Genomic DNA, 52,399 nt, shown 5'->3' with positions numbered 1-52,399 from the left:
GTAGACAGACGGAAGGTTGCAGTACCCATTGCTGTGTGGATGTTCTTAACCACTGTCTCTATGGAAAATTGGGTGAGGTACCTCACCCTTCTCAATTGCGTCTAATTCACAGCCCTAGGTCGGCAAATTTAAGCTTGTATAGTGAAATTAGCTTTTTAAGAATACATTACACTCACCAGATTAATGAATAATCCAACATTTTAGTATAATTTCCAACGTAAAACACAGCCTATCGCGTCGTCACGTTCAAACTGCAGAAACATACACTATGAATCTATTAGCCAATCACATGCGAGGTAGTTTCTACGCGTTTGTTTTACTAAAACACGTACCTCGCATGTGATTGGCTTGACCGAAAGATCGGTCTGTATCTGTCCGTCGGGGAATGTTCCGCGGAGACTGCGTCTGGCTTCACGGATCCCCTCCGTATACAGACCGAAGTCAATGATCCCAGCTCCTGTGTGGAGCAACGCGCACAGATCAAACGTTACGATAAACCAAATTTCAGACAGCTTTTTTACATTCAAACAAGTTTGACATGACATGACACATTATGCAGCAATATTTGGGGTTAATTTCTCACATTTTACAATCGAAATACTCACAGTAACGCGGTTATAATGCAGAAATTTTATCCATATCGCAACATCGCCGTTCGCTAGCTGTAGGTCGCCATTTTGAATCTGTAAACCAATCACATGCGAGGTACGTGTTTTAGTAAAAAAAAACACGTAGAAACTACCTCGCATGTGATTGGCTAATAGATTCATACTGTATGTTTCTGCAGTTTGAACGTGACGACGCGACGGGCTGGTTGATGTCTGTTTTGCGTTGAAAATTCTACCGAAATATTGGATTATTCATTAATCTGGTGAGTGTAGTCTATTCTTGAATAGTTGATTTAACTATTCAAGCTTAAATTTGCCGACCTAGGGCCGTGAATTAGACGCAATCGAGAAGGGTGAGGTACCTCACCCAATTTTCCATATAGACAGTGGTTAAGAACATCCACACAGCAATGGGTACTACAACCTTCCGTCTGTCTACGGAGGACAGCGTTAATGGCAAAATACAAAAGAGTCCTCCGGACAGACGGATCTTTCTGTCTAGTGATTGGCTTACAGATTCAAAATGGCGACTTACAGCTTGCGAACGGCGATGTTGCGATATCGATAACATTTCTGCGTTATTATCGAGTTTATGTGAGTATTTCGATTGCACAATTGAGAAATTTATCCCAAATATTGCTGCATAACGAGTCATGTCATGTCAAACTTGTTTGAATGTAAAAAAGCTGTCTGAAATTTGGTTTATCGTAACGTTTGATCTGTGCGTGACTGCTCCACACAGGAGCCGCAATCATTGACTTTGGTCTGTATACGGAGGGGGTCCGTGAAGCCAGACGCAGTCTCCGCGGAACATTCCCCGACGGACAGATACAGACCGATCTTTCGGTCAAGGGCAAGCATGGTATTACCGGACGCATGGTATTACCGGACACGCACATTTTTGCGTACGAATTACATTCTGTACGCGCGAGACTTCGTAGATTAGCCTCACAGAACTTTGTGTGGGCCGAAATCGCAAAAAACGCCACATAAAAATGTAAAAACACGAAAAAAAATTATATTTTACCTCCAATTTATAGTTGATCGAGTGACCTGCACCTCTTCATAGTTAATATTTATGCATGTTTGAATCACATTTCACGACTGAAATTCTATGAAATCCCACTAATATTCAGGAAAATGCTTAAGATTCCAATGGAACCAAAAGTTCACTGATAAATATCGGAAATTTGTAGCTATCGTCCTCTAAACGTGAACGATGCGGAAATAGTTTGTGCGCTAAGGGGCCCGCAACTCATCACCCGCACGTGCAGCTCCCATATATAGACAAAGCACGTACACTGTAGTCTAACCAGTTGTCGATTTCTCACAAGGTTTTATTTTGCGTGAACTGTTCGAAATGGTCAAGACAGAAATTTTACCGTAAAATACGAAATTTGAGCCTCATTTACAGATTTTTTGTTTGTCATCCGCTCGGTGAGAATGTGTACGGTGATTTGTGGGATGAATTGTGATTCTGGTGCAAGGATTATGTGCGAAAGACCTCGATTATTCGATTACGAAAATCGCGTCCGGTAATACAATGCGATTTTGCACCGCGCGAAAAACCACTATTTTTAGAGGGGTATGTTTGAAGCATATTTTCTAAAAACTGGAACGAAATATTGACATAAGTTGGCTGAATTCGTAATTTCCATGAGTCTGTGCATAAGTGGTGTTATTTTTAGCCGAAATTTCATTCTATGAGTACGGAATTCAAAGCCACAAAGAAAAGCGTCCGGTAATAGGATGTGCCACCCTACAATTGTTAAAGCACATGATTATGAGGTCACTAGAATTTGTAACATTTGACTCTTTGTCTTTTAGACATGGAAAAAGTTTAATTTACTTTTGATTTTAAAAAACCTGCACCAAGCTTCAACCTCACATAATGCCTCCCACGGTAGGGAGCTTTTTCAATTCTTAGCTCTTAATGGTGTGATCAGGTGCATACTTAGGTGAATATCTTTTACTTATTTTGAAAGACAAAAGGAAAATATACCTTCAGTTGCAACTATCACTCTAATCCTTTGAGCTATGCTCCTTATTATAGGCCCAAATTGCAGGCTTCGCCCAATGCGTAAGAAAAATGGGTGCCATGCGTGAGATCGTGAGACGGCCCCAAAATGCTTGAGTCTCACACAGAATGCATGAGACTTGGTAGCTCTGATGATCCACAGTATAACTGTGTACAAAGGGGTTACCCTTGACCGACAAGTATGTCTAATTCCGCGAAAAACTTCTCATTTATAATAATGACATTTGTTTGCAGGGTCAGTTTTTCACTTCTTAGACACCATTGATACATATGCCATTGCGACGGTTTCCACCTTTCTGGCGGAAACGAAACTTCGACCCAGTTCCCCCCGCATAAAAAATATATGCACAGGATTAATCAGTAAACATTTTGACTCACCTCTTCCACTGTTTCCTCCACTTCTTTGCAGCGCTCCCCAATTCATCGCCGCCTTCGTTTGAAAAATGACCGCACGAAGGTCTGATGGCAAGCCAAATGCTCCATACAATCACTACCTGGTATATTGGTACACTTACATTTATTGACTTAAGTACTAGTAAGTTGTTCGAGCGCTAAATTTAACTTCGTAATATTGTGAATGAGCATTTGGCATGCCATAGACATTCGTGCGGTCATGTTTCAAACGAAGGTGGCGATGAATTTGGGAGCGCTGCAAAGAAGTGGAGGAAACAATCAGAAAACAGGAGGAAACAGTGGAAGAGGTGAGTCAAAATGTTTACTGATTAATCCTGTATATATTTTTTGCGGATTGGTTTGAAAACCAAGCTGGAAAAAATAATAATAACCATTTTTATGCGGGGGGAACTGGGTCGAAGTTGCGTTTCCGCCAGAACGGTGGAAACTGTCGCAGTGGCGTATGTATCAATAGTGTCTGTCTAAGAAGCGAAAAACTGACCCAGCAAATGTCATTATTATAAATGAGACGTTTTTCGCGGAATTAGACATACTTGTCGGTCAAGGGTTACCCGCCTAGCCTTATGTACCGTACATGCCAAAATTTGACCGCACACAAAAAGCATCGGTTTTTACATGTCGGCAGAGGTTGAATTTAGGATGGTGTCAAAAAAGTGTTATTGTCAAATTATGGGCAACTTGCTGTAGTTTTGCATGCTGCTTGTCTCGACTCTGGTTTAAGAAGCCAAAGCCCGGTACTACTACTACTAGTACTACAATTGTACTACAAGAGGCAGAATGTGTCTGTGTAGCCAGTCAGCTTATATGCTAATGCTATTACAGTTATCATTAATTAGCTCTTTATGTGCCATGGTATAAACCCCCTGTGTGCCACATTATTCTGAGACACCAACGTTGTCATGCTTTGGAAAAACATTCTGTTTTGTCAAACCCGTGTAACTTGATAGATTTCTGTGTAGCTGGACCTGTAGTGTGCGAAGTTGTACTAGTAGAGAAAATGCCAAGCTTTGTAAATTGCATGACAAATCTGTTAATTGCTTTTCTTTCAAATGACCAGTAGTCCAAGAGCATTAGGTCAAAAAAGGCCTAAACCTGGACATTTTTGGTAACAAGCTGATTTTTTCAGGATAGGTCCAGAAAAATGTCTAGAATAACATACTAAAAGTCCTCATGAATCCTCCTTGAGCGTTTTCCGCAATCCAAGATGGCGTCCAAAATGGCCGCCATTTCCAGAAATTCTTATAACTTTTCAACCAGAGAACCCAAATACACAATCTAAATGTCTAAATATATGTTTTGAAGCATGAAGAACTCAATAAAACACATATCAAGAGATGTTGATGCACGCAAGTACCGAAATCCAAGATGACGTCCAAAATGGCCGCCATTTTCTGAAATTCTTATAGCTTTTCAGACAGCTAACCCAAATACGAAATCTAAATGTCTAAATATATGTTTTGAAGCATGAAGAACTCATTGAAACACATATGAAGAGATTTTGATGAACGCAAATACCGAAATCCAAGATGGCGTCCAAAATGGCCGCCATTTTCTGAAATTGTTATAGCTTTTCAGCCAGGTAACCTAAATACAAAATTTAAGTGTCTAGATATATGTTTTGAAGGATGAAGAACTCAATAAAATACATATTAAGAGATGTTGATGCACGCAAGTACCGAAATCCAAGATGGCGTCCAAAATGGCCGCCATTTTCTGAAATTGTTATAGCTTTTCAGCCAGGTAACCTAAATACAAAAGTTAAGTGTCTAGATATATGTTTTGAAGGATGAAGAACTCAATAAAATACATATTAAGAGATGTTGACGCACACAAGTACCGTAATCCAAAATGGCAACCAAAATGGCCGCCATTTCCTGAAATTTTTATAACCTTTCAACTAGAGAACCCAATACACAATTTAAGTGTCTTTACAAGTTTCGAAACATGAATAACTCAATAAAATACATATTAAGAGATTTAGACGCACGCATGAACTGATTTTAACGCTCGAGCTCTTCCTAATATGGAAAATGGGGTGCAAAATGTCACAATTTTATCTCACAATTATGTAAATAAATGTCAATATATTTTATAAGAAACTTCAAAATATAGTTCTTATTGTGAAGTATACAAATAAAAGCATTTGCATGCTAACCTCAAGGAGTGTGTCCTTGTTACGAGAGAAATATTTCACCAACAGATTTGTTGCTAAACAGAAAGCCTACTAGAAGGCAATATCTGTTTACCACATGGTCTATTTTCGTCACCTTAAGCACATGAGATGAAAATTTAGTGCTAGCCCCTTTTTATTACCAATGCATTTGATGTCTACCATGAGGTGAGTTCCAGTTGAAACTGTCAGTTATCACTTGAGAAGTAAAAACAATTCTTTGAAAAGTAAAGTTATTGGTACATGGAGGAGGGATACTCCTCTACCACACGAGGGACCTTTTTTCTTTCTTATTTTTACTCGAAAGTGAAATACATAGTGCAAACGTTTGGTAAGATATTGAATTATTTGCATCAAAGAGTAGGAAATTGGATATAAAGTAGTATTCAGGGATATGGGCAATATGATAATGGAAGGGTGTGGAGGGGGGAGGGGGGGGGGGTCCCCCCCCCCCCACATGAATGAGATTTTGCATTTTCAGACCTGATATTCAGACATCTGATGCACCCTATTGGTGAAATATTAGATTTTTGTTTCCATCAAAAAAGGAACAAAAAGATATACAATCATGGAAGTGCACGGTTATAGGGTTGCCTGCTCCCACATGAGGGAAAATTTCGTATTTTCGGATTAGAAATTCAAAGAGCTGTTGCATCCATTTGGTGAAATACCCGATATTTGTTTTCTATATGGAAACGTTAGGAAGAATATATATTCAGGAAAGTGTCGGGGAGGGAGAAGTGTGAGAGGAGAATACTCCTTCCCTTACCTCGGAAATTTTTGGATTTTCCAATTTGAAATTCAGAGATTTAGCGCACTCTTTGGTGAAATATCTGAGATTTGTTTTTGTCCTAAAAGTAAGAAAATATGAAGAGTTTGTTCGCAAAAACCGATAAGTCTATATTTGCCAAATGGAGATATTTGTGATTAAAGGTCAAGAAAAATAAAGAGAATAATGAGAAAATTTTTGCTTCTTTTTACCATAACTTAAAAAATGTACCTTTATATGTAGTCACCAATATATCATTTAAAAGGTATTATTTTGTACTTTATTACAGAGACCGTACTTCAAAATCTTCAAAAATGGACTTATCGGTTTTTGCAAACAAACTCTTCATATGTACTTATGGAAATATGCGGGGGAGGTGTATGAGGTGATGTACCTTCCCACAAAATGGATATTTTTTTTTTCAGATTACGAGTTTTATGGTGCGCTCTGTTGATGAAATACTACATTTTTTTTCTATTAAAAAGTGTAAGTAGAATAAAGACTACTATATTCGAGGCAATGAGCTAGTAGATGATGGGGGGGGGGGGTCACTTTCGATTGGAGGGAGTTTTGCATTTCGATGATCGTCATTAAACGGCCTAATGCACCCATGGTGTTATATAGAGAAAATTATCCATCCTCGAAGAGTAGATAATAATAGTCTCAATATCCCCATCCCCCACCGAAACGAGGGAGCTTTTACACTTGAATAGAAATGAAATAATTATATCATTTACACACATTTGATGGAATATTTGGGAATTGTTAATCAAAAGGGGAATTATATATATATATTGGGGGAAGTGAGCGGTTGAAGAGTTAGGGCAAATTACCCTTCAATATGAGGGAACTAACTTTTGCATTTTGTAAGTGAAAGATCTAGTGCACACTTTTTGATGACAGATTCGGAAATTTGTTAATCTCAAAAGTGTACAAAGTCTATGGAAAGGGGCCGAGCGAGGGACGTTTTGCATTTTTATGATTGCAACTGAATGACAAAGTGCAAATACTTAAGGTTGAATATTTGGAAAATAATGATTGTACAGGCCACCACCTTCCCCAAGGAAGAGGGGGGGGGGGATGCATCCAACCCAACCTATACCCGTTTTCCACTGGACCTTCTGAGTTGTTGAATCTCGAAGATTATGTTGAATTTCTTTGTCTCTTGAAACTGGCCTAAAAACAGCAATTTTTGATAAACAAACGGCAGCCATTTTGGGCAACATTTGGTTTTCGGGAAGAACTCAGTGGTTTTATTTGTACTTATGTGCTTCATGATCTCTAAATAAGTATTTCGTTGGGTTTCTTATGTCTTAAAATATATATTTATACATTTAAATGCGTATCGCGATTACGTAGTTGGAGGGTTATGAGAAAAACAGGAAATGGCAGCCATTTTGGACACCATTTTGGATTTCTGAAAGTGCTCAAGTGCTTTATTTGTGTTTCAAAATCTCTGAATAAGTATTATATTTGGTTCCTTGAGACTCAAAACGTATATTTCGACATTCCAAGTGTGTACAGTTGAAATCTACTTGCAAAATTATGAAAAAAAAAATCAGGAAATGGTGGCCATTTTGGACGCTATCTTGGATTACGGTACTTGTGAGCTTCAACAACTCTTAATATGTACTTTATTGAGTTCTTCATCCTTCAAAACATATATGTAGACATTTAAATTTTGTATTTAGGCTACCTGGCTGAAAAGTTATAAGAATTTCAGAAAATGGCAGCCATTTTGGACGCCATCTTGGATTTCGGTACTTGCGTGCATCAACATCTCTTGATATGTACTTTATTGAGTTCTTCATGCTTTAAAACATATATTTAGACATTTAAATTTTGTATTTGGGTTCTCTGGTTGAAAAGTTACAAGAATTTCTGGAAATGGCGGCCATTTTGGACGCCATCTTGGATTGCGGAAAACGCTCAAGGAGGATTTATGAGGACTTTTAGTATGTTATTCTAGACATTTTTCTGGACTTATCCTGAAAAAATCAGCTTGTTACCAAAAATGTCCAGGTTAAAACTAATACTCTTGGACTACAGGAACTACACTGGACAGCAAAAGAAAGTACCCACTTCTGTCAAAGGCCACACAAAAAAATTCACCCCCTAGAAATAAACAATTTTTGTACACAGGTAAGCTGCAATATCCATTATAAATCACATACACAATAGCAAGTGTTTATCTTTCTTACAAAGAAAAAAAAATGACATGCACTCTGATGCACAGCATCTTGGTCACTGAATCAAAAGTCACAAAATGTAACAGAATGAGCCTTACAAGTTTTACGCAAAAATCAGTGTCACAGGACGAAAAAAAGCAGTCACAAACATCAATTTTCAATAATGTATATCCTCCTCGTGCCTGGACACATTCCAGGCATCTCTGACGCATGCTCTGGACAAGCTGTCTGGCGTAGTCCTGGGGAAGTTCTGTCCATTCCTCCTGCAGAGCTGGGATCAATGTTGGTTGTTTAAAAAATGTTTTCCATTCAGTGGCCATTTTTGCTTTTGTGTGGGACTTTTGATTCAGTGACCAAGATGCTGTGCATGTCAAGTTCTTCTTTGTTTAGAAGACATTCACTTGCTTATGCACATGTGATTAGTAAGGGGAATTGTAGCACACCTGTAAAATTGTTTATTTCTAGGGGTGAATTTTTGTGTGGGCCTTTGACAGAAGTGGGTACTTTCTTTTGCTGTCCAGTGTATATTATTGTAAAAAGGCACATCACTTTTGCACACAAAATAGTGATAGAAACTTAGAGTTTACACACAAATTCCGTAGGGAACCCCACTTTCTACATTGTAGTCGATCCCCACATTAAAGATGAAAACTACATGTGAGAGGAATGAAATCGCAATATGAAACGCTTTCATTGTACTGTGGCCTTTGGCATTTTATCGATCGGTTTGGGCGGGTTTGTGCGTTTCAGCAGAGTATATCAATGCAAAGTTGGCACACCGTCGATTGAGTGGGGCGTGCGAACATGGCACAAAGAGTTAGGCACAGCATGGCTACTGTAGCTGGGTCAAAATTAGCCCCCAAAAGTTGCATGGTGTCTTTGAGCTTTGAGAAGACTCATCAAAAAAGCATACCTATATCCATTACTGATACAGGCCAAGCAGTGGCCTTCTGTAGCTTCTATACAGTTGTAGTTGTGCACAGTTCATCATAACATTGTTGGGCAGTATGCTTTTGGTGAACAAGGATTTAGGGCCTATCCTTTCAAAGAAAAGTGGTTTGGTATCAAACAGCAGGAAAAGAAAAAAGAACAGAAATTCCAAATGAATCATATTAAAAAAAGAAAAGAATGAGTACTGAATTCAGGAATACCGGTAATGAATGTCATTAACAATAAGACTATGATTAAGTTCCCAAATAATTTGGGAATCCTTGTTTTGGCTATGCGGCAAAGATGTGTGGTGTCACTTAGAAAATGCAGATCTATGCAAGTCCCATAGAGTTCATAAATGACTTATAAATTACATACAAAATCTGTTACTGAGATGCAATATTTTTACTCTCAGGTTGACACATAAAAATCATGATTAAGAGTAAACAGGGGGCTATTTAGTATAAACTGTATCTAAAAATGTTTATAACAATCTGAGGATATTCCCTTTTCCAAATTCATTTATCTAAAACTTTTAGCATTCTGTTTTTCTGAGGTGTATGCTTGTAGTTTTACTCAATATAGTGTCTCCAGTCATTCCCATACCATATGTTTTTTCGGCAACTGTAAAATTTCTTTGATCCTTACCCTGCCATCATTTCTTCAGCAAATATTCTTATCTGTTGTCAATTCTGATTTTGATTTGATAGGACTAGTGGGCATATCCTCTCTGTTATTCGTTGTTTTTCTTTAATACGCTATCATCTTCTCTTCCAATTATTGCATTACATGTTATCCTCTAGGTTCATTCCTCTTTGTATCATTTCGATCGGTTTTCATCCTGTGCCTGGACTCCTTTTTTTTTCAATATATGGTCAGTTTTACGGTAAAGGGTGTAACTTTCAATTTTTAGCCTTTTGGCCCACCCTGAACACATAGATTTACAGATCTCAAAGATTTTTTCCCATGTGAGTCACCTTATGAGTAGCCACCTTGGGTAGCATAATCAGGTCCAGGTATTGATGCGTTTTGTTTTGACAGTCACATATGTACCCTAAAAATGACTATTTTGTTGCATTGAAATTTATATAACATTTTTGAAATGTTAATAATTTTCTACAGCAACTGCAGAGATCTAATTTTTTATGTTAAAAGCATAGTTGTATGGTCAATTGAAATGACCAAATTAGTTTGGTTTGTATCTGGCCCTTTATTTTAGAATACTATGACTTCAAATTTGAGGTTTCGGAGGCTTCATTTTCCGTTAACAATTGTTTACAAACTTTGATGGACAGTAATGATCAGTGGATGTGTTTTGGTTACTTTCTTTTATGCTGAAAATAGTAAGGTACAGCTAAACTTTAGACTTACATCAAAGTTTACTTGATTCTAGGGCTATTTGAAATTTTGTGATAATTTTATTCCATCAAGTGAAATTTCCGTTAGCAGTTTTGAAGCCTCCGAAACAAAGTGTTTAGTCAAATAATATGAATATAGATAAGAGAAGTGACCTAATCTATATGTCAAAATGTAGGATATGGGGCCTTAACCTAATAGACCAAAAATAGTTAAGATCCGCCAAACTCTCTGAAAATAGGAGACAATACAAATTTTCCGTTAACACGTGAAGCCTCCGAGACGCATGAAGCCTCCGAAACAGCAAAAACATCTAATTTGACATTTCTGATAAATTCTTTGAGTGTCTGCCCCAAATTATGCCATGAAATCATCAACAGACATGGACAGACAACAAAAATAATAAAAACATTATGATACTGCAATAATTTTTTGAGCTAATACACTTTATAGAGAAAAAGTGGTTTCGGAGGCTTCAAAAGGATGTTAACACTGCATCTTTGTGATTTTCTCTGGACAAAATCAAATTAGATTTATTGTTCACCCACCCAATGATCGCTTATGACATATCTAAAGATATTTAATCACATTCAGTGTTCTGGCTGCTTTGTTTACTCACCAATATAGATTTACTATACAATTTACCTATTTTTCTTAAACAGTGCAGACGTGTCACACATAACTCACCTTTTCATTCAGCAATAAAATATTAGCAGATGAGGATGTTGCCCCACAAATATGTTTAAACAGTGTATATCAACTAAAAAAGACAAATTTACCCATCACTTTCTACATAACATACATGATTTTCATAAAAACATAAGGCATACCAGATTAATTTTCCAGATGTTTCGGAGGCTTCATTTTATGTTAACAGCATGTAAATGGAATGTTTTGATTACAATTTTGTAATTCTAAGTCTATCAAATAACTGTTTGGACTGAATGAGACTTAATGATTCCTCAAGCAAGGTGTAGATAGTTGTTTAAATGTATGAAAAGCATTTATTCTGTAGGTTTCCTTTTGAAACAATGGAACAGGCTAGATATTGTGAGTAATGAAAGTGACTTCCAGCTTGCGTGCATGCCCACATCATGCAACAGTAGTGCAACAAAGCAAGTAGTTGTGGATACATCAATGTTCATAAGTTGGATAACTCATTTTTACTCTTGAGAGAAGTTGAAGTGTTGTGACCATATTTGTATCACTCTTTTGACTGGTTAGACTTTGATAATGAAGAACAAACAATTGATTATTTAGTGTTAAATACACTTTTTTTTTAAAGAACTGAACACTATTCCTGTTCTGAAGATTCAAGGACTTTAATAGATGGTTATTCAAGAGGGAAGCATACACTTAACTAAGAAATATATTACTTTTGAATTTAAGGTTGTATCTTTTATGCATGATCCAGAGCAAATGGTGGAAAATACTTTTTGGATTTTTACACTTTCGACTCACTATCATCTGAGTATAATAGTTTCGAAACACAATCTTTTACATGTCCATTTATAACCCATTGACAAATCCATTCCATTGTTACTCACATGGCATTTGTTTTTGCCATGTACTAAAATCTTGACTTTTTCAGCTTTCCATTTCTTAACAAGTTCTTTGGCTTTCATTTCCAATACTTATTTGGAGGAAAATAATTAATCAATAAATTTGTGATTGGATTTGACAATAGCTAACATCTTGCAGATTATCATTTCTGTGGTGTGACTTGGATCACAGGGTACTGTTTTGGAATTTTGACATTTGATTACTTCATTCAGACAGGTTTTCATATCAATCTGTATGTCAGATCTGAGGCATGCAAGGTGCAACACAATCTTGATACTATACCCTATTTTCCATACTTTATCATGCTGGCAGTGACCACTTGACTATTTTTGATTAAACAAAATGTAACTTGTGTTACGAAACATCTCTTCGCATACATGTGTGAGACTCTATGACATGTTTGCGGATGTAGTTCTCAGTGCAGTAAATGGACAGTAATGGTTGGGATAGGATTGTTTATAAATGACATATAGACCTCTACTTATAAATAGCCTGTTGCCATGGGGTACATGTAGTTTACATGGGTGGGTGACTGGAGAAGTTATGTTCATGAAGAACAATATTGAAATGATTGAAATCTTTATAATCTGTTTAGTCCTGGCTTTTCTGGAAAAAGTTACAAGCCCCTAACTATTTTGAAATTCAAAGGGTTAAAACTGTAGTCTGTGGGTTCATATACTATTTAAAACAAACTTGTGGGTTTCTAAAAAAACTTAGATATTTAAACACATTTGCTGCTTTTCAATTTTTTGCTAAAAAGGTTGTCATTTTTAGAAACAGTAAAAGTTCTGTTAGCAATTTCTCAATGCGTACCTTCAAAAACAGGCCTCCTAGCTGTCACAGGAGTCACACAAACTGGAATTTTATAAAATAACTATAAAAAAAATGCCTTTGAAGAATTTAAAAAAAAAAGAAAAAGAAAATGATATGAAACAGGGGTGACTTGTATACCACAGAAAAAGAAAGTAAAATTCTAACTATCATATAATATTATAGGGAACTATACATTTGGTCAACATTTTTTTTTTAATTCAAATTCATACACAGTCATGGGTAGGGTATGTACATTTATCTTTTCAACAGGCGATTCAAAAAGATGACTGGGATCTTGACCATTTCAATTTCTATTGAGCTCCATGATAATATCACCAATATATTGATTATTCCAACTCCATTTTGATGATGACAGTTTGATGATGACCCTTACATGGAATGGCTGATCGGTGTTTAAGATTGCTGTTCTATAACCATGATCACTGCATTTGATAGCTATAGTAGGGGATATCAGGCATGGTCATATATGCAAAAGAATGTTTATAAACCTTTTTTCCCCTTTCTATATTTTACAATGCTATGTTGTAATCTAACCGTCATGCCATCACATAGTCTATTTTCTATCCCTTTCTCATCAACAGTTGAAATTGATTTCACATGTACATATGTATATAAAACAATTATGATGGGTGGTTTATGTCAATATACATCCCACAAACTGCACTTATAAAGCAAGCAAACATAATCTTTGCATTAAGTCTATAGCTACAGTTCTAACTCATTGAAAGTAATTCTTACTGCATTATGATGAAAAGTTTGACAAATGCATACAGCTGTTCATGTGTGTAGCCTAATCATGTTCTGCATTGCCAAAGTCATGGATATGCAAATACAGTGTATGTATACAACTGAGCATAAAGATTTAAAATATTTTTCTTTGTCTCTTAACATATATGTTGGAAAGTCTTTTTTCTGCATACAAATAAATACTATTTTACATGTTACAACATTGTTAGTTATTTGGAAACAATCAGCTGCATTAATGTACTTCATATCACCTTTAAAATTGGCCATTTTTGCATGTTAACAGTCATGATGAAGCCTCCGAAACATGCGTTGCTGCTAACTTTAAACCGCAAAAAAAAAAAAAAAAAGATGTTCCTAATCAGTGTACTTTTATTGCTACTGTTGCAGTTTCCTTTAGAATCATATTGCCTCATGTAATGTCATAAATTCGAACTGAGCATTGCTCAAAGTGTACACGGTTTGTTATTCACTTTTGTGGAAGCCAATTTCCTTATAATAATAAGTACATTTTGTATGAAGGGTAAACATTATGCACTGCCATAAAATGTACATCTGTATACTGTTATTCACATTTTATTGATGCCTTGTTCTTATTCTAGCATGTAGTGATAGTTGCTTACTGTAGTTTTATTATTTTAAGTGAATACAGGACTAGAACTTTGTGTTAGCAGTTTTGAAGCCTCCGAAACACACTAGTTTGTTAACTGAAGCCTCCGAAACTCACAAGTCTGAAAATTTCAACTTTGTCAAAAATAATCAAATTTCTTTGGGATTTGGGTTGATAAATGTTTGTTACCAAGAGATCATTTAGGGCTATGTTTAGAGTGGCTCTTGCTTCTAGAACATTCTTTTAACTTAAAAATAGTTTGTCAGGTACCATTTTTACCTTGAAATTTGAAGTTCACATCCAAATAATTGCAAGAGCGAATATCTGTTGGGGGAAAAGTGTTTTGATATTTCAAATATATGTTCACAGCAAATGAAAAGTTGCATTACCTCCACCATTTATCTTCATTTGGTTGCTGTGGGTGACCAAAACATTCTTGTTGTTTTTACCTAAATTTATCTAAAATTCCATAATAGTAACTTCATTTTTCATATTTAGCCTAAGAATTAAGCTCTGGAATGACAAAATATTGAAAATATAGACATTCCTATATAAAATAAAAGCAAAGATAAAAATGGAAACACAACTTTAATTTTTGACCCTTGCCACATCAAAGTTACACCCTTTACTGTAAAACTGACCATATGTCCCCTTGAAGACACCATACAGCTTTTTGAGAATAATTTCGACCCAGCCAGCTGTGCTGCGCCGCTGCCTGACTGTTAGTTAGGCATGAAGCCAACCAGTCAATCATTTGATGTGGGCAAGACCCAGGCTGATTTCTTATGAAATAGATCCACAGGTAGTCAAAGCTAGTGTCTGTTCTGATCCATATCCAGTGGATGTCCAGCTTTCCTTCCTGAGCTGTTAATTATTGCACAAAGATAAAAAACACTCTGGCTGAGTACCCTGGGTTTAAAATCTGGAAAGGTTACACAACAGGCAGAAGTGATGCTTGTGATAATAAGAGGCTCTAGGCCAGGTCAAGATATCTGGACATACAATACCGGTACATAATTTGTAGGCCTACCAGTATACTATAGTTTTGTTGCATGGACTCTATAGTGACCTTGGGTCACTGTGCAGTGGCCTGGATTAAAGAAATTCCTACACAAATGATGTACAGGACAGATTGCATCAGTGAGAATTGGCTATTCGAGTTTAACTTTGGAACTGTATAAACCCACGAGCGCAGGGAGTAGAATTTAGACAGTTTCCGAAGTTAAACGAGAGCATACAATTTACTGATCCACAGGCCTGTGCATCATTCGCTTTATAAAAATGGGCCCGTAAATTCATGAAATTCAACCATTTTCCCCATCATGCGTCCGGTATTTTTATACATAGACTACAAAGCTTGAGTCATGCATTTGGATTTCACTGGATGCATGGCTCAGTGTGGATCAGTAAAAATCAATGCATAATGATTGACCAATGTCTGAGATTGCAGAGATTCTAAAGCCCATTATATACTGTAACATGCTTTATCAACTGACAACTACAAGGAAGGAAGCAACAGTCACTGGTTAGATCAGATAATTGTACTGATGTAGAATACTGTTGTAGTTTTTTAACGAGTAACATGTGACTGTCACCACTGTTACCATTTGTTACAATCTGCCTCTTGATTTTTTTTTTAATACCGTGTACATGTACATTGTACATTTATGCATACAATAATGCTTTGAGCTTTACTGAAAAAGGTTTTACACTTGCCTGATTTCTAACCAGATTAGATGAGGCATCCCATTTGTACCAGACCAACGAAGGGCAGAAGGCATAGACATGGATTTAGGTGAGACCCCAGGAAGTGCGAGGCTGGACCCAGGTCCTGGGACGACGTCCACCAAGAGGTCACGCATCCAGGACCAGGCGGTCAGCAGCAGTGAGGATGACGAAACCGTCCTCATGCAGCAGCGCCACGCCGTGGCCGTTCTCGCGCTCATGCGCAGCATGCACGAGCAGCAGCAGCTCTGCGATGTCACCCTCTCCGTGGAGGACAAGCTCATCCCGGCCCACCGCCTGGTCCTGTCCGCCTTCAGCCCGTACTTCCATGCCATGTTCACCAGCAAGCTGCGCGAGTCCACCGCGGAAGTCGTCACGCTGCGGGGCATGAACGGCGACGCCGTGGAGGCGATCGTGAACTTTGCCTACCGCGCCACCATCGACATCGACGAGGACAATGTTCAGAGCGTCTTGAGCAATGCCAGCGTCTTGCAGATTGAACCTGTCATCAATCTCTGTTGTGAGTTCCTGAAGACCCAGCTGCATCCGACAAACTGTCTTGGGATCAGAAACTTTGCTGTCCTCCATGGATGCTTTGATCTAAAGGAAGCAGCCGATGTATTTGTGCAGCAGAATTTCACAAAAGTTGTTGCCCATGAGGAATTTTTGCAGCTCAGTAGTAAAGGTAAAACAGTCTCTATGAATCACACAGTTTTCCAAAGTTGTCTGCCTTATATTGTTCTCTATGAAAGGGGGCTCTGAGAAGTACAAAAGTCAAACTTTTATAGTGAAAAAAATGTCAGTAGAAGTTAGACAAAACAAGAAAATTATTTAAAGCAAAAGTCATGTAAAATTATACTCAAGTTTTACTATACAGTAGTACTAAATTGGCTCAAGTCACTTATGCGAATAAAGTGGGGTTGATCATATGATGGTTTTCAATGTCTCTTCTTTCATATTTTTCAGAAGCTACATTGTACAACATTTGTATTTCCATTGCTAGAAGACCACAGCTCAGAATATTCCCACAACTTGTTTTTTCCAAAAGTGCCGAACAATAAAAAGAGTTTTCTTTATATGTACATAAAGTGAAAAGAAAATTGCATACTTCACTTTATACAATTACGAGTAGAATGCATTGCATGCCCCATGTGAACATCACCAGTCAGAAAGGTGAATACTTAGTACATTTGTATTTCAAATTCCTTATTGACATTATGCTATTCAAATTCATGAAATTCTTCCGTCATTGCAGGGCAATTTGTCAATCAGTTGCGACATTGTGCTAGTTGAAAAATGAGTTGCTGACGTACACCATGTCAGGATCTTCTGAAAATTAACATGACTTCACTCATTTTCGTGGCAATAGGTTGCTATGAGTTTAATGCTGTATTCTTTCCTTCTGATATTCAGTACCGGTAATCTGTTTTCAGAGGAAGAAAATGACAGTGCAGCTTTAGAAATATTCAATGTTTGTTTCGCGATCACGTGTATGAAAAAGAGGTAATGTACATGATTTGTACATGATTTGTATCTAAATATGTAAATATAATATCTCAGACAATTCCACTATAAAGAGAAATGATTGACAAAATGTATCAAATTCAAAGTAGGTGTATGAATAAGACACAAACATCTCAAGACATTGTCCATCACTTCTATGCTTTGTGAATGACAATATGCTGCAACTGGATATGTATTGTAATAGTTTTTTTTTTTTTCAGGTTTTATTATTATGTGCTTCTGGCAGAGTCGTAAATTTGTGTGATTACATATGCTGGTTCTTGCTTATCTGCACAAAATCTTACTCTGTACGTGTATAACATATCATCACATGCGCTACCTGAAGTGTGTTTCATTTGATGAGATAAAGTCCTTGAAAGCCTCTTGTGGTTTAGGGATCATGTCACTGAAGAAAGACTTGAGGTGCCATTTTTAGTTTGAGCTTAATCTTTACCGTGCTTTGTATGCCCATCGACACCTGCAGTTACCAATACCTGTAAACGCCTGTCAATTGATAGAGATTACCTAATCTCCCTGATCCCTCTTGTGTCACCATAGCCTACAAGTATACCTCTTGGACTGAGGCACATATTGCTATAACGTGTACTTTGTAGGATTGTTAATCTTATCTACAACCAGGGCCCTTAAACTTGTTATCAGTAACAACTGCCATATTTCTATGATAAATTTGCTCTTGGCCAATCGCATGCAGGGATATCAGCAGCTTATATTAAACAACTATTGTAACTTGTTAGTGATAACAAGTTTTATGAAACGGGACCCAGGTCAAATGTGGATTCATTACTGGATACTGATGGAAAAATAGCAAGATTAGCTATTAAAGTGCCTGGGCGCAAAACAGGACCACAGAACCTTCTTGGTGTGTGTGTGGGGGGGGGGGGGGGGGGCAGTCAATGGTCAAAGTTACAAAATTTGTTGCCAGCAAGCTGTGGTTTAAAGCCGTAGTAAAACTATCAAAGTACACAAATTAAAATTTAGAATCTACAGTGGCATCTATAGTTCTCCACTATGCAACTTGTGTGATAAGATACCTGTAGTCTAGCTGTTAGTTTTCATAAAAAATCTTGTCGACTGACATACTGAATTTTAAATCCAGCAGCCTAAAATATTTCTTTTTGTTAAGTTTAATCCCCCTTAGTTATTCTATATTGAAAGTAATTAAAGGTACAATACTGTATGTGAATGCTTGAGGTCATATTACAAACTTCTCAGTGGAGCAAAATTATTCTGTTTACTTGTTGTTTGACAAATGGCATAAAATCACTAATACAATGATAAAACAGGGTATCATGGTTCCAGGGACTTCCTGTTTATTGCACGTTGTATCTCTAAGTATCATTGCATCCCTGAAAATGCTGTACCTGATAGAATACGGGACAATTTCATGAGTTCAATCTGCATGTTTCCCTCAAATCCCCACCCCCACACCCAAAGACATTTGTTGTATTGGTGCAACCTGCTCTACCCTAAAAATATTCTAGACGCTATGTTGTTATTTTTTTCATTGCTATTGATATCATGCATGATCATGCTGCCTTCATGATCGAATTTGCTGATGAGAAAATCCAGAAATGATGCTGACACTGCTTGAAAGGGGTTTTAATAACACCTGGTGGTTTGGGAGGATGCCCAATGCAACTTTACTAATTGTAAGACAGTCCATGCATGTATTGCAGCATATCTTGGTCAATAAAACCCATGATGCATAGCAAAGGCATGCCCTATCCAGCTAGCTACTGTAGCAATGCTATGTGCTAGTGCAGGGAGTTAAAACTACCTGGTAGCTGTATGTATAATAATAATAATCGTCATCATAATGATAATAACACATTTGTATAGCCCTTTTTCCATAACGTACACGTTCAAATGCGCTTTGCCATAGGACCAGTAACATTAATGAAACAAGTGAGTTTCATACCTCAACATAAAACTCACTTCTCCAAAAATTCAGCAATAGTTAAGTATAATTGGTGAAATACAATTTGTTACAGCAGACAAAGTAACCAGCAAAAGTAAGTACATTGTACTGTACTATGGTTGACAAACTGAAAGCACCCCCCCACCCCCAAGAAAAAAAACCCTGCCCCACTTGCCCTAATTTTCAGTAACCTGTATACTCCGTTACAAAAATGTGCAGTTTTAAATTTCTGCCCAATGTTTCTTGCAGACCTCATTACCCTGATTGAGAAGGACACCCTCAACATTGCCAAAGAGGAGGAGGTTTACCTCGCTGTCATGTGCTGGCTGCGGCATGACCTTGCTGCCCGCCACACCCACATCGCCGACATCTTCGAGCACGTGCGCCTCCCACTCCTTGCCTGGGAGTTTCTCAACTCCCGCGTCATCGAAGAGGAGGTGCTGATGGAGGAGGAAAGGTTCCGGAAGTTTGTGGACGAGGCGCGCCGTTACCACGGCAGCAAGTTCTACCCCGGGCTGCACTGGGAAGTTAGCATGCGGACTGTGCCGCGACACTCCTGCAGCCGCGCGCAGTTCATCTACGTTGTAGGTGAGACCTTTCTCTTCTTGACTTGGAAAATAAGCGTTAAAACTGCAATATAATTCTCTCTGTTGTTTGATTGATAAAGCGGAGTCACATGCTCACTTGAGACAGCTTCTAATAATATAGATAAGTCACCTTGCAATGAAAAGACTGTTCAATACTGAAGTACATGTGTCAACAGTTGTGGTGCAGAGGGACAGTGTACATTCGTTTGTTTTTTTGTTTTTAAAAAGCATTTGCTTGTCTGATAGTTTGATGTGTATTACTGTCATTATCTTTAAACGATGCTGCCATACACATACTTCGTTTATCTTGTGAGCGATCCGAAATGCGTAATCTCTCAAGTGACTTCTTCCTTTTTCCTTTACATTTGATGCAAGTGATTGTACTGATTAGGCTGGATTGGATATATGGCGTTGCCTTTCCCTTTATTTTGTACACAAGTGCAAGCTCGGCATGTCAAGATACAAATGGACTCTAAATTGTAAAATTGACAAAACACCAAATTCTTTCCTCCTGTCAGACGACTGCAATGTGTATCATTTCCAGAGTGGGAAATCATTTTAAACTTTGCTTTGAGAAAAGGGATACTCCTCCTGTTTCTCGTTCTGTTTCTGTGATTCTGTATCACAAATTTTGCTACACACAAAGTCACCTTACGGTTCCCAAAAGCAATAAAATGCCTAGTAAAGAAATACAGCAATTTATCACTGCCATTGGTTCTTTAGTAGAAAAGAACAAAATGTTGATGACATTGAATGTAGTGGAAAACTAGCCAAAAGTGGCATGCTCATTTTGTTCTGAATTCAGACAAAAAAAAAAGAGGACTTCTTCAAAGACTATTATTGTTTATGATGAATAGACAGATTTTGCAATGCACGCAATTCTAGTTTCATTTTCATACAGAAGATTCCCAACTCCCCCCCTCCCCCCACCCCCAACCCCCATTCACCTGTCACTAGGCCCCGAAATCTCATTGTCTGCTTTGGGTGTATTTTGCATTATTTACGCATGACTTGTCACCAGGACGAGGAAGTCTCCTTGCGCGCTTTATTGTCTTCTTGTATTATTTATAACTAATTATGAGTTGCCAAAGTTAGGTGTGATTTATGGGGAAACATTAGTGTATGTTGTACACATTACAAGTTTCCAGCAGTATACTATATCAATAATCTACAGACTCTTGCATCATATGATGTCACTTTTTTTTTTTTTGCAGTATTACTGCTACTTTTCTTGTAACATTATTGTTAGTCTCTTTTTTTTGTAGCATTATTGTTACTTTATTTATATTTTTGCAGCACTACTGATTCTTTTTGTGCAGTATTTTGTGCTGTTGTATGCCAAAAATACTGCATATTTCAATATTTAAAAAAAAATCTGTCTTTTTTTTCAAAATTGATATGTTTGTTGCACTGATAGGTAAAACTGCTGTTTTCCAACCAAAAATATGCCTTTCCATCCCTCATGATGCTGTAATTCTAGGGTTGGCATCCTTGGTGTTCCTTTTCGTTAAAGGGAGGCAATCCTGAGAATTTTCACTGTGTGATAATTAAGAAGAGTAAAAAATATAACCTTTCACCAATTTATACACGTGGAAAGCAAACACTTTTAAAAATAATTCCTGCAAGCAGATCGTGTAAGAGCCTGCAAAAAGGTGCAACGTCATTGATGCCCAACTCACTAAGTTGACAGCCGTGCCTCAGAAAACCAATTTAAGCATTCAAAATGATCATATCTGATTTTGTCATAAAATGTGACAATATGTGGTTTTATTATTTCAAACAAAATATTTCAAGCTTATACAGTCAAACCTGTCTTAGCGGTCACCTCTCTATAGCGGCCACCTGCTTATAGCGGCCACTGGAAAATCCCCCGAACGAAATTGCTGTATTATGGACCCTTTATATAGCGACCACCTGCCTAACGCAGCCAGTGGCCACTCATTTTGTATCCCGTGGTGAATATCTACCTGCGTATAGCGGCCATAAATATTTAGCTGAACCGTTAAATCAGCCATGAGTACGATGTCTTTTACGTTCATTGCGTGATTTCTACCGAGTCCTAGCTCAGTCGTTAAAATCACACAGACAACATTGACGAAATTGATGCAGCTCTTTATCACGAAAACCCGTCTTACCATTAACTTGACTACATTAGATCTAGGTTTCAGCGATGCCGCCCTGAATAGGTGCAACAAAGGCAAAGACAACTCCTGATAACATCTTAGAATTATACCAAAATGCCGATTAATTAGTGTTTAACTTAAGTCCCTTTGAATATTAAAGGGCAATATGGTACTACTTGTCTTGGCATTGTTTGTTGTTTATGTAAGCTTCTTACATTATCAATCCCCATCAAACTCAGCACTCGTGCACCCCATTCATGCAAACCGGTATGAACCAGAGAACTTACTCAGGCCCGAAATATTATTTTTAACATCAAAAGAACAGAAGCAGCCCTACCCCCCCCCCCCCCCCCCCCCAAAAAAAAAAAAAAAAAAGATTTGAAGTGAATTGTACAACGGAAATCCCCATAGTAGCACTTCTGCATATGCAAACTTATTTGCTGATTGTTGTTTTTTAAGAATAACATGCGGCATTTTCTGCTATTATCAAATGCAAGTATCGAAGTTCAAAATGGCCGCCAACCTGTCTATAGCGACCACCTGTCTATAGCGGCCACTTTTGTTGTTTCCCTTGGGTGGCCGCTATAGACAGGTTTGACTGTATATAATTAATATAAAAATAAATAGTAAACATGAATTTATAAATAACTAGAGAGCGTACGCATGACGAGCAGAACACGGCTGGGAAGAGTTGTGCCGCGGTGACGTCTGACTCTCCGCCAAGACTTGCTCATTAGCATATTCACCATGCAGATTCACACTTTTTCAATCAAAATTTAAGAGCTTATTTGATGATTTGAAAGTTTGTTTTTGGTGAAAGTAGTTCATTGGAAGTACCAACAGCAACATATTTTTTTGAAATTCATGAGGACTGCCTCACTTTAAAAGCGGTTTGTCCATGCAAGAAATCTCCTCCAATACTAATTAAATGTGATACAAAATGAATACCAGTATTGGAATTTGTAATCCTGCTAGGGTGGCTCATAGAAAATCTACTGTGAAAGTGACTGTAAAAGGCAGACGGCATGATAGATAGGGGTCGTTACAAGGGGCTGCATTCTCTGATGTGTTTCTGATTGTTGGACACATTTTCGTCAAATTACTTGGAACCTTTATAGCCTTTATGTTCTTGGGGATTGAAATACTTACTCATAGAATACTAAAAGATTCATGTTTACAATCTCAACAGGGCCTGAGAGCAGATCTTCAAATTTCATATTTGCAGTGGAGTAGCTCTGTATGGTAAATACATGTACAATGTACATATTAAGAAATTTTTTGTATGCAACATTTGTTTCCTTTTTATACCTCTGCCCAAAAGGGAGCGGGGACATTATATTTTTAAGTTTGTACAGCCATCCAGCCCAGAGCTTATGATCATGATATTAAAAAAAAAAAAAATTCTGAACTTTTGTGAATACTTGTCCCAGGTACCATGGGAAATGAGATGTCTGAGCAGGTTTTTCACAAGTTCTTCATTATTAAAAGGTCAATGAATTGTTATAAAAAATGGCATTTTTCAGTTGGAACTTTAGTTTAGTGGTATTATTCACTGGTTAAAAAAAAAAGTGAAAATGAATCTAGACAATTACTTAATACTGTACCCGAAGTGATGTTGTTCAATGGTCAGTGTACTTAACCTAAAAATGTTATTTGCAGTAATTATTTTACCTGTAGTTTGTAGCCTTCACATTGAAGGTTAAATAGTAGAAATTTGCATCCAGGAAATTATCGAAACCATAGTTTCCTAAGATTTAATCTTTAAAAGAAAAGATGTCGCCAAACCTACAACATGTATACTGAGGCATTGACAAACATATATTTATACTGGTACATGTGTATGTTACTATCTGCTGGGAGTGACATTGCATACAATATTTGCTCTCTGATTGGAGGGCACTCTCACACAGGGCGGTTGACCTCTTGTCTTTGAGGATGGCGTCCCTTTTTCTCCTTCTGTATCTGCACACACACACACACACACACACACACACACACACACACACATAGCCACCTGACAACCTCAATCCATTGTTTCAGCCAAATCAACAATGTTGATTGCAACAGCCATCCTGACTTTAAATAGCTGTTTTGTAGAGTTATGGTCAAATTGATTGTCTAGAAAGTGTGCAAAGCAGGGAAAGTGAAGAACTCTATTCAGTGTAATAATGGCAATGCAAAAACAAAAACAACAGCACCATTACAAAAACAGCGGTGTGTACTACAGTTGGGTATTGTGCTATTTGGTGGGCTATTACTTAACTCTTAGACTGGACGTCAAGCCAGATGAAAAGGAGTATCACAGTATGGGGGTAGAAGGGGCTGGGAGAAATAGGTTTCAAAAAGGAAGACTGCTTTCCTCATCTGCTGCACAACTTTGGCTGATGGATAACCCTATTACTGCTGATGGCAAGGTGATCACCGGTACGTGGGAATATCCTCCCACCCCCATGATGAATAGAAATATGTTCGGTTGCCGTAGTGACCGTTTGTGCGCAGATCATTGCCATCAGTCAGCCTGGAAAGTTGTCGCATCTTTGGGCAGAACATCCATCTTTGAAGTGTTGACAAATTATCTAACTTTCATTTGACGCAAGTGTAGCTAATTTATTCAGTTTGCGTGGTCTGGGTTATTGACATTGATCAGTCGGGGTATGGGGTATCTTGGGAGATTTTCATGACGTCGAATCTTGTATCTTCAATGTGAAAAGTTGTAATAGATTTTTTCCAATTTACTATTTTATTAGTGGTGAAAAGGAATTCCACGGTATAAATTGTTTTATCACTGGAATTCAAAACCTTAGTAGGCAGATCAATGAGAAATGGTACTTTCCGTATCTCTTGCTTTGAGATCTATTTTAGCATTTACAGAGCTGTACACACAGTACTTGTACATCAAGATTTTGTCACCCTGTATAAAATACCTTTTACATTGAATGTGACTTCAGTATACTGTATTGTGTATTTCGCAATCAGTTACAGTGAAAGCATCTCGACGGAGAAATTGCATGAATTGGAATGATTACACAGTACCCGCTGCATGCTATAAGGATTAACACCAACACTTGCTGTTGGGCGAAAGCTCGGTGGTCTGACGCCTGTCTGGTGATCAGGAGGTCGTAGGTTTGAATCCTGCTCGAGTATGTATGCCCATGATTTTTTATCATGGCTACTACTAAAACACTGATCAATTCAGTACTTATTTGCGTCGATGTAGGGCAATTTGTATATTTCGCAAGAAGAAAAAAGAAAAATTGTGAATTGAGAAGTAATAAATTGTGCAGTATAGTACCATTCGTTTTTATGAGAAAAATATGGAAACTAAAAATGCAATGTTTTTCCTACCATGGAGATGAAATATTATACGGAAAGCATTTTTTTTTTTTTTTGCAAACTGTTCATTTTAGAGTTTTTAAAAATAAAAACACTTTAAAGTATACCACATATACAGTATTCTTCACATCAGCTGCACAAGTTCTTGTGCAACAACAAGAACAACAACAGCAATGTCAAGAAAATGACCTGTATTCTACTTTCACAGAAAAGAGTGGATTTCTCTTCACTGCCAGCGTCTGACTCTATGCTGTTTGATCACTAAATTGTAAAAGTGATTTCATCAGTTTTAAGTACTTTCTTTTCTAGACCAAGTAAGCCAGTCGCAGTTCAAATGTGGAGGAGGCACGTAAGGCGCCCACGATGAGACATCCAAAACTGTATATATTAGAGACTAAAGATGACTTTGCTGCAAAATTATTGTCTGACTCCCATCAGAAGTGAGATAATATTGTTTTGAGTATTTGGCAGGTATTGACATAATCTGAGAATGTACAGACATTTCAGAGAATATAAGTTCCCAAACAAGTTACCACACTCATTAAGCGATGAATAATACTTTGTGTTGGTGTACAAATGCATCTTGTGTGTGTGTGTGTGTGTGTGTGTGTGTGTGCCTGATCTTTCTATGGGTGCGTTTATAAGATTTTGCGGGCCTAGAATCACTGTTTTGAAACACTGTTTTGAAACACTGTTTCCAATCACACTTTCGTCAGGAGAGCGTTTATAAGATTTTTTCTCCGAGCGTGTTGGGGCTCTCGCTCAGACCGTGCCATTGCGCAACTCACTCTGCGCAGTTTTTCCTCGGCAAAAGGTCAAACAGGGTGCGCGCAAGGCATTGTGACGTCACATAAACAGTGTTTGCGATCGCGGTTGCGTTTATAAGATTTTTGAAACACAGATTCTACAGAAACACTGTTTGTAAACGCACTATTTTGTGCGTTTACAAACAGTGTTTCAAAACACTGTTTCAAATCACGGCGAGCGTTTATAAGAATTTTTTTTCGAGCTAGAATCACTGTTTGGCCAGAAACAGTGTTTCAAAACACTGTTTCTGACCAAAAGAAAAATCTTATAGACGCACCCTAAAATGACCCTAATCTTTTTGGAATGTTTTTGATTAGGCGTCTGTTGGAGGTTGATACACATTAATATACACAAGAAACAAGTAATTCTTTTTTGAAGAATGCATATCATTTTCTGCATGTAGGTTTAATCGCAAGCAAGATCTCTGTGGGTTAGGGAAGGAAAAGGTCTGTAAAGGTTCATTTTCAGAAAATCACACAGATATAAAACAGACACCCTGGAACCAGTATGGTGTTTGTGAAAAGGAAAATAAAATGCAGAACTACAAAAAAAGGAGGACAGAAAAACAAACTTTAGTTGACAGATTCTTGGATTGTGTTAGACCCCATTGATGCCCCACAATGGGGAATTGAAAACCATTCTTATCAGACAGTTATTCAAGGTTCCGATAATAATGGACCTTTTGAATGTAAACAAATACATAACAATGGGACAGATGTTCATTTCTTACAAACCCATGCCGCAGCCAGCAGATACAATGAAGACCCTTGTACAATAGAACAATATCTGTCATCTTATTCCTCTGCATTGAAAATGTCACGTACCAATAAAACAGAGAATGAAATGAAAAGTAACACTCCTGGCACTGCTGCTTTGACATTTTGATACAACATATTAAAAAGTCATAAAGTGTAGCCTAATTTGACTGGTTCAATAATTGATAGTCATTGGTTGTGAAAGCTACTGTAGTATTAAACAGCCAATCAGTTTCTGGGACATCTATAGCCTGACTTGAAGTGTATGTAATAGGAAGTCTCGAGATTTAAAAGCTCTATTTCTCTTTTGAGGGAGAGTAGAGCACGGTGAAGTGTACTGACCTACTGAGTTGGTGATTGATGTGAGACAAACGTATTAAAAACCAGGCAGTGCGGAAATATTGTATCGTATGCAATGGGAAGACTGGTTTGACTCAGATGTATTTGGGAATTCCCGTAATAGATTGTTTACAGCTCTATTACTAATCTGTCTTTTATTAAGTGCCAATGAACACATGGTATTTGCTGATGGACAATTCTATTCTACGATTGTAAAGCAGGCCTGTGTAATTTATAGTTTAAATTGTACGCCAGTGGGCAACGAATGAAGTTTAAATTGTGCCACCCTTTTCTCCTTATGCTACCAGATCTAAAGCCTGTCAGACCTGCTGTACATTGTACCACCTCAAAACACAGTATGCTGTCTGACACTTAATTAGATGTTTGTATGCTACTAGTGCTGATTGGCACAGAAAATGCCAAAGCATTGTACACACTGTATACACTGTCCTAAGTCCCTGGCACAGAAAGGGTATTAAAACAGTCATTTAAATTATAAGAAAAGAAGAAAAAGCATTCCAGCTAAATGTTGATTTCAGACAAGTCTCTGCATGCTCATTACACCTGTTTAGAATAGACAACAAAGAAGGTATTTTTTTACCCGTGTTTAAATAAAACAAACAAACAACAAACAAACAAACAAACAAAGAAGGTGGTATTCTTCATATTATTTAAATTTGGGGAATGTCTTTGATAATTATGATATCAATGATTCAAGCTATAGACCGATTCAATTTCGATGACCTATTCACCTACTGCCGCTAGCGGCGCTATAACGGTCGCCATAACTGGGGGCCAACGGGGGCTCCCAGCGAGCTAGCTACCCAGCGAGTTGCACTTGCAGCTAAGCAGCCTAGCGTACCCATCGCGCATAGTTAGCCGGGCGCGGCCGCTGCGCCGCGGCCGGCGACTGCCGCGCTAATGTTGTGATTGTTTACTCACTGTGGAAAAGTCATTCAGCGGCTTTTGATGCCTTTTTTTTTGACAAATTGAGTGATTCAGACATATTGATCTACAATGAAAGCTTCAAAGGAAGGATCAGGAAAACATATATTGTGCAGCTGTTGGGTGCACAAATAACAGAAAAAAAATTAATGGAAATGGAAGCTAGCTGCACGGCAGTGTGTGAAATCCAGACACCACTGACGCATGATAAATATACAATTAGAGACAATTAAGTGAAATACAACGGTATGAAAAATGCACAGATTTCGAAACAAACTACTAGATTCTCTATTTAATTAGGCTATCACTGCATATTCGTAAAAAAAATGTTCATTTTAGAAAACAAGTTCAGATCAAAAATTTTGATAATTCACTAATCTTTTTTTGTAATGCTTGGTGCACTACTTGCCAAAGTTAGAATACACTTCCTAGCTACACTATATTATTATGACAAACATTTTACAGCCTACACTACAGCTAAATAAATGTTTCAAAATGCGTTAAATTCTTATATTATTTTCACTTCTTCATTGTTCAGCACTGGATTGACCATATTATTCAATTTTGGCCTGGAACTCTGAATTTGATTTTTGATAAAGTGATACTTATAAATATTAAACCATGGATGGTGGCAAACATCCGATTCATAATCATATCAAGAAAGCATGATTTGAAAAATCACTTTTGTAGATTATAATATTAGGCGTTAGCGTGATGTTATGCAAGGTTACTTAGACCTAAAACAGAAGAAGTTTTAGTTGTTTACATCAGGCGACGTAAATTAAGTTTATACGGCTTAGCCTTAGAAATGCCTAGATTTGTATTCCGTTTGGTTTACTTAGTTAGGCTTGCCTGAAGTTATCGACAACCGAAAATTATATAGGATGTACATTGTAGGGTTCTAGAAGTCAATAGGTCTAGATCTAGTCTGGACTCTTGCCCAGAATTCTAGACAAGATCTAACGTTAGACAGATTCTACCCCGCTGGCCCGAGAGTCCCGAGTAGGCCTAAAGTCAAAAGCCTAAACAGGTTTAAGTTAACTGATAGACAATAGTCTAGGTTGCAATTTATAGTGCCAAATCTAGCTCTTCATTATTTGTATCTAATTATATCAGTAAACTTCTTAACAGTCTAGGCTTACTAGCAAGACGTCTGCCTGCGCCTAGCCATAGTTCTCACGATCCCCAGCGGTTTTTATTCTCTTACACAAAGGTGAATATATGGGGCTTACACGCGAGTACAGGGTTCTCGCCAGGAATTTCTTCACGCTTGTCGGCATTTATGCGCGCTGTTCTGGGGGTGGGTACGGGAGGGGGGTTCCCCCTCCCGCGCGAAGCGCGGAAGCCTTCGCTAATGCTCAATACAACACAGATGAATCGCCGCTAAAATGCCACTAAATGCGACATTTTCACGGAGATGTAATGAACGTTGTGAGGGGCATATTCTCACAGAAACAATGCAGAAACTCCATACCTTTTGTTAGCGGCAGTTCCTAAATAATAAATGAAAGAGAAGTAGGTGCCGATGGTGGAGGTTCCGATTTCTTTTAGGCCTTTCCTGTTTCACTGTTGCAATAATTAGCCGTCTCTGCATCGCAACTACGCGCGCCGTGTTGCTTTCTCGCCGTCTGCTCGACCACGTGGTAGGCCTATTGCATGCAGATGCGCGAGAAGCGATCGAGAACTTTCAGGACATGGTTGCACTTTCCTTTCTGGGTATACTGCGGTAGTTTGGCCGTGACATCAAAGAGATATCATACAAAAATGTAATGATGGTCATTATTCCGAAGGTTTGTTTAATCATAAAATGAAACGATTCATGAGTACTTCGAAGGTTTGTAATCGAAAACAACAACAACACCAAAGGTCGGTACTACAGATGAATGTTCAAAATAAAACTGATTTCGTTCGAAGATTAACAAACATTTTTTCTTTTTTATTTTCCGATCAACGAACCTTCAGAAAGGAATCTATCATCTATCATCGTGATTGCTTCAGAATAACAAACCTTCAGAATAAGAAAACACCCTTTTGGGGCCGTTGTTGTATTCCGAAATTATACTGGCAGAACATTCGAAATAACAAAACTGATTTCGTTTGGATATAAACGAATATTTTCTCCTTTATAATTTTTCTATTAACGGTCATTCAGAATTAAGAATGTAGAGTATTATTTTGCCATTATTCTTTCGGAGTAACGAACCCTGAGGGTAAGAAAACTGTAACCGTTTTCATTTCTTCTTTATCGTTTTCCGATTAACGATCGTTCAGAATTAAGAATCTAAAGTATTATATCGTTATTCTTTCGCAGTAACGAACCTTCAGAGTAAAAGAAAACTGTAACCGTTTTGGAGCCGTCGTTTTATTCTGAAATTTCACTGACGGAAACGTTCGAAATAACAAAACTGATTTCGTTGTGAAATGAACGGACATTTTTTAAAATCATTTTTGGATTATTGAACCTTCAGAATAAGGAATATAGCATTATTTTTTCATTTATCTGTGGGAGTAACGAACCCTAAGAGTAAGAAAAGTGCAACTGTTTTTTGGGCAGTTTTATTCCGAAATTTCACTGACAGAAACGTTCGAAATAACAAAACTGATTTCGTTGTGAAATGAACGGACATTTTTTCTTAATCATTTTTTGGATTAACGAACCTTCAGAATAGGGAATCTAGCATTATTTTATCATTAATCTGTCGGAGTAACGAACCCTCAGAGTAAGAAAACTGCAACTGAGTGTTTTGGGGCAGTCGTTTTATTCCCAAATTTCACTGGCAAAACGTTTGAAATGACGTACTGATTTCGTTTTGAAATTTACGGACATTTTTCTTTATTCAATTTTCGGTTAACGAACCTTCAGAATAAAGAATCTACAATTTATTATTTCATCATTAATACTTCTGTCGGAATAACAGACCCTTAGAGTACGAAAACACGCTGTTTTGTGCCGTCGTTTTATTCCGAAATTTCACTGGCAGAACGTTCGAAATAACAAAACTGATTTCGTCGTGAAATGAACGGACATTTTTTCTTAATCATTTTTGGATTAACGAACCTTCAGAATAAAGAATCTAGCATCATTTTATCATTAATCTGTCGGAGTAACGAAAAAAAAAAATGAATCTTGGTGGCGATAACTGATGCTGGTGTAGAGAAAAACAAAGACAGCTCGCTCAAAAGATGCTTCCTTCTTTCAGTTTATTTTCTCCCCAGTCATTCCTATCGTTCTCCTCCCATTGAACCCCTGCCATGCAGGGACGATGAACAAAACAAAATGTTACCGATGCTGCAATGAAAAAAAAAGAAGAAGAAATAAACACGTCCTCAAAGCAAATTATCTACACTTTTCAAGTTGAACAAATTGATGTTCGTAATGAAGAATAAAAAAAAGCACGACCTCAAGCAGTGGGGAAACTTGATATCATGGCTTGTGGAAATTTCCATGAAATTTCCACGAAAGCCAGGTGTCAGATAAAGAATGTCGCGCGTACTGCCACTTTGCTTCAGTGGTCGTAAACAGCGTGTACATAGCATGTAAACCGACTGGGAACATTGATGAATGATCATCATTTATTTTCTGCCCGTGAAGGCCCCCTAACCCACCTTTTAACAAACCCAAGCCAGAAGCACGTGGAGCATTACGTATACGTTGAACTTGAAAGACCATCATGACAGAATTACTATAAATTTCGGCCCGGAGAAGGAAAATGGAATATTCACGAATGACGTTTACAAATCCATAGAAATTGAAAAGGCTAAAATGGAACGCATGGCTTTTTAGATTAAAAAAAAAAAATAACCCACTGAAACTACCAAAACCTAAATAAGAATTTGCATTTGCTTACTCCATCGCAAGTTCTTTTTTCTTTTCTTTTTTTAACGAAAAATGGAGTTAATTTTCTCTCTGCGGCAATGCTTTGAACGCATCTAATTTTGCGTCATTGCCGATGGCCAGCTTCCTAAAGAATTGATACGAATCCTTTCAAATATACGAAACAAAGTCTTAAGATCCTGGATCCTGGCGGTGAATTTCGGTGGTATTATAAATCCTGCTCACTATCAAAATTTAATCATCTGTTCATTGCGCCATTTTACCAACCAACTGTTCCTGAAAATTTCATCCTAATCTGTTCCCAAATTTTGACTTATTTTGCGAAAAAAAGAGACAGACAGGCAGACAAACTAACAAACAAACCAAAGCAGCTAAAAAAAAAAATACAACCTTTGGCGGAGGGGGGCATGCATTTCATATCGTTTGTTTTTGCGTAACCCGACAACAAGCGTGACAACAAGCGAGCACGTGTCAGCCTTCCTCAGCCTCCTTCGGCCTCCAACCCTCTCTTTCCGTCCTCTCTCTCCCTCTCACAATACACTGTACCGTTGTACACGCACAGGCGGCTGTAATTGGCCGGCTGGGTGCTTGTGCATGTGTGTGTGGATCCCAAATCAGAGCGCATGTGAGTGAGCAAGTGTGTGATGTGGTGTGTATCAGCAGGGAGGTGAGACCTCCCTGGTATCAGCTAGTACGTCGCTCTGTTGAGCCGCGTTGTTGTGATAGGTGCGATGACTGCGTGGGTAAATTTTTGCACTTGTATAAGTATGTAAACTGCTGCTGCTTTCAACATCTAGCTTCTTTTCTAGCCAGATAATAAAGACTGAAAAAGGCGAGAAATTGGTCCGAACTTAGCTCGTCAAGCAAGTTACCCTTGTCGGCAAGTTCACGCGTGGTGTTACCCTTGTCGGCAAGTTTTACCCTTGTCGGCAATTGCTTCTTCAAACCGCACGCTTGTCGGGGCCGACAAGGGTGATATACGCTGGCGAGATCCCTGGAGTACCCAAGTCATTGCCAAAGAAATAGAGTCTACAAACACTCACGGATCGTACCGATATTTACCTTGAAATTCAAGTTTTGGCTACAGCCGTATGTCATCTACCCATTCGCTCATAGAATACCCTAGTCGGTATAAGTTGTTTAATTTAATTTTTTTTTAAATTAGCTAGCGAAAAAAAAAATGTAGACTCTAGTTGTCACAAAGCCAGATGCGTCGATCGCTGCCAGCGCCAGAGATAGCTAGCTGCTGGCCGGCTGGCGCCGGGTGGTAAAACCACTGGCTGCCGCTGTCACCCTTGCCACGCACGCAGGGCGCTTGCCGACCCGGCCTGGTTGGCCCCCAGTTATGGCGTCGCCTTAAGAGGGCGCACTTCCATGAACAGTCGCTTGAATCGGTCTTTAAAAAATGAGGTGTTCAAATATTCTATGGATGGGAAAGCAATATTCTATGTGCTCCTTTAAGTAGGATAACATTCTATTATTCTTATCATGTTTGTTGTTGTTTTTAACCATCTTCCAGGTGGAGAAATATCTCCTAGTAGAAACACTCTGTGCAGTGCCGAGTGCTACCAGCCCGCAATCAACAACTGGTCGCCCCTCCCACCGATGAAGCAGTCCAGGCGGGGAGTGGGCGTGGTCGTGGTGGACAACATCATCTACGCCATCGGTGGCGCTGATGCGTCGCCGCTGCGCGACGTGGAGTGCTTCGACCCCCAGACGGACAGCTGGCGGCAGGTGGCCAAGATGAAAGTTGCGAGGAGCAGCGTCGCCGTGGCGAAGGTTGGGGGACAGGTATATGCCTGTGGGGGCTATGACGGGTCGCGCAGTGTGAAGTCGGTCGAGCAGTACGATCCCAACCTCAATGAGTGGAAGTACATCAAAGGTGAATTATATACAGCAAAATACATTTTTATATTAAATGCATGAAAGCTATCCACACCTTACCTACTGGCTCTTCATCCTCATCTGAAGTTTGTTTGAGTGCAGTTTTAAATGTGAATTTAACCTATATAGGGCCCTACGGTGTACGAGTGAGATGAATTTCTATGAGGAAACACATACTAGTTAGATATTGCATAAAGATAAAACATTTCACTTCTGAAGGAATCTGACAGAAAAGAGTGTATCTGTCACCAAAAAACACCTGTGCCATTTCAGGGAAGAGTTTGCTGCATTAACCCGTTGAGGATGGACTGATTTTGCTGCAACACGCATTTCCCATTCACATCTGCCCAAGTATACTCAGCACTCGTCCTCAATGGATTATTGTTCATGGTTTAACATCTTCATGTAAAGTCTGTTTTTGTGTAGTTTAGATGCAAATTTACTTTTTACGGACATGAATTTCTACGAGGAAAATACATACCAATTGGATTTTACATCTCAGACGAAACATTTTTCTTTTGAAAGAACTTTAAAACAGAAATTTGTGTAAATCCCAATATCTTTTTAAAGAATGTTTCTGTCACCAAAAAAACCAGGTGCCATTTCAGAGAAGCTTTTGCTGCATCAAAGTACTATTTGTTCATACTCCTATCTACTGTAAAACGAGAAATGTTCGTGTGCATTTTAATTTCGCGAATTTCTCGAGCGCCAAGATTCACAAAATTAAAATGCACGCGAAATTTCTTATCTACACTATATGCATTGAACGCAAGAGGCAATTCATGAAAATTTCTTGCCACGAAAAAGGCCGTCGGCTCCAATTCGCGAAAATTTCGTGCCGCGAATATATCATGTTTTACAGTATTCTTTTTTGTCTTCTTTGTTTAACCCTATGGTGTTGAAATAAAGACATGGCGACTCAGCGGAGCATGGCCACTGCAGTGTCACACGGGGAAGACCTGTATGTCATTGGCGGGTACGACGGCACCTCAGACCTCAAGATAGTTGAGCGTTATCAACCCACGGTAGGTTTATCCCATGGGTGCTGTAACATAGGTAGTCTCATGTGATCTATGCGCTGTGAGATAAAAGTGTTCTCTGATTCCCTTTCATTTTCAGTGAAATATTTCAAAAGAGGTTGAACAGGTACTACGTACTGTTCAGTGTTGACTGACTTGCAGTCAGAGCATGAGTGACCCATAAAATCTGTCACAATCTAAGGCTTTACAATGTCTTGATAGGGTAAAGACCTTCCTTTGATGAGAGTGAGTAACTTCTTATCAGAATGATGTCCTTTAATCAGTGTTCAACGCCAGTCAAGTATTTGTTACAATGTGACACAAAATTTGGTGACATACAGAAATTGCATGGCACAGTTACATTCAATGCCATTTGTACATTTAAGGCCTGCTTGATCGTAAAGACCTACAGCTTGTATGACGTTTGAAAATGAGTTGGTTCCTCATAAAATAAACTTGATTGTCTTGCTTATGCCCTAGCCTTCAGAAATGGGATGTGCCGTTCATTAAATATACGGGGACTCTCAAGATTTTACGGAGGCTGGTGATCAGGTTTTGAAAGACATAGTTTGATACTGAAATTTATGGTGATTCTGAATCATTTGTTAGCTCACCTGAGCCAAAGGCTCAAGTGAGCTATTGCGATCGCCCTTCGTCCGGCGTCCGTCGTGCGTCGTGCGTCGTCCGTCGTCCGTCGTCCGTCGTGCGTCGTGCGTCGTGCGTAAACTTTTTACATTTTCATCTTCTTCTTGAAAACCCCAAGACTGATTTTCATCAAACTTGGCAGGTAGCATCCCTAGGGGGTTAGGAACTCAATTTGTTAAAATGGGTACCATGCCCCACCCAGGGGGCCCCCAGGGGGGCCCAAACCCCCCAAAATTAAGGAATCTGTCAAAATCTTCTTCTCTAGAACCAGAAGTGATAGAGCTAAGTTAGTACTATGGGTTAGTACATTGATGATTGTAGTTTCAAGTTTGTTCATGGCAGAATCAGGGGTGCCCCCCTTGGGACCCAGGGGAGGGCGGTGGGGAGGGGTTCTAAAGGGGCCTAAATTGTACATTTTCATCTTCTTCTTGAGAATCCCATGACCCATTTTCACCAAACTTGGCAGGTAGCATCCCTAGGGGGTTAGGAACTCAATTTGTTAAAATGGGCACCATGCCCTACCCAGGGGGCCCCCAGGGGGCCCAAACGCCCCAAAATTAAGGAATCTGTCAAAATTTTCTTCTCTAGAACCAGAAGTGATAGAGCTAAGTTAATACTATGAGTTTGTACATTGATGACTGCAGTTTCAAGTTTGTTCATGGCAGAATCAGGGGTGCCTCCCTTGGGACCCAGGGGAGGGGGTGAGGTGGGGTCCTAATAGGGCCTAAATTGTACATTTTTATCTTCTTCTTGAGAACCCCATGACCCATTTTCACCAAACTTGGCAGGTAGCATCCCTAGGGGGTTAGGATCTCAATTTGTTCAAATGGGCACCATGCCCCACCCAGGGGGCCCCAAGGGGGCCCCAAACCTTCAAAATGAAAGAATCTTTAAAAATCTTCTCTAGAATCAGAAGTTATAGAGCTAAGATAATACTATGAGTGAGTACATTAATGACTGTAGTTTCAACTTTGTTCATAGGAGATCCAGGGGTGCCCCTCTTGGGGGCAGGGGGGGGGGGGGGGTTGGGAAGGTCAAAATGGGGGCCTGAATTGTACATTTTCATCTTCTTCCTGAAAAACTCATGATGTATTTTCATCAGACTTGGCAGGTAGCATCCCTAGGGGCTCAGGATCTCAATTTATGAAAATGGGCACGATGCCCCACCCAGAGGGCCCCAGGGGGCCCCAATCTCCCCAAATTAAGGAATCTTAAAAAACTTGGGCCCTTATTATACATTTTCATCTTCTACTTGAGAATGCCTGGTCAAATTTTGGTAGAGCTGTGAATGATTTAGATTAGTGACTGCGTGAAAGGTGAACTTGCGATACTCAGGTGAGCGCTAGACCCGCGGGTCTCTTGTTCATGGAAGCTATGGGATTTTGAGGCCCTGACAGTATTTTTATGAGTTATGCCTCATGCTTTCTAAGCCTACATTGTAGCTTGATTTGTTTTACTCTTTTAAATGATGTGCATCATGTGTGTTGTCCACTCCACTAATCTGCAGCTGAAGATGTGGACATTTGTGTCACCGATGCACGTCGCACGATCCATGGCTGCCGCAGCGTGCCTGAAGGACAAGATTTATGTCATTGGAGGATGCGAGCACAGCCGAAGGTTAGTGGAGAGAATAGTAATGGCAACTGTATGGCAGAGATGTTGGAGGGCCCATAGTAACAGAGTGTGGAGGGAGTCTAGTTGACCAGTGTCCTTTGATGTGTAATTTGTGATCAAAATCAACTTTTTCTCACTCTCTCTGCAAGAATCATATTCTGTGTGTGGAATTGAAAATTGCATCAGGTCATGTTTGTTTCATATCTGCAAGTATACCATAGGTTGTACATGTTCTCCCTATATTAGAGCAGTCAAAATGGCATCAGTTATGCACTTTTGAAAATCAGATTCTCTCTACACTGTATAATTTTACTTTTGCATTGATGTAGTCATATAAATCAATTATGGCGATAGGATATGCTTGCATACATTATTCAATATTATGTGCAGTTTATTGCATATAATGTGACCCTGCATCACAAAACCGACAAAAAGTCACCAGACATGGATTAAGAGCAGATTCTGAAAGAGCAGACTTTAAGCTTAAAAATGATGTATTACTCTATTCAAATGGACCCTCCTAACCCATCCTAGTATTGGAAAGAAAGCATATACTCTAGAAAGTGTGAAGTGAGAAAAGAGGCTCTGAAGTACAGGGTCTACTCAAGCACTTAATCTTTTAAACCGTGCTATAGCTGTGCTATGAATGGAACAAAAAAAAAAGGGCGTAAACCACCTGAGCATCAACAATGAAGGGATTATCAGATTAAGCTTAAATTAAGCATGCTCTATTTACAAATTTTGTAGATGATTATAATGCCAGCTTTCAAAGCAGTTGCATTATCCTTTCCAAAGTTATTAGAGTTGAAAGTAAGAGTATGGACAGGGTTTTTAAGAAATAAAAAGAGGACTCTATGAGACACCTAATCACACTATTCTACCAAAAAGTGTTCAAGAAAAACTGCTAAAAACACAATTTCTTATTTGTTTTATGATCCCAAACTGTAGTATAATGTAGAAGAAGACTTACTCTTTCAGAATATACAAAAATTCAAGATTGGCTGGGTTGACCCATTTCACCTATTTTCAGTCCTAACACAAAATCAGTGCATGCGACTTTTTGTTGGTTTTGTGATGCACGGCCACATATGTTTACGATACCATGAGATATAGCCAAGAGATGTATTGAAACTTAGCCTGATCTAAATGATCTGCAAACTGCAAATTGTGCAAACATGAGTATCTTGTCTTTGATTATGTGCTCCTGTTTCATTCATATTTGTCCATCAGCCTGTCATCTGTGGAGGTGTACCACCCAGCTCTTGATCTCTGGACTCAGGTCACGCCCCTCGTGCACCCGCGCAGCGGAGTGGGTGCGGCCGTCGTGCACAATCGGCTCTTCGCCGTCGGTGGCTACGATGGGGAGGAGGGTCTGCGGTCGGTGGAGCGTTACGAGGAGGAGAAGGACGAGTGGATGGTGGTCACTCACATGGAAATCGCCCGGAGAAGATTTGGATGCTGCTCATGATGTCTCAGCCAGTGAGGGCGCTGGACTTTGGGTATTCAAACAAAGAAAGGAAATGATCATGCCTGCCATTGTACTATTAAATGTGCATAGAAATGTGCACTTTTTTGTCAGCAAGTTGTTGACGGATTGAATCTAAATGGTAGTAATGTAAACATTTTACAGGCCTCCATTTACTCACTGGCATTCCAGTCACCTGGGAGATTCAACAGGAATCAAATGTGGAACACCCACAAAAAATTTCTTTTTGTGTTCTCTTGTTCGCTCTTCTGCAGAGGAAGAATATGTTATGGTCCAAGCGCAAAATGGCCCGCAAGATGCTGTTGGTATACTGCCCTTTGCTTTTCACCTCGGAGTTCACCTGCGATGCCTTTCACACTACAGTGTCACCTGAAAGTTCCTGGGAACGCCCGCGAGTTTACCATGGATGGTTCGAGGGTAAAAGTTTGAGAAGTCACCTGGCTTTTTACCTGGGCTTTTGCCTGAGAGACCTAACATACTAAAGAGATCTCCTCGATGAACCGGGGAGATCTAGAGTGAAATTTGCTACAAAGCATGATAGGGATATTAGAAAAAAGAGAAAAAAAATATGGGAAGAGAAGTAGTCTCTTACCAGACTTAGTGATGCATATTTGTTCCATTTTTTTTTGCAAATTCTATTGTGGTGCCAGGCATACTGTGAAATCCCGCCAGATGTGTACAAGTGTATGTTAACTCCTTGATACCCTCCTGCCAGACATAATGTAATATATTCCTGTGGTGAGACTATTTCCCCGTGAACAGATAACTACGTTTTATGAAGCCTAAACTATAAAGTACCTGAATTCAATTGTGGTGCTGTTTCAGGAGCTGAAATAAAAGCATCATATGCATTTGAGGTCAATATTTTGATTTTGATTGCAAACTGAGTTATTTTTGTTTATCTTTCTTTCTTTTTTAGGGTGGGGGAGGGGGTAAAAATCTGCCAAGACCTTGAGCAAGATTGTGAGAATTTAATGTTGATGTGATATCCTATGGTGGAGATACTTGTTATGCTAATTCTAAGAACTGATATCTTGAAATCTATATACACATTTATTATTTGATATGCATTAGTTCTATAATGCTGTGATGTCAATTGTTGTGTTCAAGTCACTGCTGTCGGATGCAGAAGATCGAACCACGTGCCAGCTGTGTCTTTATGTTACACATATGTCATGGTAGCGTATGTTTAAGTTTATATGGGATATACTCTGGAAGTAAACAGAAATTTTTGTACTGTTAGTAATCAGCAAAATAGTTAAGAGAACTAATGCTGCAGTTTTAAGGTTGGTGTGTCAGAGAGTTGGAAAGAAGATTTTTTTTTTCCCCCAAGGGGTCAGTGATTAGCATTCAAATCATTCAGATTGATTTAGATTTCTAGAAAGATTGGAAGAACTTATTCTCTCAAAATTAACAAAAACAAGTACTTTTACCCATGCCAATTTACGAAAAAGATATACCCTTTCATGGAAACCATTATTTATATAAGAAAAAAGAGTGTTTTTTACATGAAAATTGGTGGGTTTTTTTTTTTTTCAACTGCCTGAATTGAGATGTGTAAAGGTTCTTCTCATACTGTTTCTACCAATTTGTCATAAAAAAAATTTTCTGTCACCTGTTGGTGTGATTACGCTAGCATGTGTGTTTGTGTGTGTGTGTGTGTGCGTGTGTGTGTGTGTGTGAGTGTGTGTGTGTGTGTGTGTGTGTGTGGGTAAGAACATCACATGCATGTGGAAACAGGGAATAGGAGGAGCATGTACATGTATGTATCACTGCCAGGTATGTTTCTGGTAATAGGGCTGAGGTGGTTATTTACACCATGGTATATGAAAATTTATGAACAAACATGTACAAGGAATATCATCAATTTTATGTCATGTGTACTTCAGCAAGCAGCTCTTTGTATTGGTTTATGATGAGAATGTATTATGTTGACTCATTGACTTACGCAAATTTTCTCCAACTCATCGTTTCATGATTTGTTTGTTTAAATACTTATTTTTGTTCCATTTTGATTAACTATTTGCCTTTTAAATTGAGTTACAAATTTATTAATGTCGGATTTTAATTCTTTGCTTTTGTGTTGGAAAAGATCCTTGACCACTGACAATAAGATACTGGCTTCAAATCATGTGTAGCAAATATGTCCTTAAGGCAAGTTGTTTAAACTGGCACAATTCCTTTAAAACCCAAGAACATCAGTGTGTAATGGTGATGCATTGGTATTACTGAAGAGAAAAGGCAAAGTAGACCAAGTTTGATTTTTCATGATGTCAGACAGCTAGGAAAACTAATCATTTTGGTTTCTTTCTGTGTCTCAGACTATTTGATGGTTTAGTCTTCAGATATGCTTTAGAGTGACTGAACACAGTATTTTTCTGTTTTGTGATGTTAGATTTGAACCTTTGTCTCTGTGAAATTACACAGAAATATGGTTTGTAATAACTGAGAATATTTTTTGTGTCACACTCACTGGCTAGAAATATTGCTAAAACAAATCCAGTGCACAATGCATTATAGTTATTCTATTTGTTTCTGCAACTCACAGATTACAATTCTGTTTGTTTGGGGTTTTTGTTTGTCCTTTTTAGCAACTTTTGTTTTTGTTGTTTGTGTAACTGAAAGTTATTTTTGCACATGTCATGTGAATACTGCCTTTAAGTTTGTAATTACCCTTGTATCTCTATGAAGAAGTCAGTCAGGTTCACTTTTTGTTGCTTTGTATTTTGACAAAACATGTCAAACTTGCCATCATTTCAAGATGTGCAGTGATGAAAATAATTAAAGTTATCAATAGCATGTAATCATACAGTAGTGATGGATATAAAGCATTTGTTGAGTCACAACTTTCTTGTATTCATGACCATGCACAAGTGCTGTTTTCACTGATTTTTCATGAAAATAATTTATGTGTGTGTGTCTTTGTTTTCTTTTGTTTCTTTTTTTTTTGGATGATTCAGAGGATTTTCATTCATAATTGTATGAAGATTGAAAGGACAATTATCAACCAAGGATCTTTAATTATCTTTCTGACATAAAGTCTACTTTCTGTATGAGTTCAAGGGAGTTATATTTTAAAACATTTCTTTGATTTTTACTTGATTTTTTTTTTCATTCTGCCTCTCAGATGGGTATTATCGTATTCAAAGATGATTTTGAATAGTATTTGTGAACTGTCTATCTTCTCTCGATGAAAACAAAAAAAGACAAAAACCCCACAAAACTGGACACTTCTGCCTTTTGTGCTTGTTGGAATACAGTACAAAATGCCCATGCAATGCAAGTCAACTGATGTATGTACATATTGGCTCAGAGAGAAAATTTATCTATTTTTACTGCTTGTAATTTATTGTTGTTTGTTATGTATTGTGTTTAGGTCTTTCTACAGGAAGCAAGTCTAGCTTTGTCAGAAAATTAAGAAAAAGAAACTAAAAAAGAATGCAATGATTGTTACAATTTTTAGTACTACTGAGTTCTTTTATGTTTTTTTTATTTGTTAAGTACATTTCAAAGAAGTGAACTATGATTTGTCAGATTATGTTTTTTGTTGACCCCAACCCACTCATGTGGCCATTCCAGAATGATTGATTTTCTTCCCTAAAGAGCAAAAAGTAAAAAAGGAAATCCAACAGTAATAAGGAAATGAAATCCTCAAAATTATAATGGATGTTTTAACTTTCTGTGCGTTGACGGGCTAAAGTTGTGTACAGAATCTCAATGAAAACTCTTGTCACATCTGAATTGATTATATTTACATGTGTTTTTCTTTTCTTGGGAATTTTTTTTTTTAAAGTAAATACTTCTGTTCCAAAAAGTTTAAAATCTGTTTAGGAATTATGGTGAAAAGATTGATCAGCATAACCAGTAGTGATACAACATCAGTTTTCTTTTCTTCGTAGGTAGCTTTAAGTATGCTCATCATTTTATAGTAGTAAACTCCTGTATTAACTCATCATTTTATAGTATTAAACTCTTGTATTAACTCATCATTTATTTTGTTTTACTCTTTCCCTGGGGTAGAAGGATAAGCTGTCATGCTCATAAATATGTCAGACAGGTTGTGCTTGGTATGACTGAGTGCATGTAGTAAGAAGACAGCAAAACTAAACAAGCAAAGAACAAAACAAAAAATGAATAAATAAAACTTTGACTGCAATTGGCAGGTACATTCTCTCTGATATCTATTCTTCTTTTTAATTTGATATGATGGAAGTTATACATCAAGTCAAAATAACAAGAAGAAGAAAACAAAATGAGATATGTATTAATGTCTAGACAAAAGAATACAAGTTCCTTTTGAGAGTTTTATTTGAAGGTAATTATGTATTGTTCCAAATCACCTCTGTGACGGTCTGTGACGGTGTCACATATATAGTCTTGTATTTTGTAATCACTTACCCCAAAAGCTCTTTGTTTTTTATCTGTTTGGTTTGTTGAGATGATTTAGAAAGTGGAACAGTGTGGTATTGTTGCTGTAATAGAGTACTGATGTGATGATCAAGTTGTGAGATTGTCTTGTCTTCTTTTCATATTATGCTCCATGTGGGAGGCATAATATGTTGAATAAAATTCATTATATCAAGAGATACATTTTGTCACATTTGTTTTTGTATGTTACTTTCACTTTATGTAACTATTTCCAACCCATGATCTACTCATTTGCACATAGAGCCCTATCTTGATCTCTTTCCATTTCTTTGAAATGGGTTATAAAAAGAAAGTTAAAGATATCCCTCGTAGTTGCCCTCCATCTCAAAGTTAGTGGTGTCCAACGAATGTGTACATAGATTATTATAATTATGTTTCCATTAAAACCTACTCACACGCGTACACACACACACATACACACAATATATTTTCATTATATATATATATATATATATATATATGTGTGTGTGTGTGTGTGTATGTGTGTGTGTGTATATATATATATATATTATATATATTTATATTCTTTTATATGTTCATGTAATTATGGTTTTCGATCGTCAAAAACTGTGAGAGACAATTTTGAACCATTGACGGAGACCACGAAATTCACTGAAAAATCACTTTGAATAGAAATCATGAAAGACATCAGAGATCACTGAAGAAGTTCACTGAAAGATTATTGAAAGATCTGTCAATTTTTACGATTTTTCAGTGGTCTTTCACAAAGGTTTTGCCCTAGCTATGTGGAATAAAGCAAATTCCAAGCGAAAGTCACATCAAAGTGGGCGTGGCTGCTATTGGCACATTCGTTGATCACAATCACAATATTTTATATGAATGTCTCGCAAGAAATATGTAGCATCCGATTTCCAACTCGGAGGAAAGAGCAAGTGGTTTTCGTAGAGGATAACTGATAAGTGATTTGTGTTGAAATCGATCCTAGAGGCTTACAGAGAAAAAGAAAATAGAAGGAAAAAGTGAGATCGATTTCCTAAAATCTATCTCACCGCATCATGCAGGGAGCCAGAGCGCAGTGTCTGCTTTATTTCCATCCGTACTACATACTAGTAATACAATCATGACGTGTACGTGACGTACCAAGTCTGAGTCCGAGGCAAAATGGCTGATCCGAAGTACGCCGATCTCCCTGGCATTGTAAGTGCGCATTTGGTTATCGTTCACACTAAATATCTACACCCCAGGTTTTTGACACAACTAAACTTGCTTTGCTTTATTCAATAATTTCCAGGTATTTACGTGTTAATGCTACATGCAATCTAAGATGTTTTAGTGTCCAGATTTTCGGACCCACGATAGGAAGTGTGTGGGGGAATTAGGGCGGTTCGGGAAGTTATTTTCGGTCAATCAGACTCAATGCATCTCTCAGTACCAGTAGGCCTACTTCGCTTTGAATTGCATGTTTGTAGATTTGTGAACCATGCAATATGACAACTATAAATGCTGTGCATATGATATGTTCCAAATATATTGTGCAGTGATCAACATTTTTTTCAGCGCTGTATAGACCTAGCTGCTCTTTTATCTAGATTATAGCATCTGAACTTCTTTTCTTCTTCTGGTTCAGCTCAGTCTGTCTGCCTCCTTCAAACTTGAAGATTCTTGCAAACTTTGGATGTGTGTGACTGTGAGTCAGTGAGTGTGTGTGTGTGAAATGCAGTGGTTGAGCCAGAGGTGCTAGGTGCATGGTCATGGTCATGGTGCGGTGCAGTTTTACTCTATTACACATCGACCACCCTTTTTGTTTGAAACCGACCGCGTAGTTTTGGCGCAGAACACTGCGCGCAGAGCACATAAAAATGTATTGGCTTTTAGTTTTACCGTTGCTGAGGATGTGTGGGAAAATGCGAAAATTCACTGTTCATTAATGGTTTTAATCAAGGACAAAATTTCGAATGAATATTTTAACCGAATTGTAATGAAATGTCAATGCATTTTCTGAAAAGCTTTGTACAGGTACAACACGGTGTTCAATACAACTCGGTTTGTGTGCATTGTCAATGCAAAAACAGCAGTCAATCTAAAAAAGGAGCGGCGACGCGGGGAGCTGAAAAGAGGCCACACAAGTTCGACGGCAATATTCCTGCACTGTGAAACTTTGAATTGAAAAGGAAACAACAGCATTTGATAGTGCTGAATTTTCTCAATCACGTAGGTCAAGTTTTTGCGTGAATTTCAGTGTTAAATATTCTTATCAAGCAAATAAAAATTAGGCGGTCGATGAGTAGTAGGTCCAACCATATTAGAACCTAATACACGTGCAAGTTAAAACAGTCCAGGGACTTATCCACTGCCTTCCGTCATCAGTCGATGGTGGAAGGCTTCCAGGGATGGTGCGGTTACAGTGCTCAGTGGGAGGATGTTCCATGTTCTTAGTGTTCTGGGGAATAAGGACATTTTGTGATGTTCTGTTCTGGAGCGGGGGAATGACATAACCTCGTGCATGGAGAGCTCTTGTAGGTGCGGCAACTGGAGTGATGTAGGACTGGGTTGGGAAGTTAATGCAGTGGTGGTGGAGTTTGTACATGTATCATTGTGAGTCTGGACTCTTCTCTACATAGTATGTGTTGAAGGGACAGGCCATTGAAGCTCTTCCAGCATGGATTGCACACTAGACGTGTTGTGGTATCTGTTCAGTGTGAATCTGGCTGCTCGTTTGTTGAACCAATTGTAGTTGGTGGTTGCTCTTGCTTGTGAAAGGGTCCCACACTGTAGCTCCATATTCCACAAGAGGGCGGACGAGAGTCTTGTAGGCTGTTGTTTTCGGTTCTGGGGAGTAATGCGCAGGTTGCGTCGGAGGAAGGCAAGAGTGTTGTTGGCATTTTGTCAAATGTTGTTCATGTGTTGGTTCCATTTTCACACTGGACATGTTGTTTTCTGTTCTGAATTGAACACTGAATATTTGCAAATAGACCATGAGATTCTAGTAACCTTCACAGATTTTTCACAAATTTGTAGATTTAATAGTATGATCATGAAGATGCATTGCAAGAGTTTTAAGACTATCTAGACTGGTAGAGTTTTTACCACATTACTGCTTTCAGTAGATTATTCTTATCTTGCATTATCATTTGCATTTGTGCAGTTTTTTTTTCTTTTTTAGTTATCTCTATTTTCAAAGAACAAAAGAAAATACCTGTCAGTGTGTTTGTTTGTTTTTTCCACAAATCCAAGTGAGTTATACCTAAAAGAAAAAAAATGCTGATGATTACAAGCAAAATTCAAAAACAAGAGTATGTGTTTGTACCTGCCTGTCATAGATAGACCTAATTCAGGTTCTGGTTGCACTATTTTAAAGTTTGCTGTTCAGGTTCTGAAAGTTACAATTAAAAAGATCTAGGTTTGCTTGTTATTGTATGTTTGAAAAGTTTTTTTTTAGTTTACACAACAGTAATATTGTATACCTCCTGGTCAGGGCCCTTCTCAGCTGTACCAAAGGTTTATAAAATCAACATGGTTTATTTCTCTGTTGTAATTTTTTTTCAATCTTGCAGGATAACCAGCCAGATCTTTACGAGACGAGTGACTTGCCAGAAGAAGATCAGCAGCATGTTGTGGTGAGTTGGCAGAGATTTTTTAAAACTACACTGTAGTTGTTTGTTTGTTTGTTTGTTAGATTTCAACTCTGTGTGTTCCACAATTACCTGCCCTACTCAGTCAGCAGTGTGCCAATGTCACAGAATTTTTACAAGTGCACAGCAAGGCACGAACTTACAGCTGTATAGTTTTAGTACTTGCCATTTGCAAAAAGAAAAAAAGAAAAAAAATGCCATCGGGATCATTGCTTTCTCATTAAATCAACAACAACATTAAAAAGATGATATTGACTATCTTATTTCATTATATAAATGACAATGTTGTTTCTTGTTTGATATATTAGGAAGAGCTGAACAGTGAGGTAGTGGAGCAGTTAGCAATCAACACTGCGGACGCCTACAATAAATTCAAGGACAAAACGGTCATTTCTGGGAAAGTTGGTAAGAGAATATCAGTTAGTATAAGGACAGTATTAAGGCATTACGATATTTCGTGCATGTTTGTGTATGTGTGTGTGTGTGTGTGTTCTTGTGTTATAATGTAAGGTCTTCAATGTTAGAATTTGTCAAGAAATAAACATTTATGTCATACTGTGTGGGACTAGGGCAGACTCATTTCTCGGAAAGTTGGTATAAAGAGATCTACACCTAACAAAAATGTGCTGTATATCATGGAAAGGAATGATTATATTTCCCATTGCATCCAAGTGGTTCTTGACTTCGAATTCAGCTGGTTCCAAAATTTGTGAAATGTATGACTTGTAGATGAATGGAAGAATCGTCTAGCACCTCATTGTGTTGTCTTGTCCTTCTTCCATGTCAAGATTTTTCTGACAGGATCAGTCAAGCCAGAAGAACAGGATATGTAGCACCAAAGAGGGAGTATGAAATGGTGAGTCCATGGTCATCTCTGTGTTTTTTTATGTGTTATTGTTTTTATTATTATTATTATTGTTTTTATTATTATTATTATTATTATTATTATTATTATTATTATTATTATTATTATTATTATTATTATTATTATAATTATTGTTGTTGTTGTTGCTGTTGTTTTGTGTATGTGTGTATTTTTTTTTTTTGGGGGGGAAGTGGGTTCCCCCTTCTCTCCATTTCTTTCTTCTTCCCTTTTGTCGTCTACTCCCTCTCTCTCTTCCTTTGTCATCATTTGCAGGAACTGATTAATGTAGGCCTTGATGACAGGTCATGACTGTCAAGGCATTTGTCACATAACTTAGGACCATTTGGAGTATGAAACACTCCCTCCTTTTCAAAGGTGACTTACTTGAAGGCAGTAGAATGCAATTTGTATTTTCAAACTTAGTAGTGCATTTTAAGCTAGACAGTAATCATAATGAAGATGATGATGATAATAATTTTGATGATAATTCAGTTGTTGAGTGCAGAAACTATATCTTTATATTCTCCTGTCCTGCAAGAGCTAGTATACGTGAACCTTGCCATGGTTCAGGTTGAATTCATCTTGAGTTCCTCCTTTCATCATCTTTCCCCTCCTACCCTCTCCCCAGCTGGAGGATGACTCCCGTGATAAGGAGACCCCAGTGCAGCGGTTCCAGCGCCTCCAGCATGAGATCAGGGAACTGGGAGAGGAGGTGGAGAAACTCCAGGTCAGTGAACTATAGAAGGCCAGACATATTGTAAGACCAGAAATTTTCATGTGCATGAAACTTTCACGAATTCCGCGGGGAGCCAAGATTCACAAAAGTAAAACTGCGTGTGAAGTTTCTTGTGTGCATATGCAATACATTGAATGGCAGTTGTGATTTGCGAAAGATTCATGCTGCGAATGTTTCTGGTTTTACAGTATACAAATGACGCACAGGTCTGAGTGCGTCAGTCGGAATTGTGTGCATAAGGTAACTATGGAATGCTTAACCCACGAGGCGAAGCAGAGTGGGTTTAGGCTAAATTCCGTAGTTACCGCATGCACACTATATTCCGCCTGACGCACGAAAAGACATGTGCATCATCTGTTTTATAGAATGGGTAATTTTCTTGCCAAAAACCCATTTTTCTATCATGTTACGTGATGACAAATTTACTGGATACATTTCCTTTTGGCTTGCCATAGACGAGAGCCCGAAAACCATGCATCAGTTTTTACTGGACGCATGGTTATTCTTCAGAACCATGCATCCAGTAAAAACTGATGCATGGTTGTTTTAGCCAATAGGCGTCTCGTACTGAGTGCGCGAACGCTTGCTTAGTGCGCGAACCTTTGTTACAAGTGCGCAATAACATGTTTACCACTGTGACTCGGCGTGCGCCCAGTTAAAATCAACACATAGCTCTCGACCGATGAGATCGCAGGATTCTCGCTATAGTCCAGGCTAGGCTCCATAGAAAGTGCACCTAACCTTGTTTTTCGATATATACAATGTTTTTTGATGGTTTCTTGTCAATTCGAGGGTGCTGATTCCAAATCCGATTGATGCCACTCGCGTAACCTTGAGCATTTTCGGCAAAATGCAAAAATCCAAAATGGCCGCCAGATATGCTAATTTGACCATGATAATCCCATTCATGTCAATTTTATGACCGATTATTACATCAAACTTTTTTGAATTTTTGTTCCTTGAGTAATTCTATTTGCACATGCTAAAAAATTTTCATTTAATGTAGGTACATTTAGTATTTTAGGCTTATTTTCAATTCAAAATGGCCGCCATTCCTATACTCATGTACTTTATGAATGGCAAAAAAAATATGCATAGAAATAGAAGACGAATTTGCTGTTTTTCCAGTCACATACCTACGCTGTTATCAAGTTTTGCATGTGCAATGCAAATTTGATGAGTACCACTTGCAACACAAGCAAACAAACAAACAAACAAACAGAAAATATATTCTTTGTAATCTTATACGTTCTTCTTAATACAAAAATTCAAAATGAATGCCACTCATATACCCCTGTACAATATGAACGATAAAATGTGCATGGAAATAAACGAATTTTCTCTTTTTTTCTGTCATGCAGCAACACTGTTTATCAATTCGAGTGCCGATTAGAAATCAGAAGAAATCAGAAGGTTGTTTAAGGCTGTTTTATTTGTGATGCAATCATCCAAATTTGCTTCCTCAATCTGGATTTTTCACAAGGAATTTGGGAAAAAGCCCAACAAAACTTGAATTGATCATCACGATCGTTTATCAGGAATTATTAGACATGAACATTTGATACCTACTTACCTTGAGATGTTCAACTTCATAAAATTTACTCTGATTTACTGAAGCTAAATCTCAGATGATAACACAAATGACATTTCCAAATAACTATCTAAAATATCGAACTACCTAAAATAACTCTAATCTAAAAGCGATATTATACAAACAGTTCCGAGAAGGAACATGAGGCAGGGGAAAGTTGAAAAAAGGACCACCCCACTTCCTTCCCTTAAAAAATCTCTGATATTAAAAAAAAAGTTTTTCATGTTCACCCAGAGTATGATATGCTTGAAAATACAAATGACATGCCTTCTGTCTGATCTGTATAAAGTAGATCAGATTTACCACTGGTTCTGTGATGGCGTGATTTTTCACCTATTTGCTCAAGGTTGGTTAAATTGTAACAGCATGAACTTGTGTACTTGCCACTGTAAAATTGGTTACAACTCGTTATTCCGAAGGTTCGTTATTCCGAAGGCTCTTTAATCCGAAGATTCGTTAGTCCGAAGGTTCATTTTTCCGAATTTCATTTTCGGATTAATGAATCTTCGGAATGACGAACCTTCGGAATAACGCCACAAATGTTCGGATTAACGAACCCTTTTTCATTTTCGAATTAACGAACCTCTAGGTATAGGGAATTTGTGTGTTTCCGATTGACGACCCTTCGGATTAACGAACCCTTTTTCATTTTCGGATTAACGAACCTCTAGGTATAGGGAATTTGTGTGTTTCGGATTGACGACCCTTCGGAATAACGAACCCTCGAAATAGCGAACCTTCAGAATAACGAACAACACCCGTAAAATTGACACATTTTTGTGTCTGGAGATGAGTACACTGCTCTTACCTTTCCTTCAGTGATGAATTGTGGAATTATGAAATATTTACCAATGTTAGTACAATGCTGGTGATTCATGATAAATATAATGGGATGAATCCATTTTAGTCAAGGGGCTTGTCTTACACCTGTTTGCCCCCACCTCTGCTGCTGCCCAGCCCTGCCCGACCGCGACCCCTGCAATCCTGCAATTGCCTTACAAGGTACTTAGGGGTCACTGGGTGATCTTGCCATAGAAAGAAGGTAAAGACGTGGGGACTTGCTTGAGCACTCCTTTACAGAAGATCCAAAGCCCAACCTTACCAGCAACCATCCACAGAGCCATCTGACGATAGACATGCTGACATTGTTGCCTAAAATGTAGCCATGATAGGTGAAAGGCTTCACTGTTCTCGCGATAGATGATTTTACCACCAGTTTTCTCGGAGTGAATGTCTTTGCGTATGATGTCCAGGGAGACTCTAAGATTTCTTAAGTGCTGCCTCATTCTGAAAGCAGTGCTATAACAACTTCACACTGCTTGTCTTTAATTTTCAGCACTTGCAGCTTCAGGATTTCGCAGACCAACTGACTTAATACTCTGAATGATGGCCTCCTCCAGGGTGGCTATAAACTAACTCCACTCCTTTTAACATGGTGACTTGATAATCACTTCGTGAAGGAAGTTTGTTCGTGCAGATGACCTTACCCTTACGTCTCATAGAATGTCCTTGGATGACATTAGCCGAGTACTAACCCATCTCAAGACAATAGAGGAGTAATTCTCCTTCTGGAGACTTTCCCTCAACCTTTACATGATTACCATTAGGCCCATGCCTTTCATCTTAGCAACCATCTTGTCAACGCTATTATGTTCAAGGTAGCCTTCTGTGGCAGGCATAGGCTAAGAAAGTCTACCCTCCTTCACTGGTGCTCAATCACTCTCCCTCCTTACGCTGGAAGGAAAGGATGGCAAGTGTCCCCGTGCATTGCCGTCTATGCATACCCTGATCTTGGCTTCCAGTCATGATAACCTGATAACCTGACCTGGGCGCATTTCATGAAGCGTTTTGTCTGACAAATTTGTTCTCAGACAATCAGATGCAATGGTTTTTAGGCTTATAACAGTTTTTCCAAAAATGTATATATATATATCCTATACTATAATACTCGAAGTTGTTGTTGTTGTCGCGGCCTTATGTATTTCCTGTTTTATTTCGGCGTTGCTGGTTTCTCTATCTCCTCCCGAGCCGTCGGCTCCGGGCAGTTGCGACCGGTGCCGTCGGCCGCAGGAGAGTATCCTGCATCGAATGGCGCGGGTTTCGTCCCCTCTCCGTCTCCGTGTCGACGTCGAGGACGAAAAAGAAAAATTAATTAGCTACATGCATAATGCATTTTTGTGCGTGACGAAAGAGCCGAGCGTTTCAATATTCACGGAACCTGCGCTGGCCTTCTGCTTTCTCGATCTTCCATCTTTTAGCTTGCAGAGACACTGGGGGATACTAAAGATGATGGTGCAGCGAAATCTCTGACATCTAAAATTCCGGCGGACGCGCACTCACACACACAATGTACCTCTCAGAACTCTATACACACTCTACACTGTGTGTATACAGTTCTGTGATGTACCTTTGCCTCCGCCTA

At 38.4% G+C, this 52,399-nt stretch overlaps 1 protein-coding gene and 1 long non-coding RNA gene across 2 annotated transcripts; both read left to right on the top strand.

Moving 5' to 3' along the window:
- The first annotated feature begins 16,010 nt into the window (after positions 1-16,010).
- LOC139708190 (kelch-like protein 18) lies at positions 16,011-38,746 on the top strand. The gene is made up of 6 exons (XM_071620165.1): positions 16,011-16,635; positions 19,642-19,980; positions 33,636-33,998; positions 34,910-35,025; positions 37,172-37,281; positions 38,509-38,746. Exons 1-6 carry the CDS (start codon positions 16,011-16,013, stop codon positions 38,744-38,746), a joined length of 1,791 nt encoding a protein of 596 aa, XP_071476266.1.
- Positions 38,747-47,144: 8,398 nt separating this feature from the next.
- LOC139708199 (uncharacterized) lies at positions 47,145-48,377 on the top strand. Its single transcript, XR_011709327.1, has 3 exons — positions 47,145-47,190; positions 47,574-47,641; positions 48,279-48,377. It is a non-coding gene; the product is annotated as an uncharacterized lncRNA (long non-coding RNA).
- The last annotated feature ends 4,022 nt before the right edge of the window (positions 48,378-52,399 follow it).

This window comes from Diadema antillarum, unplaced genomic scaffold (assembly GCF_040938485.1).
Source record: "Diadema antillarum isolate AM-2024a unplaced genomic scaffold, OU_Dant_1.0 seq00001319_RagTag, whole genome shotgun sequence".
Taxonomy (NCBI): Eukaryota; Metazoa; Echinodermata; class Echinoidea; order Diadematoida; family Diadematidae; genus Diadema; species Diadema antillarum.
This window is presented reverse-complemented; position numbering and strand designations above follow the sequence as displayed.

Coding starts and splice junctions, on each gene's coding strand:
- LOC139708190 (XM_071620165.1), top strand. CDS start 16,011: ATGGATTTAGGTGAGACCCCAGGAAGTGCGAGGCTGGACCCAGGTCCT. Junction 16,636..19,641: donor TTTGCAGCTCAGTAGTAAAG/GTAAAACAGTCT, acceptor TGTTTCTTGCAG/ACCTCATTACCCTGATTGAG. Junction 19,981..33,635: donor GCAGTTCATCTACGTTGTAG/GTGAGACCTTTC, acceptor ACCATCTTCCAG/GTGGAGAAATATCTCCTAGT.